Source organism: Rattus rattus, chromosome X (assembly GCF_011064425.1).
Source record: "Rattus rattus isolate New Zealand chromosome X, Rrattus_CSIRO_v1, whole genome shotgun sequence".
Classification (NCBI taxonomy): domain Eukaryota; kingdom Metazoa; phylum Chordata; class Mammalia; order Rodentia; family Muridae; genus Rattus; species Rattus rattus.
In genome coordinates this window covers 25344771-25416859 of record NC_046172.1, presented here as the reverse complement: position 1 = coordinate 25416859, position 72089 = coordinate 25344771, and the positions used below count along the sequence as shown (strand labels likewise).

At 38.7% G+C, this 72089-nt stretch overlaps 1 pseudogene; it reads left to right on the top strand.

The window, feature by feature from the left end:
• Positions 1–71660: 71660 nt before the first annotated feature.
• LOC116889077 overlaps positions 71661–72089 on the top strand; it is a 2889-nt pseudogene continuing 2460 nt past the window's right edge.

Sequence of the window (72089 nt, the reverse complement as noted above, 5' to 3'; positions counted from 1 at the left end):
ATGAACTGTGATCACGTCCATTTAGACGGCCTTGTTCTCCTGGTGTCCTTCATCTCCTCTGACTCTTACGCTTTTTTCTGCCTCCCTCCTGTGGACTTCCTCGAGCTCTAAGGGAAGGGTTTGATGGCGATAGCTTATTTAGGACTGAGTAATCCAAGGTCTCTTACTCTCTATACAATGCATGGCTGTGGGTTTTAGTATCTGTGCTCTTTGATGATGAGATTGCCTGTGTCTTACGAAATGTTTGCCCAATACGTACATGTATTCACTTCCCCCAATTCCCTTTCCTCTTCTTTCTTCCCTCTCCCTCCCAAGATATAAATTCCTGCTCCAAGCAAAAATATAGATTTTACTTCTAGCATCCAATGCTGCATGGCTGGTGAATAGATTCTACCCGATTCTACACTTCTCTACAAGTCTCTCTATACTTTTTGTCATGCCAAATTTGTATGAAGACGTAACATTTCAATCCATTACAAAGTTTATCCACTGAAAAGAATGAGAAGTGAAATTCCTGATGCCTTCGAGCTACAGTGTTAAGTTAGAGAAAGGGACTGAAGCCCTTCGCATGGGAGTCTCACAGGCATTTTCATTGAACATGGTGAACCTTTGAGTTTCAAAGACTATTTGTGATGAAAGGCTCCTGTACTGCCGTAAGACTAATGATGTACATCAAAGCCAACATTTACATTTTGTGAAATAGCTAAGAGGAGAATGAAGACCATCGTTACGACAGAAGGCGGTTCTTGAATCCAGATGCTGCCGCCATTGCAGTTTTAAGTGATGTTATTGATATATCACTAACTGGAATCCTGTGTGCCTAGTTCTAAGTGTTTTCTTAGGTAAACAGATACCCTCTAGAAAGGACCGGAAGAAATAGTCTTATTACTTGTCTGTTATCTTTGCAAATAGTTGTTAGAAATAGTTTTAGCTGGCTGAATATTAGTATTTTAATTTAGTTTCAAAAGGTTTTAGCCCAACCAAATGATCAGAAGTGTGTAAATTATTGAAATTTGAGTTATGTTTTCATTTGCATGATCATGGTTTTTTGCAAGTTGATGTGTGGTCACAGAAGTCAGGACTCCATATTAGAGCAAGTCCTCTAGAAGACTAATGGTGTAAGCATCTTTAAATTGCTGAAGGAAGGCCCCAGACTCAGCATGCAAAGACAAAGAGTGTTTATTCCGGAGAAACAAACAGCATCAAGGGGTAAACCATCCTTTATAATGGTGATGCCAGACAGAGGCATGCAAGTCTTCTTATAGGAAACCAGGAGAACTCTGTAGAAGGATTAGGTAATCTAAAATTTCATTGGTGGGTGCTAGGGGATCACAGGTGGTCAGTGGTCTGCATTCCTATGTCATGAATGTTTAACCATAGGACAAGATAGGGATGCCCAGCACAGATAGCCCATTCTGTGATATTTCCCCATTTTTGTGGTTGTCCCCAGGCTTTTCTTTGGGAAGGGGTTTTATAACCTTGTTCCTGGATTTTATGGTCTTTTTCCTGGAGTTGGTGCCTTAATGGCTTTTTTTGAAATCAAGTTTGGTCCTTAAATGGAGACAATGGGGTTTACACCATCCTATATCCTTTTCAACTGATGCCTTGAACTAGAGGTAAATGTTCCTCTTCTGATAGAATCCCAGAGATGGAAAAAAAGATTGTAAAAGACTGTAATGACAAAGAGTAGTTAAAGGTGCATGAAAATGGCCTTTTATACATCAAATATCAAATACTATGGAAGTATTTATCCCAGAGGAGACTTTTTACCTGTGTTAAAAATAGAATCTGGGACCTTGCTCCACTAGAAGGCTATGTCCCTTTTTTTTCATAATTTATTTTGTACTCGTGTTACATGTTAATCAAAGTCCCCTCTCTCCTCTCCTCCCAAGTCCCACCCTAACAAATCACTTCCTTCAATTACCCACCTCATTCTCTTCAGAGAAGGGAAAGCCCCCCTTGGGTACCACCCCTACCTGGGACAGCAGAACTAAGTATCTCTTCTCTCACTAAGAGCCAATCAGGCAGTCCAGGTAATGGAAGGGAATCTAATGGCAGGCAACAGAGTCAGAGACAGCCCCTGCTCCAATTGTGTGGGGACTCACACTCTCCAGTCCCTACATCACTTTTTTTTAGTCATTCTCTTCCAGATTTTTAATGAGAGTAGAGTTATTCAATATTTTACATGAAGTAAAATACTTGGTTTAATGCAAGTTTCAGTTTTCTACACTTTAACAAGACATAGATTATCTACACGTAGGAAATATGATGCAAGAAGTAATATTAGTGTTGGTTTTTAAAGGGTTTAATAAGTAATATCAATCAATTCTGGTGTGTTCTCAATTTAGTGTGCTGTCCTTTTTAATTTAATGTTCCATGTGGTTTCAGTGAAAAATATAATTTAGCTTGTCCTTGTACTTGGGAGAGATAAGATGGACTGATTGGCAGAGACTTCCAAGTAATAAATGGTTGCTAAGTAATTTCATTACAAGTAATGAAAAAGGGAAGAAAATGTTCAAAGGAGACCATCATAGAAATTAAAATTACAGGTATGCTTAAAATTAAATAGATTCTAGTGAATTGCTTTAATCTTTTTCCATTCTATGGTAAGCCGATCACTATGAGTCACTGAGGAAATTGAGACCATGGGGATAAAATGTAACCATTCATGCCTCCAGCTGCTAGTGAGGATATACTAGTTGAAAAAAATGTCAACATTTCTACTGTACACATATAAAGGCCTTTTGCAAATTACTAAGCACAGTGGGGTACCATTGCATACCTTTTAGAATGTTCAAATAAAACATCTAGACTACAGATGTGACATGGTGGTAAAGCAGTTTTCTAGTCTGTACAAATCTATTGGTTCTAGTTCCCAGCACTATAAATAAGTAAATGAATGAATGAATAAATAAATAAATAAATAAATAAGCAAGCACAGAAAAGTAAAATGCATGAATGTGTATATATATACATATATATACAACATACATATATACATCATGCATATAAATATCAGAATGGCAATGTCTGTACATACTGTTAATAAATAGTATACTAGTAATAGATAGTTTTAATAAACATGTATAACAATGAGTATTCTCATGCACCATCAATGGGAGTATACATTATAAAATCAATTTGGATAATATTTGAGAGTAAAGTTGAAAGTGTGTACAGCCTATAAGACAGCAATTCCTCTCTGTGTCTTTGTCCCACAGAAATATGTGCTTACCTGTAACCAGGAAACATGCCGAAGCATGTTTCCTACAGCATTGTTACGCAACATTCCTGAAAGGAACAATTCAACAGTTACAGTGATAGGCAAATGGCAAGAGATATGATAGCATACCATTCTCCTAGAGAATGGATGAAGTCAGTCTCCACACATGGATATATATTAAATACAAATGAAAGGCTGAGCTAAACAAGTTAGGCTATATAATAAATGATCTGAGCGATACACATTTCAAATTCAGGTCCCATGAAGTGATTGTTATTCGTCATGAATATCAAGATAGTTAGTTTAGGTAGGTGGTGGTTTAGGATTACAATAGGAAGAAACAGATGAAGGACTTTTCGGGACCAGACATCATTCTATCATCACAACATGAAGGGAAGACAAAATGCTCTTTTCCCATAATCTGTTAAATTAGATATTTATGCAGAGTGGCTGCGTGTTTCATCCCAAGATGATACATTAATGAACTATATCTTAGTAGTGCTGTTTCAGGAATATGAATTTCTTTACAGCACAAATGGGCACCTACAGCATTCCTGGGTATATTTACTTCCTTTCCCTCATTCCTCTGGAAAAACAAAAACCCAAGAAAACAAAACACATTAAAAGCTACTTAGGGAATGAAGGGTTTGTTTTGACTCATAATTTAAGTCAAATTTAAGTCAAAATATAGTCTCTAATGGCAAGGAAGCTGTCCAGATGGGAAAAGTGGGGCAGCTTGTTGCATTGTGCCCACAATCAGGAAGCAGAGAGAAATGAATGCTAGCGCTCAGCACTTTTGTTCCTTTTGATTCAGTCTGAGACACCAGTCTATAGGATGGTGCCTGATACATTGAGGATAGGGTCTTACCTCCTCTCTGGAAACACCTCCACAGACACACCTAGAGGTATTTTTTCCTAGGCGATTCTAAACACTACCATGTTGGCTATGAAGAGGAGCCATTATACTGGGCCTCTGCTACAGATGTTCCATCATTTAGCCAAGGTGAGCTAAAAGAGAACAACAACAATGAAGACAATGACGGCGATGACGAAGACGACGGCAATGATGATGAGGATGACAATGAACTATCAGAGTTACACCTCATTTACTCAGTTAGTTATCACCGTGGAGTATGATGGGAAAACGCTCTAGCTCAAGATGAAGAAAAAAGTGTGTGACTAAAGACAGCCCAGGGCTAGAAATGGTCCCAGAAGCCTCTAACATCTGGAGGAACTGTATGTGCTAATGAATTCCTTCCTCGAGTTTGAAATATGTCCTCAAGCCTGTTTGACAATTGCTTGACTTTTATTTCCCATCCTTTATGCTTTTCCCTACATTGCCTATAAGATGTTTCGATTAATTTTCTTAAACTACTGACCAAGCACTTAAAACATTTGTTGTTTGGAAGAATATAAAGAAATCAAATGCAATCATTTTGAAAGCCTCTGACTAAGTGTTGGAGCCTACGGGGTAAACACAAAAATCAAACTTGAGAACTTTTGACCTTCCTCTCACTGATGTATGTTGAAAGCAATTACACGAATTTGTATTCCTGACCTGGCAACACGAAAAAACAAAAACGAAACAAAACCATTTGGCCCAGACTGAATTTCCTACAAACAACAACTTACTGGAGACATTTTTGACAGCTCTCTACTACTGAAATATAGAACCATGTATGTGACAAGATATTTGTTGGCAAAAGTCACTTGGGTTAATGAATTTAGAACTGAAATCCGGAACAGAGAGTAGGTGCTTATACAGAATATGTCTATATGTCAACCAACATAGTGCCTAATAGAATATAGCATTAAACAAATTACAATCCAATAAAACGTTATAGGAAAAAAAAGAAGGGTAATTGAGAATGCAGATCCTTGAATTAAATCAAGCAAACCTTACTTTTACTATTGCTGATAGATAATAGTGTTCAATCCATAAACGTTGACTAGATTTCTATGTCATTAAGTCTGTGAGTACTGAAATGAAATTTTCTCTATTAGAATATATGCTATTAAAGTGCATTTTCAAAATACATTCTGGAGCTTAGACAGCAACTTCAAATCTTTTCAGAAATATATACCTACTATCCGCGTAAAATGTATGGATCAAATCAAGTTGTTAAGAAACCAGAGTTTTAAATTAGTTCTACTATCAAAGGCAAAGTAAGAAGAAAATAGTCATTTGTTCCTAATTGAAAAAAAGGAAATATGCAGTTTGATACTGAATGGTATAAAATGTCACTCTGTCTTTTTTTATTGGGTATTTTATGTATTTGCATTGCAAATGTTATCCCCTTTCCTGGTCCCCGCCCTCATTTCCCTCCACCTGCTTCTATGAAGAAGCTCCCACTTCCACCCACCCACTCCCACGTCAATGACCTGGCATTCCCTCACACTGGGGACACCCAGCCTTCATAGGACCAAGGGCCTCTCCTCCCACTGATGTCCAACAAGATCATCCTCTGTTATATATGCGGCTGGAGACATGGGTCCGTCCATGTGTACTCTTTGGTTAGTGGTTTAGTCACTGTGAGCTCTGGGTGGTGTGGTTGGTTGATATTGTTGTTCTTCCTAAGAGTTTTCAAACCCCATTCAGTTCCTTCAGTCCTTTCTCTAACTCCTCCATTGGAGTCCCATGCTCAGTTCGATGGCTAGCTGCAAGCATCCTTATCTGTATCAGTAAGGATCTGGCAGACCCTTGCAGGAGACATCCATATTGGGCTCCTATCAGCAAACACTTCTTGGCATCAGCAATAGTGTCTGGGTTTGGTGGCTGCATATGGGATGGAGCCCTGGGAGGAGCAGGCTCTAGATGGCCTTTCCTTCAATCTCCGCTCTACTCTTTGTGCCTGTATTTCCTTTAGATAGCAATTCTGGATTAAATTTTTGAGAAGGGTGGGTGGCCTCATCTCCCAACTGGGGACCTTGCCTTATATCTGGATATGGTCTCAACAGGTCCTCTTTTGTTGGGTGTTTCAGCTAATGTCATCCCTGTTGTGTTCTAGGTTCCTCTTGCTTTCCTGGCATCTGGGACTTTCTGGTGGCTACCTCCAGTCCCCCATTGCTACACAACTCTGTTCAAATTCATGATCCTCTGAATATCATCCCAGTCTCCTCTCATACCTGATCCTGACCCCCTTTCCCCTCCTCCTCCTCTCTTCTTCCCACCCTCTACCTTCCATGAGTATTTTGTTCCCCCTTCTAAGAAAGACTGAAGCATCCACATTTTGGTCTTCCTTCTTCTTGAGCTTCATAGAGTCTGTGAGTTGCATCTTGGGTATTCTGAGCTTTTGGGCTCTGGTTGTATGTTGGAAATCATTTAGAGATATATGTCCACTACTTCCCAGTTAAAAAAAAAATCTTCATTTGTTAGGCCTTTAGTTGCCTTCGCTCTGTCAGTCCAGTGCCCTTTGCATCCAGTCGTCTATGAGATGTCTGATTCTTTTCTACCTTTATATTTTGGATTCTAAAATCCTTATATCAGTATACAACTTCTTATGATTTGAGTTTTTTACCCATTTCTTCAATGACAGGACTTGACAGAAGGTGGGTGGGTCAGAGACTTAATCTCATTAGTGTGTAGATTTCTGTCTTCAACATTTTAGGGGATTGTGGAAGACAACTATTAAATTAGCAAATACTGGAAGAAGCTCCTATTTAGGAACTTAGTGTGGTGCATTCAAGCTTAGCTAGAACGTTTTTTAAAATAACCATGGCACAAAAAGCATATTTAAAGAACAGAAGAAATAATTGGTTTTAAGAACTTTTATTTATTTACAGGATAGAGGGAGAGAACTGAATCCCTCCAATTGTCCTTGGACAACTACACTTCCACTGTGGCATATGTACTCCTTCCATGCCCACAAACTAAATTAAAAAATATATACATATATTATGTGTTATATTTATTTTATATGTATATTATATATATGATTATGATGATAGAGACAAATAATACATACAGAAAGAGAGGACAACAATTTTGAAGGTAGTTTGTAACATATCTGAATTCTTAAGACTGTTGACTGGACTTAGGAGTGTAGAAACGACCTGTGATTTTCTTCGTCTAAGCAATTTTGATACTAAGAAGGGAGCCAAACTACACTGTGAAGTATGAGAAGAAGTGAGGAAATGGACCTTATTGAGCAGTCATTTTTAAAATCAGGGTGAAGAGAGAGAGAGAGAGAGAGAGAGAAGAAAAATGAGCATCAAGTTGATTTGAAACTTAGATGAGGGTTTGTAAATTTGGTTTGTAAATATTTGTAAATTTGGTTTGTAAATATTTTAACTTCTTTGAAATAAAAAAAAATATGATCTGGCAAGTTTGTAGCAGAGAGAGGAGGCCTTAGGTGTGATTGAGGGAGAACTCTGGTTTTGTTCCTTTGTCATTTTGTACCACCACCTCTTCTCCAAGAATGAGCATCCCTCTCAAATATATCTCCCCCTTTATGGCAAAATAGTCATAGACACTCCAGGCTGTACATATACTTATGAGTAAATGTCATCACTCAAAGCGTTACAATAAAAACAGTGTTCGACTAAAGAGTAACACTGATGGTTATGAGATGTGAAACAAGGGATCATTTTATTCATAAACTCCTCTGTATTCTTTTCCTTCTTACAATGTAGACTCTTTCATTCAATAATCCTTAAATGATGGCTGAGAAGGTAAGGGTGCATACTGCACTTGCAGAGAACCAGAGTTCATTTATCAGCACTCTTAGGAGCTCACCACTGCCTGCAACTCCAGCCCCAGGGTTTTCTGGCTCCCTCTTCTTGTCTCCGTGGACACTTGCACCCATGTGAACACATGCACAGAGACATACACCCATACACATAGTTACAAATCTTCAAAAGGGTAATTCTTACATGAAAACTAGTATGAAAATGAATTTTCCAACAAATATTAGTGAGATTTTCACCTAAATCCTCTTCTAGAAGAGCAGGAGAGAACCCTACCATGGGAAGTAGTAAAAAATAAAAACGCTACACGTGCCACACCCAGCCCAGCTGCAAGGACAGACTTGACTGTGCTTTCCAGGGAACAAAGAAACAACAGACTGACTGATACATAGAAAATCTAGAATAAGGTGAATTGGGATCCCTTGTGGAGAAATCACAGTTGAACAGGAAGGTATGGTTACTACATACAGATATAAAGGATGCAGTATTTGTGGCATATAGCGGAAGCAAGGAAACAGATTTAGTTAAGCTCAGTGGAGCAGTCTCTGTAAGTTTGAGCAGTTCGTAGCCATGAGTACCTTGGCAGAGAAAGTTGTTGTAGCACATTCTCTCCACACACTGTCAACATTTCCACCCTCCTGCCCCCTCCCCAGGGAAGACTTTGCATCCCTCTGAGCCTGAGTATACAGATGCACTCAGGGCAGCACTCTGGCAGGGTTTTCTCCTCTCTCCACACATGTTCTTTTTGACATGGCAATTCCCTAGGACATGTTTTCTTAATGGGGTTGATGAAGAAGGTGGCATCTCACAGAGAGTGAATCAGAATTATCTGTTGAGTCCACCTATATTGTAGTCCCATCTGTATTTAAAATAGAGCAGACAAATGCCAGTGTTTAGTGTTGAACTATAGAAGAACTGGGTATGGATTTAGATCTCAGAGGCAGCATCCTGAGACCCCTTTACAATTAGTCTCGTAGCTTTATGTTGAGTTTCATCGACCACAGGGAAACGTGGGTTAACTGTGGGATATTGCGTATTATGTTTTTCACAGGAGTGGTACTTGTTAGGACTGTTTATCTCTAGTCATAATCTTGTAACCTTAGAGACACTGTGGTTTGTATTACTCCTTAAGATTTATATGCTATAAACAATTAATAGTCTTTCACTCTTACATCCCTACTCCATCATTTCTCTCATAATTCACGTCAGTCCGTATATTTTTTCTATGAGAAGTTGCCATTTTAGATTATAAGCTATTACTACATACTGAGCCAAGGTGCTATCCTGACATGGGAAAAATACATTTCTAGAAAATAACTACATCCCTGTCCACCCCCCCAAAAAAAATCTAAAATTTTAAAGCAATAAGAAATTTTATTATTTGACCAGTGCCCACATTATACATTTCAATGGGGTTTAACTATTTTTCATTGGTCTTTTCCACTGAACGAGTATTTTAGTAGAGCATACAGTAACCATGGTTACTGAAATAAAACTACTTTCATGTGTGAAGGCAGAGTTTGAAGTGTTACTCATACCTCTACATCTTAAGAGCGTTTAACAAATTGGACTTGTCTTCACTGTTCTGCTTCAAATGGCTTTCGTCATTATTTGAAAGGCATGTACTTCTTCATCTGAAGTACCTGCTGCTTCAGTACTTGTAAACTGCCTTGATATCATACTTAGAAGAAATTCTCCTGTCCTACTGCTTGATGTTTCCCTCCCCGTGAAATTCATTTTCAAGTAAATAGCTTACGAAGTGGTTTTACGAGCATTAAACAAGTAATTCTTCAGTACATTAATTTTTAAAGCATCCAATGGCAGTGAGTACAAAGAAAGAACAAATTTCAAGGCTGGCATTTTCTAGTCTGGGGATAGGAAGGCATTTATCTGAAGAGTCTCGAAAGCAGGCAACTGGACAGTCTTTAATAAAACCATAAACAGCAACTATAATAACTCTCGAATGTAAGTACATTATGCAAAAGACATAAATTTTTCACTTATAATACAACAGCTTCATAAAGATTTTATCATCTCAATTAAGCAACCCAACTAAGTACCAGAGTCCCAAACCTGAGTCTAAAATTCCCCCTGTTGCAACACTTGTTACTTGCTTTTAAAAATAATTACCAATTAACATTTTTGTTACTTTTTTAAGGCACTGAGACAGTTTTTAAAGTTTTATCATAGAGTGAGTTAATGTTATCTCCCATGCCTTAGTAGGTATTTGCATATGACTTTTCTTCCTTTCTTGGGAAATACAGATGGAAACCAGAAGAGTAGCCACCATTAGCCTCAATTTTGCCTCATCTACTCTCTATCATACCTAACAAACTAGTAAATGTGTCTGGCTGTATATAGAGGTGGTATATCTAAGAATGAATGTGATGTCCTTATCAAGTGATATATTAGTATAGTAGCAGAATTTGTCTTATTAAAATCATTTCTCCTTAAGATGTCAAGGCAACATGAAATGATGATGCTCCGCAATTAACCTAGCAAACTTTGGTCTAACTTACATCTCCTACTTATAAAGGAGATGATAGTTCCAAGTTTACAAGGTTTCATGAGATTTGGGGGGAAATGATATAGGACAAGAGTCACTGTAACCAGAAATGTCCATTACCAATGTATACTATTGCAGTGGTGGCTGAATTTGGAAATCCTTGTCTCCATTTTACTGTTTTTGAAGCACACACAATTGAATCATGAATGTGAGTGCTGAAGCTTTTGCTCAAGAGTTACCAATCCACTTTCCAGAAAAGCCCACCAAGCACTGAGCTATTGACATATGAGTCTAAAGAAAATGTGATCCATTTTAATACTCTTTAAAGAAAAAAGAAATTCAAGGCTTCAAAACAATCAACACATTCACCAATCCTAAAAATCTTGTGTTCTTCTTCTCTTCGAGAGGAAGCATTCTTGAGAAGGACAATAACTCATGACAGTACTACTGTCTAACTGTGGAGAACATATAAAGAAAAGTCAAACTCTGAAGGGTGCCAAAAGATATTAAATATAAAGCAACCATAAACAAAGCTAATCCTCAAAGATTAAAAAAGGCCAGGAGCTGTCAAGACAATATCCATAAAGCACAGTAAGTTTTGAATTGTCCTCAGTCCCTGAGACAATCTATTAGGATCAGGATCTTGCCAGAAGACTAGTCCAGTGACAATTTCAAAGAAAAAAATCTCTGCTCATCTGTCAACCTGGAATTAGAGCATATGTCATGGATATTTCCTAACCATTTGGAGGTTGTTAAGTTGGGTCAGGAGTTGGAATCACAGGAATGCCTTCTTTTCTGCTACTGATTTAATCAGTTTCAGCAGCATGCCTTTACAGACTTACTAATATTTGGGGCTGTAATTTAATCCTATTGTATTCATTTTGTTACTCCGATTGTTTCCACGTTGGCCGTTATGAATGATTCAGACAGACTGAAATTGAAGGAATGTCATTGTGCTTTGGGAAAAATGAAAACAAGGTGATGTGTGTGTGTGTGTGTGTGTGTGTGTGTGTGTGTGTGTGTGTGTGTGTGTGTGTGTGTGTGTGTGTTGGGGATGCCAGGAAAGAGGAAACCACCCATGACTGGGAAGCAGGAAACTTCAATACTAACTAGTGTGAACCAATCAACTCTGTGACTTTAAGCCAATCACACAGCCTCTAAGGCATTGTAACTTAGATTCAACTGCAAGTCCTCAGAGTCAAAGTTCCTTCATTGACTATTACTGTACCCTGTGATTCAGTGTTCTCCCTTGGAAAGTAGACATAAAAGTAATTACTAGACTGAGTTGTTGTGATGATTATTTGAGCTATGTAACATTATATCTAAAATATATGAGGCTGTGACCAGTAGTTAATGAAGAGAATAAAATGAGTGTGACTTGGGATATTCTGATGTATGAGAGTGGTTTGGGAGAAAAATGAAAAAACACCATTAAGTCATTGCTGTTGTCACGAAACCCCGGGCCAATAACACCCTGCTACCAGTTTTTCCAATAATGTCATTTTCTAGTCCAGCATACCTTGCTCCATTAGTCACTCTGTCTCCTGGACTCTGTGATTCCTGACCAATTTTCTCTTACCATACTCTGTTCATGAGAGCAAGTCAATAAATGTAGTCCAAGCTGGGTGAAAAAATTAAGCTCCAAGATTTGGAGAAGGGGATAATCTAAATATTATATAAAGATCCATACATGGCTCTAGGTCTTATACTTTGTGTTGTGATGTGGTTTGGATATGAAACAAGTTCATGTACTGAGGAACTGGATGACAAATGGTAGAATTTGACTGCCTCATCCTCTGCCTTCATGCATGTTTTGTTCCAGGAGTGGCACTAATACCTTTGGTGGCGTTCTTTGGAAGAGGTGGGAACTTTTGGAGATGGAGGGTACCTCTTGAAAAGAGTGGACTCCTGGTATATGTTCTAAGAGGCTGTTTTTTGCCTTGGCCCTTTCTTGTTAATGTTCTTTATTTCTTCTTTACTGTGAGACAATCAACCTTGGGTACATGTTCCCACTTGCATGATTTTCTGCTTCACCATGGACCCAGAAACAGGGAATCAAGGGCCCATGCATTGAGCCTCCTAATGCTATGATCAATAAGAAATCATGTGGGTTGGGGATTTAGCTCAGTGGTAGAGCACTTGCCTAGCAAGCGCAAGGCCCTGGGTTCGGTCCCCAACTCAGAAAAATAAATAATAAATAATGTGTCCTTTAAGTTGTTTCTGTCAGAAATCTGCTCACAGCGATGCAAAGGTAACAAAGAAGCATTGTGATCAGATATGATATTTTTTGTTCAGTTTTGACTAAGGAGGCACACATTAAGGTTCCCTTGCCTATCAGTTTGGCACACCCTATCCTTTAGTTTTTGGTCATTTTGTTTTCTAGCACTACAAAGCTATTCTAACCTCGCTTTGACCCACTGGGTCTTTCTGGCGCCCACTGTAGAACTGGTCATTTCTGGGAGAACCACTTACGTTTTTAAATGAAAAACAGAAGGTTTTTGATTCATAACATGAAGCAAACAACCTGGAGTGAACATTGAGTTTAAATTTTGACTTCCTGAGCATAGATAGAACTCTGTGCTGTTTACTAGGGGCAGGTTTCCTCGTTGTAATATAAAAATAAGTAGATAAATACCACTTAATGCTCTCATTTTATGTGATCATTGCAATAACTCACCATAAGGTTAGTGTTTCAAACAACAGGAATGTAGTCTTGCATTTCTAGATGTCAGAGGTCTGAACTCTGTCTTATAGGATAAATCAAGATGTTGGCAGATGTGGACTCTTCTAGAGGTTACAGAGAATATGATCATCACCTTTCCTACCTTTTTGACTTCTCACATGGCTTGCTTCTTATATCATAGATCCCGTTTTGGTTTAATTCTCCAAATTCCTTTCTCCCCTTCCTATTTTCCCACCATGACTGTCTTACCAGCTTCTTCTGATTACATAGGTTTTGTCCTGGATGAATTAGGTTACCTCCTCATTGTAAGATCATCTTCAAACTTGTAAAGGTAAAGTGTTCGCAGGTTCCACACATTCAGCTCGAAACAATTTTGCAAGCTATTATATAGCCTGTCACACAAAGATTAATAAGAATATTATTAGCTCAGGGTTTGATTTTCTAAATTATCAGTTTAGGAGTGGAGATGACTCAAAAACTAAGGAGAATAAAAAACCCCAGATATAAAATTGCATGACAAAATTACTACAAGGTTTTTAATTGTTATCTTAATGAATAATTACTTTGGAATCTTGGCAAAAAAAATCACCCCAAATGTGCTGCTGTGATATTGCTCACCACATTTGGCAGCTCTGCTTTCAGAAGTCTCTGCCAGAATGAACCCACCCACCTCCTTCACAAATTCACTTTTGCAGTCAGCGCTTCTCTGCCTGAGTTCACGGTGTTTGTCTTGACTTCTAGAAAAGGTCCCATCTTTCCTGAGATTTTTCTCCCTGAATCTAGCTTTGCCCATTCTTCTGATTCTCCTCTCTGCCAAGCTCCTGTAAGACTTGGCATGTACCAGTTGTGCTCTTTAAAGTTTGCATTACAAATATTAAGTTACTGATTGTAGTATAGATATGTATTTGTTATTTATTAATCTTTTTTTTCTAATGAGTTCATCAAAGTCTCCTCTCTTCTGTTGAAAGCATATCCTTGAAGCTAATCAGTAGGCATCCTTAGTCAACTGACAGCTACCGTTTCTTTGGTCTCCGTGGACATTTATTAATATGCATTTTGAGACTTCAAGCATACAGAACATGGTAGATTACATTTTTAACAACAACAATAATAATCTCTATTACTCTATTCCTACAGGATAAGTATCATTCTATGCATCTCTTTATTGTTAAGCTTGGCCAGTGAAAAGCAGACAAAAATGACAAAGAATAAATTCAGTATCAAGTCTCATGTGTTCTCTCCCAGACCACTGGGAATGTCTAATTCTTGCTGTGAAAAGACTTTGTGCATGTGATTATGATTTGGAAACTAAGGTATGTTGCAGACCCACCCTAGCCATCTTGCATAGCCTGAGTCATAAAGAGTGTCGTGTATACTGTAGATTTTGAGTGTGAAATTAGAGGGGACTCCTTGAAGAGGATTTCCCACTTCAAGAATCTGTACTGGGAATCTCTGTGATCACTAAAATTCACTGAGCCCATGCTGATGCAGGCTAGTAATGCCAAGAAATGGACATCCGTGAGAGTGATGCTCAACTAATGATTGACAAGATTAGTGTGTAATATTAAGTTCCTTTACTCCTTGGGGAAGATAACAAAAACACATTCTAGAATGATTCACAGAGTTTTCTGGTAAGTTGAGTTCCAGCTTGCCCACAAGGTATCTCATTTTTAAAATGCACTCATCCCAGTTTATCTTACCTTGCATGTTTCACATCCCTACCCTTTGACTGGCATTTTTTTTTAATCCAAGACTTCTGATTTCAGTAGTAATACTAAGACACCTGGGGATTTGAATATTGTGCTGATATACCACCTGAGATAGCTGCCTGTCTACTCAGGTAACCCCAAAACCAAGAAGAATAGAAAATAAGAGGAAATTAGAGGGGACTAATCTTATGCTAGCAGTGAGGTCCTTTTAGGACCTTCATCCCCAAGGATTCAAAACCTCAAACCAGAAACTCCAGTTCCACCAGTTATTCAGCATGTGGCTTCCCCTGGAGGTCTTCTGTATAGAGATCAACATACCATATTAGTTAGGGACTCTGTGACAGACAAAGGCACCCATAATAGTGACTTTAATTGAAGAGGTAGTTCTCTCTACCTCTGTACCTGTTCTCTGCTACTCGCTTGTTAATTCTGCCAGTGTAATGGCATAAGTCATATCTAAGAGCCCATCAAATTCCTCCGCACCAGTAGAAAGATTTGTCCCACATTAAATTTGTCTTGGTGGCAGTTACCCTATAAATAAAGTTCAAGGTTGAAACTTTAACTTGGTCCATGAGAGTCTTCCAAGATCTCTATTAAGCAAAACACTATTCCAGAGGAGAAGATCTTACAGGAAAAAGGAATAATAAATAATAGTATTTATAACCCCCCTCCCTTCATCTCTGTAAACTGGTTATTGGAGTGAATTCAAAGATGAAATCAATTCAGGCTCTGGTTTTGAAGTCATTTTGATAAATAAATGTCTGTCGGAGTGCTAGCTATTGATATTAAAGCATAAATGCATCTGTTCTCTCACCATCTGCTATCACAGAGTATAAGTCTCAATGCTTGTCTGTGGCGATGGGAATTTCAATACACTGCACGTTCCTCTGACAAAATCCACAAGTTAAAGAAGGCTGTTTGCTATAGATAGACACGGTTAGATGGTAGCCACAATGTTCCCCGTATTTTATTGTTGAGTTATTTCAGCTCTTAGAGGTCAAGAATAAAATCCCCTTGGAATAGCAAGAGGAGACAAAGCCTATGTAGCCATTCAGAGTTCCTAACCCTATGTAAAAAGATTAAGCCTAGAGAGTTTCGAATTATAGGGTTTAGTTGATGTATCTACCTCACTATCCCTAGGAGAGTGGTATAATGTAAGGATTGAAAAGGATAGAAGTATCCATCAACCACTATAAATTGAGGGTTTCATAGAGGTCTTACTACAAATAAGGCTTCTTTTTCAGCAATGAAAAGAACAAAAGAAAAGGGGAAAATGCTTCCAAATGGTACAGTCCCATTGGTACACAACATAAACTGTGGCAATGGACCTCAGAATGATCTCATCTAGTTCTATATATTTTACAAATTCGAAAGTGTATCCTTCTGATGCCCAGACTATCACTTTCATTAACCACTACAGTGTCACTTCTCAGAAAAGATATTCTTAGAGTTGCAACCTTATGATCATGCAACTAGAAATTCTCCACCCTTGGGCTGTGAGAAAAAAATAAGGGCAATGACATTGGTATAGACGAGCCTTCTTGCATGCAGCCAGACTGTATGGACAGTTCATTCCCTAAAGAGAAGAAAAGTTACATGGCTTTATAAATCACAGTCTGTGAAAATGTGAAAGTCTTTCAAGAGGGAAAGGAAGGAGTGAGCAGGGGGGTGTTAAGAAATGCCTTATTATTTCACCTTCTGGATATTTGGGGGTTGGCAGAGGTAATTCTCAGAAACCTTGAGAGAAGCAGAAGTGGAAACATTTGCGTTAAGGATTGTCTCAGTTACTGAGTCTATACAGATGCACCCATTCACCATTTCCTTAATTTGTTTCCCTGCAGCAACACTGAGAAGTTGCCCTGGAATTATTGTGCATGCTGTACTTAACTAAATTTAAAGTAAAATACCAAAACTTTGGATGAAAAGATGTCTTTATGTTTTCTGTGTAAGCATAAGTACCTGAAATTGGCTTCTAACACACACACACACACACACACGCACGCACGCACGCACGCACGCACGCACGCACGCACGCACTAAAAGCTGGACACAGCAGTGTGGACCTGTAATCTCAGTGCAGGTAGACAGGGAGAAGTGTGGATGGAGGGCTTATCAAGTAGCAACTCTGTCTGAAATGATAAACTACTTTTAGTGAGAAATTCTGTCTCAAAAATAGCTGGAAGGCGTGAAGAGACCGCTCAGTGCAACGCTGCACCTGGTTTTCTTGCAGAGGACCTGAGTCCAGTTCCCAGCACTGCATGGCTTCTCGAAACCTTACACGGCTCCACTTCCAGGAGATCCAGAATCTTCCTCTGACCTCAATAGGCACACGGCATTCATGAGGTTCACAAACATACATGCCAACAAATTACCCATACACATGAAATAAAAATAAGTCTCAGAAGTTAAAACAAGATTGAGAGTGATAGAGGAACATACTTGAAGCCGACCTCTACCTTTCTTATGTGCATGCTTCTGATGCTTGTGCTCTCTCTCGCTCTCTCTCTCTCTCTCTCTCTCTCTCTCTCTCTCTCTCTCTCTCTCACACACACACACACACACACACACACACACACACACTCAAAGCTAACAGACATTTTAAAGTCAGACAAGAGTCAGGAAAAAGTAAAATGAGAATGAAGACTCAAAGATAAAGTGAGTGATTAGCCATGGTGCTGTGTTTTGGAAGAAGACAGGAATGATAGAAACCTACAAAATGAAAAGAAAGAAAATGGGAGTGGGGATAAGACCATAGATTTCATTTAATAAAAAGAATGAGACAGCAGAGACAATTATGGACTGATGTGTCCCCTAGGGCCCTCATTATCAGCTGATATCTAAGGGATATTGTGTCTTTCTCTCTGAGGCCACCAAACTTTGCCTCTTTTTGGTGGTATCCAATTCACTATTTAGTAGCTTCTTACCCTACAAATAGTTGTTGGATTGGAGATTAAATAATATGTTTTAGGCTTTTAAGAGCATTACTTTAGAGTGTGAACCTCAATGAATTGTGCTCCCTTTTGACTCGGGTTCTACAATGTTGTAAGTACACCTAGAGGCTCATGTGTCATGGAAATGATTAATAAATGTGATAAACACCATTTTAAATGTCTTAAAAAGTTGGAAACACTGATTACACAAATTTCAGAAAAGTAGTTTTGACGGGCACAAGTGTTTCCAAGTCAAATTAGACATTATTCTCATAGCCTCCATTTTTAGATATAGAAAATACATTAACCTTACTCCCCTTGGATTCAGCAGAATGAGAAGCCGACTTTCCAAACCAACCTAATTTTGAGAGAAAACCATCTTTAGAGGTAATGGGGAGCTAGAGTATGTTACATTTGGCTATGGTTCAAGACAAAAAGTATAATGGGATTTTAACTTATCATCATCAGACTTTCCTCCAGTGAGAACTAGAAATTGCTAAATAACAGATATACCTCTCAAGTAGAGAAGGTATTTCCCACCTAATAAAGGAAAAACTGGAAATTGTGTAACAAAAACGATTTTTAAAATGGTTATGCAAATTGTATCTGTGAAATAAGGATATTATATTCATTTGCATTATCAAAAACAAAGTAAGTGCAGGGATACTCTGAGGAGTGGGGCGTTAATGCATGCTCTGTCAGGAGAAAACTCAACAAGACTGAAAAGCAAGAAATTGCAGACCATCTCTGGCACTATTTCCTGCCATCAAAGTAGCCCAGAACTGAATGAGATATCTGAGGGAAAAGCAATAACCCTTAGAGAAAATGTGACTTCAGCATCCCCATTACTTACACACATTATTTCTGTGCCTTGTTCTCACATCACGTATTCTCATTGTTGGATACTGGATGCCATGTAAGCACTTATAGGGTATATGGACCATTAGGAGAATACTGAAGTCAAATTATGACTAGCCGTTGATGGCTTATACTTGTAGGCAACATAGACACCACTATTATTTTCAGACTGGCAGAGAAAGTTTGTAAAATATGTCATATCTGTGTCTCACGCAGAAAAACACCTTTCATCTGGGAGTGCTACAAATGGAGCAAATTTTTTTTTTAATTAAAAAAGTAAAACTCCAAGGTACAGAAGCTGAAGTTGTGAAGAAATTAAAGTATGTAAGAGATCAGACTAATGGGTTCAAATGATACAAACTTCATTCTGTTTGTCTGCAGTACTTGGTGAAACTGAGAACCTCAAGATAGTATGCAAGGACTGCACCAGAGCTATGCTCCTACTTTTGTCTCTTGATGTCTTGAAAATCACCATGTGTTAAGATATCACTAAAAGTTAACTCAGGCAGAGCAATGAGTGGTGATATGATGTGTTCAATCTTCCAAATAGATATTTAATCCTATATTCTTAAATATATGAGAAGACACTAAGCATTTCCAAACACAAGGAAAATCTTGAAATGCATTATTGGGTGCAATAACATCTTAGAAAACATAAAGATGTATCATTGGTATCATAAAAGAGGATGTTATAAACATAGAAAGGAATAGGTTGATAATTCCTCAAGAAGCTTTAAGAGATTAAAAACCAAACCCCAACACACATGTTGAAAGATTATAATAGGGGTTGGGGATTTAGCTCAGTGGTAGAGCTCTTGCCTAGCAAGTGCAAGGTCCCCAGCTCCGAAAACAAAAAAAGAAAAAAAAAAAAAAGAAAAAGAAAGATTATAATAACTCTTTTCAGAAAGGGTAAATTCTTTTATCTCCACATTACCTACTTCTACGTTGATAACTTATGTCCATAAGTACACATGTTATACACACACACACACACACACACACACACACACACACACACACACACACATATATATATATATATATATATATATATATATATATATATATACATATATGAAAGCACGATCCTCTAAACAAAACTTAGCGATTGCCCTAGGTCTAGAGAATCAGTATTTTCCATAGATGATTGAGAAAACTATTTTCCATTCCAGACAAGAGGGTGATGGGGATAAGGACTTTGAGTGAGTACTGGCATCTCAGTAACAATATCAGAAGTTACGAGAGAGTGAAATGGTGTTTTAACATGAGTTCTATCCTGATTACACACCCAATGAAACTGTCAGTTCATTGGGAAAGCATTACGTAACTTTTCTTACTGTATGAGGAAGCTACTGTGGGCTATGTTTTCCTAGTGAAGGGATTTGTCAATGTAACGCCCAGGAGCACTAGCACTGGAGCAAGGAAAGCTATTTTCACCATGGCAGCAGTGCAGCAGGCATGGAAGCAACTTATCCAGAGTAGAGCAGCATCAATCTGAATACACCAGGATAGAAGGCTGGGGCAGTGGCTCTGTGAAAGGGGACTTGTCTAATATCAACGATGTCCCAAGTCCTGTCCCCAGGCCTGCAGGACAAAACAAAACACCAAAACAAATCTTGCCAGATGTTTCTAAGAGAAAAGTAAACACCGAGGAGCAAATGATAAGACTGGGTCTCTGGAAAAGGGAGTCAAGCAATTGAAAAAGTGTGTACTTAATAAAATGTGGGATACAGGTAAGGCTAGTTTGCTGTGCAAAAACAAAAGAGATAATAACAAAGAATAGGAAGTATATAAAAGGAAAAACAATCATATTTTACTACAAGGCTAACTCATGAATAACAGTTACACAACTATAATAAGATAAACAGTATTGATCTAAATGAAATTAAAGTATGAGTATTGAGAAAAGGAGCGAACATTAACTGTTCATTTTCTACAGTGAGAAGTCAGTCTCCAAGTCCTGAAACCAAACATAAAGAAATAGCATTATTGAGTGAAACATATTTGGAGACGCGAGATAGTGAAATAAAAATAAGTAAATCAGTTACAAAAAGAGAAAGCAATTTTCTCTGGAAAAGAGAAAAGGTCAGAGTTGTATGATGATATAGTTTTATATAAACTAATAAATATATGCGTTATACATGTAAAGAAATATACTAATAGGAAATAAACTAAAAAAAAATAATAGAAACCAAATCCTATTCCTTCTACATTCATAGCAATCCTTTCTAAACAAATTAATGCAGTATTGTAATGAGAATTTCATAACAAGTATTTTGATCATATTCACCCCCTGCCCCACTCTTTTTCTGTAATTCCTCCCATATGTATCCTCAACTCCCTACTCTCTTTTTTCTATTCCATATTTATTATTGTTACCCTATATACATATAAAATATATTAATACAACCTCATGGGTTCGTCTACTGCTGCTAGTATACACATTTCACGTTTTAGGGCTGAGTACTTAGTACTGTAAAATCAATTAGAAGTCTCTTCCATGGAGAAAACTATCTTTGGCGCCCCTCCGTAGTCATCTGTTGTCTATAGTTCTTCATCTGAGGCTAGACCTTTGTGAGATTTCCTCTGTCCAAGCGAGCATACCACGTTCTGTTGTCAGTGTTCAGGTTTCATTTAGACAGCCATATTGTCGAGGAGTCATGAGTCTAGTAGCTGTGGCTTCTGTGCAGCACAGTCTCACTCACAGCAGACCTTCTGGTCTTCTGACTCTTTCAGTCTTCCTGTCCCTTCTTCCATGATGTTCCTCAAACCTGAGATGGTGGGGTTGTATTTTAGATGTGTCACTTGTAGCTACACGTCCCACAATCAACTGCTCTCTGTATGTTGACCAGTTGTGGCTCCAGTAATGGTCTCTGCTACCAAAAGAAGCCTGGTAGAGAGACAGACAGACAGACAGACAGACAGACAGACAGACACACACACACACACACACACACACACACACACACACACACGGGGAGGGTAAAAGTTTGAATTTGTTAGGGAGGTTAAGAGGATCTGGAAGGAGTTGGGGAAGAGAAAAATATATCCAAATATATAGCATGAAAACTTTTAACCAATGAAAGTCAAAACTTCTTTGATGAAGGATCAGAGCTATACTTATCTTTACACATAAAAAGGTAAGTATTGAAATGAATTTTGGACTTTTACTGGCTGAGGAATGTGGCAGTAGAAAGATTCTTTCACTTTCCATGCCCTCTACAGCCATATGTAGTTGCATGAGTACCAGGCACAGAAACCCTTAATTCCAAATCTCTATGGAGCAAATAGCTTTACCCTTAAGATCAGCTAAAAGAAGTCCTGGGCAAAGTATTTTTTCTTTGAGATGTAAATTCGGAGCTAGGGATGGAGATCAGTTGACAGTCCTTTCCTTGCATGTGCAGTGCCTGGTATTAGGTCCTTATCACTGAATAAACCAAACATAATTCCAGTACTATGACAGTAGACACAGGAGGACCAGAAGTTCATGGTCATTTTTGGCTACACCAAGTTTGAGGCCAGCCTGGGCTACACAAAACCTTGCCTCAAAAACAAAACAAAACAGAACAACAACAAAAAACCATGTCATAAATCTAATGTATCATCAATTCTAAGGAATAGGCTGTCATTGTAACTCAGGGGGAGAGTACTTGCCTAACACAAGTGACAGTAAGGCTTTTATATTTTTTAAAAGACAAATTTTCCATTATAGATGATATTATAGAACTCTGTAATTTTCTCTCTTGAGAGGAATAAGTAAAATCATGTCATAGAAATTCTTTTTTATAACTTCCATACTTTCATAACATGGAAAATCATAAGGGTGTGTTCTAAAATGGATGAGTGCTCAATAATAAAACCATCTTTTCTCAAACCAAATTAATTGTCAAAATCAACTCATTTCCATCGGGTTTCAAACAATGGGAAATTAAAAATCAGCAATCTATCCTATATAGTAGCAAAAAATAAAATAACTTTCTAGTCAGCCATATGTCAAGCGCAATTAAGGCTGGTATTGACTAGAGTCATAGAAAGGTAACCAAATGAAATGGAAACGAACAATTATGTCAGCATAGCTAAGCTCCAAGTTGGCATGTGAAAGCAAACAGAGAGTGTAACTAGCTTCTTGAATGTGCAGATGCAGAGACTTTCGGGAAGAAAAATCCCCCGTGAAATTATGTATACCTTCTAGCACTTATAAAAGCTCAGCTCGGGCAGCCATCTTTGGTGCAGCAGGTGTGACTTTACCTGACACCAAACCTTCTGATATTCTTTCTATCCATAGACTCACGAGCATCCAGATCTGTAAGTGAGAAATTTCTATTGTTTATACATTATTTTATTCCCCACTGCTTATAAATTTTAATGTCCTATTTGTAATTGGAAACTACGGTTTACATAAAATGTATCCATTTAATTACTTTAAGTGTAGCGTTGAATAGTGTTCAACCTACTTATATATTGTCAAAAAACAGATCTCAAAGGCTTTGTCATCTTGTGAAGCAGACACTTGAGTAATCGCATTCTCTTCTTAGATTTCCCCTTTCTGGCTTAGAAAAATAAGTGGATATTTAAAAAATTATCATGTCCCACTTCAGTCATCCTATTTGGAAGAATTTGGTACCCCAAGGCAGACATTTTTTTGGAGTCAGAAATGTTGAGGTTTTCCAAAGTGCTGGTGCACTGAGGTAGATTTCTCCACTTTACTCTTTGACTATTAGCACTTCAGGAAAGATATGCAAGGGACTGTATGAATCAGCATCTGGTTTGAAAGAAGATCAATATAGCTTAGTGTTCTCAATAAAATAAAACCAGGGAGCCAATTTAATTATTATGCTTCTGCTGTGCTTTCTATCCCCAAAGCTAATTATTTTGCAGTAAGGATCTCCACCTTGATGATAGCCCATGCTATACAAAATTTAGAATTCAATAATGTTGCATCTGACTTAAGGGAGTTAGAGCTTGGCAAACACATTTTGATTATCTAAATGCTCCTGGAAAGGCATAAGCCCTGAGAAAACAGAGAGAACAAGGGAACAAGCAAGCAGGTGAGAAAGGAAGGAGGAAAGACAGAAAGAATGAGGGAGGGAAGGGAGGAGTGAGGGAGAAATAGGAGAGAAGAATTAAAAAAAAAACAATAATTGGGGATTTTAGAACGTCTTTTGACTTGAGTATGTTTTTCCATAAATTAAAATGAAAATTTTCATTATGGGCCCAAGTTGGCTTTATTCCAGCCTATTTCAGACATGATGGGTGTCTGTCTGACAAATGGATTGAAACCGCTGGAGCTGTATTCAGTGGGGCAGCTGCTATTCCAGCCAGCTTCATTATCACCATAACTTTTGTCACCATGTCTTTAGAGCCTTTCTATGGATCATTAAGCCTCTAAAGGGAAGAGGAAAGTTAGAGTACAGTGCTACCTCTAGCATTTTCTGGTCAACCCTGGCTTTCACAGGTGTTTGTGGAATTCTGTAAAGACTTAGGAAAAGGATGCAAAGAAAGCTCAAGAAGGCAATTGACTTGAAGGAAATGTATTAGGTTAGGACATGGTCTCAGAGTCAAAACCTGTGAGGGAAAAGAGGAAGTAGCCATGATAGACAAAAAGCTGAGTATTAAGCAATCACAAAAGGGAAACCTTAGGATGACTGATATCTTCCTCTTGCTTAGAAATTGCCCCATGGTTTTGCACTTATTCTCCCAGGCCTTGAGAAACCCCTCAAACCAAGGCAAACCAAGATGGTTAGTTGCTAACCCCAGAACCTCTGGAGCTCATGTGGTCGGTCTTCTGTAGATCTTGTTTCTATTGTGTTGTTGTTGCTGCTGTTGTCTGGGACTAAACCCAAGATTTCATACATTTCTTGAGTGTAGGCTATATGCCTACCTCCAGAAATAGTTTGAATCATGACTAGGTATATATTTGTGCCTCAGATCAACTATTAACTCGATAGAGTGATTTTTCTCTATTGTCCAAAGAAGCACAGGCTTGGATGAGGTGGTTCTCTTCAGCTATGAGCAAGTTCTAGAAGGGAACTCCACCACATGTCATTTATTAACTATTTTAGCAGTTAAGAAAATAAATGCTTAAATTCTAAAAGAAGGAGCACCAAGAGGTGACTGATTTACCTGTAAGTTGTAATCCATGTACTCACAACTACTGCATAGTAAGTAACAGGCATAGATGAGAGTCCAGTTGTCATTTTACAGAGGAGTCTTTGTGGTTAGAATCCAATACCTTATTCCCAAATTCTACCAACACATTTTGGTGTTGGAAAAAAATTAAAATGAAAAGTCAACTCTCACTCTGATGTGTATTTCTAATCTTTTAACCACCTCTACATTACCAGGCAATGAGAATCCTGATTCTTCTGTGTTCATTTCTACCAATGCAGGAAATGGCTTTTGCTGGGAGATCACATGCAGTCTGTATAAATTGGTACAAAAATAGCTATCCCTACTTGCCAAGGCAAATATTAACCTCTATGTGCCAGAAATTGGTACTCAGCACTCAGCTATATGTTCCCACCCATCCCTTTTTCCATAAAGAAATTCTTAATGCATCAAAGCTTCATTTCTTTCATGTGCCTATGAAACTAACAATGTTTACTTCTTAAGGTTCTTGTGAATATTACATTAAATTTAGATAGAATGACAGACAAGCAGATGATAGATATATAATAGATGGATACTTAACAAACAGATATAACAGACATAGATAGGTCCATGTTGACAGGTACTGTTTTAAGAGTCAATAACTCATTTTTCATTTTATATTTCATCTTCCTTATTTACTGCCTATAAGCTGCATATCCCTGAACAAATTATTGGTTTCTACATGTTTCAGTTTTCTGGCTAGTAAAATGAGGGCCCAGTGAGGTTTTTTTGTCTTTAAATTACTACAACTAATGATTATTGCACAGATAAGGACTCATTGTTAACTACTATTATTGTATGCAGAATACTATCACAGAGTTCAACATATAGTGCAGGGAAAATAAATTGCCCATTATTGATGAAGACCCAGTACCATCAAATGGTCAACAGTGATGAAGTCATGGTAGACAACTCTTTTCCTGGTACATTGGATGTTTTGGGTAGTGGATGTTGAGAGATGCTTTTATCATGGAAGGGTTAAGAGAGCTTACCTTGAAAGTACTGGCTGTGTCCTGGACCAGGGATTCTAAGATTGTGATTGTCAGATCAACACAGTACTTTCTTGAGAAAGTACTGTTATAAATTCCCAGATTCTACCTCAGATTCAGTAACTTGGAACCTCTGAAGCTGAAGCCCAGGGATCTGTGGTTTAGCAAATCATCTTGACAAGCAGTCAGATTTGAAAACTGGTAGCCTGGGTTTTGGAAAGGAAACAATAGGAATCTTAAATTTTTCATGGGAGATAAAGACAGGTGTCTTTATATACAGATCACAAGTAGTTTTATTCAAAGATGTCTCTTGATCTGGCCTCACATAGATCAAGGAATTGCTATCTTAGAATGCTCATAATGTATGAGTTCAATGTAGTTACTGTCTATGTATGTGCTTGGCCTACAGTAGGTGTTCAATAAATAATTACCATGCTCAGGGTCAAGGAAAGATATGAGAATGATAAAGGTTCTCCAAAAATCATTTAGTACATCAGAATCTCTTCTTAATGTAAATCCAGGAAAAAGATGTCTCTTATGTATGGGCCTCTCTCCTATACTCCTGTGTACCTTTCTGGTGAGTAGAGACTTAATATTAGGAGGATCAAGGAGATAGTTTATTATGTAAGAACACTTACAACACAAGCCTGAAAACCTGAGTTTGATTCCAGGAACCCATATAAAACTCCAAATGTAGTGATCCACATCTGTTATTTCTGGTCTTCAATAGTAAGATGGAGGATGAGGCAGGAAAATCACCTAGGGGTTCATGGGATAGCTAGATTGGAGTATGCTGAGCTTCAGAAACAATGAGAGCTACTGTAACAGCACAGTGGACAGCAAGAAAGACTCTAGAAAGTTGTCTTCTGAACTCCACAGGGACACTATATCTTGAAGCCACACAGACTTCCACACAGTAAATAAGTAAATATTAGGTTTCTATTTCTTTGGCTTTTCGGAGTAAGCATGGTGTCTTGCGTGATATAGCTGTTGAAAGGAATAAGCATCTACTTTCTTTCAGACTAGAGATACAGTTAAGTATCATCTAAGCCACCCATGTAGCCAATCTTTTATTTTTATACCCAAATAGAACTTTAAGAAAGGAAGGGGAAATTGACCAAAAAACTACATATCCTTCCAAAGGTTTCAACATTTGGTACCAGTCCTGGCTATGATTCACATATACTTTGAAATCTTGCTGTAATCATGTCTATGAAAATTGTCGTAGATGAGGGAAAAGTTTAAACACTTATATTTTCAGATATAAAAAGCATATGGGAATCCCGTTGGGTATAAATGGCTCTGTATTTTCTAAATCTCCCAAAAAAAAAATGTAAGCCACAATCTTCTGTCCTAGAATTCCATATGGCTTTAATTAACTTGCAAAGTGAATAAATGCATTTTCCATTTAATGGAAAGGGCTTTTGGCAGTAGGACCACTTACTTTGCACCAGTTAATGGAGCATTAAGAAAAAGACAGAGAAATATTAATCATATTTGAAAACACAGCTAGCTTTGAGGCTAGGCTATTACCCAATTATGGCACCACTCACAAAAATGATGCAACCTATTCAAGTGGAATGCTTGTCCTACTATTAATATTGCCATATAAAATATTAATAAACTAAGAAGCTAGATGCACTAAAACATCCTCTAAAAATAATAGAAAATACTATAATTTTCACTGACCAATGCCATCTCTCATGTAAAGAATCTTATCATTTTCACCATGGGAGTACCAGTTGTTACAGCTGCACTAAGCAAAATGAAAAGAACGGAGAGCAACATTAAAATTCTTGCTCACAACTTGTAGGAAATACTGCTGTGTGTTCATTTTAAAAGAAAGACTATGCACTTCTTCAACAACAAAGGTGTTGTGAATTACCTGAAAGCAGCTTTCTTAAATAGTGTTGTCTTATGCTTCTAAAGTGATTTTGTCTTTCATATGACTATTGATTGCTACCCATGTAGTGAGGGGGCTATGCAGAGCACCAAGGTCACTTCATCCCCTAGTTTATAAAGATTGGCTTTCACAGTGAACATACAGGACAGTGATGAATGCTGCTTCATTTAGAGCAGATGGGAACATCCTGGCAGAGTCAGAAACTGTATTTGGCAGGGTAGGTGAGGGCAGTTCTTGAAGAATGAGGTAGTGTTGGGTGAAATCCAACATAGTACACACAGACCCATTGAAGTAATGGAAATATATTAGTTTTCTATATCTTCCTTAGCAGAGCATAGCAAATTGACTGGTGAAATAATGACATTGGTTTTCTCTACAGTTCTGGATGCTGGAGGTCCATTTAACAAAATGTTGATAACATTGCTTCATTCTTTCTTTTCTTGGCTTCCAGATGACAACCCCTGCAATATGACTGCGTCTCTGTATCATCCATCTCTTCCTCTTCTGTCTCTGTCTTAATATGTTCTTCCTTTAAGACTGACAAGTCATGAGGGCTGAAGAGTTGGCTCATTGATTAAGCGTACTTGCTGTTTGGTCTTGCTGAGGACTCAAGGTTGGCTCCCAGCACCCACATGGTGACACATAACTGTAAGTCTAGTTCCAGGGGATCCAAGAACTGTCTCTAACCTCTATAGGTACCAGGTATGCACATGGAATACATACATACATGCAGGCTAAATACAAATACACATAAAATAAAAACATTTAATGAATAAATCACTTTAAATTATGACATAATAAATCCATTTAACTGGGTCACTTTTTTATAGGAAATAATTATACAAGTGTGGTAAAATTCTGATGTACTAGAGGTTTCAACACATGATGGGAGGGCATTAGAACATACAGCAAGAGATTATTCTGTCTTCAGGAATGTAGCTTTTCTCCATTCACTAATTACATGCAGCCATTCATTCACTAAGCAAATAGCGTGATTATACTATAATACTTGTAATCCAAAAGAGGTATGTGGGCGATGAAAGCTTATATTTGGATTTGGCCTATCAGAGAAGTAAATAAAACATCAATAAGGAAGTGAAAGTTTAGACAATATTTTTAAAATTAGTGAATATGGAACAAATAGAGAGAAGGAATTTTAACAAGGGAAATAGAACTAGGCATAGTGGCTCATAGTTTTAATTTCAGTGCCGGGAGGTCTGAGACAGGAGGATTGTGATAAGAATGAGGCAATCCTAGGAAGGTACATATAAGGTTTGGGCCAGCCAGGGGTTGAGTGATCTGATCTTAAACAAACTAACACCCCCCACAAGAAGCAGAAAAGCAAAGGAAGAACAGAAAGAAAGAAGAAGAGACAATGAGAGTATATACAAGGATTCCATGTCCAGGGATATGTATGGAAAAAAAATTAGGTCACTATAATCTGTCTAGGGGATAGGAGTGAGGGGGGTGTCTGTTACAATGAGGCTAGAGAATAAGCCAGAACATATAATCAGGGTGTAGATATTTTGTGTCTATTTGATAAATAATGGGTGCCTTTAAAATTGTTTTCAATCTGAGGAGAGCAGGATAGACATAGCCATACCACTTTGACAGTAGATCACAGATAGTGAGGTGACCAAGCAACTTTCAAGTGGTATCTGTGGTCAGGAGATGAAGAGACTGAATTCAATAGATTAAATCAAATATATTAACAAGTGATGGCTTAAACATGTGAGTAGATTTTTAAAGAAAGATGATGAAAGATAATGATTACAAAGGTACAATTTAGCATGTGAAACATGGATGGGTATTGTTGACCTTCTCTTGAGAGACACCAATAGGATAGCACAAGGTATTAGAGAAAAACTGTATTTTTCCAGGCTAAGTAAATGTCTCAGTGGCTCAGTGGTTAAAGCACTTGACTTGAGCCTGACCAGGAGTTCAGTCCCCAGGACTCATGTACAGATGAAAGTAGAGAACTGGCTACACATATAAATTCTCATTCTTTTCCTCTCCCTCTCCCTCTCCCTCTCCCTCCCTCTGCTCCCCGACCTTGGCCTCCCTCCTTCCCTGTCTTTCTTTAACCTTGTGGTATCTGGGATGCCAAAACCAAAACCAACCAAAACCAACCAAACAAACACCAACTAAAATCAGAGGCAGAGTGAAGAGAATCCCACATTTTAGGCATCTGTCTAAACAGAAAGACCTTATATTTAAAAAACAAATAAAAATATCAGAGACATAAAGTAGATAATTAAAGAAACAAATCTGGAATGCAAACCAAACCTTTAGTTTGAACACACAGATGACTAAGTTATTTCCCGATGAATGGTAAAAGACGTGATCAAAATCAGTCAGAGTGAAAAGACAGAGTAAGAAGAGGCTTTAAAAAAATGTCAGGAGAGTTACAACACTGAAAAATCAGATGGCAACAAATGAACCCGTAAAGGAGAGCAGGTTGGAACAGGCAGGGAGGTGAAAGGACAGCCAGCGGCAGATTATGTAAAGGTGGCATGAACATGTTACAGGAAGGTATACATGGTTCATTTATGTTGTAGTACAGAGAGATGCAGGGTAAAATGTCTGGTGTTCATTGGCAAGGAAGCCTTCTGTGATGGGATGGGACAGAATTCAAGTCAGAATGTGTGGATATGACAATGAATAAAGAAAGAAAAGTGAGCAGATATCAAACTGGGCTCCTACAGGAGTAGCTCCTGACACTAAGGTTGGAGTTCAAATGGCTTGTTTTGGTTTAGGAGGCAATAGTGGGAAAGGAGAGGAAAGAAGAGGAGATGGGGAAGGGAAGAGATAAAGAAAGATGGACGGAGAAAAGAGGTTATCTTGAGGAGATTATTAATGACCTTGTCGTCTCCCCGGGGACATCTGGGAAATAACAAAGCATAATTCAGAATTAAGCGCATACTTACAGGTAGGACTAGGCCATGTAAGTTCATCTTCAGCCATCATTCATCATTGGCTGAGAGATGTCCTAAAGGGCTTGGATTCCCCAGCCCTTCTAGAATGCCCCACAAATACTGAATAGAATACCCCTACTCCTGGATTCATAAAGTAGGGTGCTTCTGGCTGATACTGGAAGCTGGATGCTGAAAGGGGTTGGGTGCATCAGTACCCAGCTTGATTGAAGAAATTTGGAAATGATAGCAAGGAAAGAGATGTGGAGCTGACTGATCTGAGATAAAGTTTAGGAGAATACCTTGTTTTTTTAAGCACAAAGTTCACCAGAAGGAAATTTGTGAAAGTGACAAGGCACACACATAAGCAAAAATGGCATATGGCAAGTCAAAGCTGATCACTGATGTTTTGAACAACTGACCAATCAAAGCTGATTACTAATGCTCTGTACTATTATAGATAGACGTACCTATCGACTTAGTGCTCCATGCATCCTTCATTCCATACCATCTGCAGCCTAGCTTATCCTCACATGCATTCACTGGATTTCAGTAAACAAGATAAAAAACATTACACGTGTTGTATGGTTTCTTATGCAGTTTTAAATAAAAAAAAACTGAGAAGCTAAACAGGAAGGACTAAAGAAATGAAGCATGCTTGATTGCGTTGTGAGGTATTTAAGTGGCTCTGATATGGGAGAATTTCATTTTCAAATGGCAGTAGTAGATCAACATAGTCACTCTCACAATGCTGTATATACAGTTTTCTGAGTGATTGAGATGCATTAAAGGATGATGTAAGTTGAAGTTTTTAAGATCAAGTCTTTTCAATTTACACGCAATTCTTTTCTAATCCCACTACTGAGCTTGGTCTCTGCCAAAGTACCTCATGACCCAGCCAGAAAAGGCATTTAGTCTATCTTTATTTGCATTTCATTTCTTAAATTTAGCATAGACCCAGCCAATATTAAATATATGCTTGTCAATGGGCAATATCTCTGAATACTAACCGAGTCTTCAGCATCTGCAATATGCCATTTTAGAGAACAATTGTTAAAAGTATGCCCAGTAAAGTTTTTCCTTGATTTTGCTTTCTATTGAGTTTTACCTCAATTCATCACTAATTTATTTGATATTTTTATAAATAATGGTCGAATGCCAGTTGATATTATGTCTTAAGATGTAATAGATAGCAAATAAAACTGCAATAAATACAATAAAGTATTGTATAACATTTATGTAAGTGTAGCTTAGCACTTAGTCATTGACTTTGTCATCTTTGTTAGGTGATTCATATCATAGGGAATACAATGAATGCAAAGACATTTAGTGATTATTATGTGAAGTCTATTAGTAGGTGGCTTTGGAGACTGAACTTTAGTTTCCCATTATAGATTTCTATTCATTATCTCACTAATCATTAAAAGGGTATTGTCAACGTGACCCGATCTAGAGTCACTAAGCAAGATGAAACCTCAAGTAAAAAACTGCTTTGATCAGATTGGCCTGTGGCCATAACTGTGAGGGATTTTCCCACTGATAATTGATGTGGGAGGGTTTAGCAACTGTAGGTGATGTCATTCCTAAGCAGGTAAGGCTAGGCTGTGTAAAACAGTTCTATGAGCAAAAGCTAGTGAACAAGCCAGAGAGAAAGTCAGTGAGTGACATTCTTCTATAATTTAAAGCAGTGCTTCTCAGCCTTCCTAATGCTGTGACGTAGGCACACATTTTTTGCAACCTACCTTTAATAAGAGTTCAATCTCTCATTTAACCCACCACCCAGCAGAGGTAGTAGAAAAGGAAAGGTATTAAGATATGGGGAAAGTGGATCTGTTCAGCAATAGTTCTTTGGGGATGAACTTGATCTTCTTTCTGAGCAGTTCAGTCCTGTAGCAAACACCAAACACGACTTAGCAGCTGCAGACCAGTCCTCCAGGCAAGCAGACACTCTGCATAAACCAGCAGCAACAGTCCAGTCCTTTCAGCAAGCAGACACCAGGCAGCTGTAGTTCAATCTTGAAGAAACCACCAGGCTCACTAACTGGCCTGAGGCGAGGCCGCAGAAGTGGCAAGCTGCAGCAGGAACCTCAGGAGCAGTTCTTGAGCAAGTTTCTCTCACTGGCAGAGTTATAAGTTGAGCTCAACAACACTATCTAAGGTAAGCCAATACATGCGTGTCTTTTGTGAAGAATAGTGAGGCAGAGCAAACCAAATCTCAGTGCCCATCTCCCACTGTCTGTGGGGTCATATTTATACTCCTTCATTACAGGTCCTTTCATTTGTCTGCTATATCCAAACATCCTTTCACCTGTGTCTACTTCAGGAAACAGTTTTTCATGTTTTTTCTTTAGCAAGACATCCTTTCACACGTGTGACCCAGAAAAACATCATTTGGCATTAATAATTTTCCAAAAGAACTAGAAGTTTCCATGCAACTGTGACCCTTTAATACCGTGCCTCACATTATGGTGACCCTCCCAACCATAAAATTATTTCCATTGCTACTTAATAACTATAATTTTGCTACTTTTGTGAATCATATTGTAAATATCTGATACAGAATATCTGACATATGATCCCTGTGAAAGGGCGATTTGACCCCAAAGGGGTTGTGACCCACAGGTTGAGACCACAGGTTTAAAGCATCTGCCTTGAGTTCTTGTCTTAACATCCTCCATGATTCACTGCAACCTCTAAAGTGAAATAAATCCTCTCCTCCATTACTTGCTTCTTGGTCAGTGGTTTCTCAATGCAATGGAACAGCAAACTGAAACATATAGTGACTATTGCACTTACAGAAGGTCATATGGATATTGTGTATTGTATTTTCCATGCAATTCATCTCTTGAAAAAGGAATCTTTCAGGTTTGGTGGTACCTACCCTTAATCCTAGCATTTGATAGGCACAGGCAGGTGGCTCTTTGAGTTTGAGGTCAGCCTGGTTTATATAGCTAGTTTTAGGCAAGCCAAGGATACATAGAGAAACCCAGTCCCCAAAAATTCAATGTGATAGTGGCCTTCAGGGAATCACAGATGACTCAACTTGAACTTCAAACTCTTAACTACAGGCCATTCCCTGCTTTGCAGAGTAAATTCTTCCCATAGAAGTGAGAACTACTTCAGACTGCACGAACAATTCAAGATGTTAAGATGGAGAGTCGGTAGTGCCTACTACCATCTAGTGTGCTATATGCTTCTGTTTCTGTGAGGAATCACATTAATATTATCCTGAAAGATCTCTCCCTCCTTCAGAGTAGTAGCGTGCAAGTTGGATAGACAAGAGTACCTGATGACTCTGACACAAGACTTTGAAAGAGGCATTTGTTTAGACAAATAGAAATAAAGAACAGTTTTAACTTCTACGCAAAGGTAGTGTCAGCTGTATAATATAGTTCCAAGCCTTTTGCTTGTAAAGGGCACCACAATGGTTTAAATATAGAAGCAATACAGAGAAGCCTCATGTCACAGCTAATAGAAAAACTGGTTTCTCAGAACTCCTTTTTTTTGATTGTACAGAGGATGATATATATCTGAGACTTTATTCAAACAAGAGACAAGACATTTTTATTCACTGTCTCCATGCAACCAGAGGGAACCCAGGAGGACAGAAAACATTAACCACTAACCTAGGGACTTTTCGGTTTAAAGGTGCACTCAATGCCTCTGTTTCAAGCCTTCCAAGCCCTGGAATTCCCCCATGTAGAAAATATAAATAACCCTTTCCCTTGATGCCTAGGGTCCTCTATCCAAAATGTGCCTATGCTCTGCTGAGGTGAGTCTCCTGTAAGATGAGCATACTATGAGGAACTGGCAGATCAAGGGCAGATGGCTTCCTACTGGCTTACCTTCTCATCTTTCACATCCGTGCTCACTTATTTTTCTTAGAGAGCCTTCTTTGGCCTGTAGCCCAAAAGACAAGCAAGAGCAAACTAATTCAAGTGGTTTAAATAATAACTGGGATTTGGGGAGAGGCATTCTCATCTCACACATTAAGAAGTCTGGAGATAACATGGCTCCAGGGTTCTTTGACCCAGATTCATTCCACCTCTTTGGTTGCTCATTTTCATCGTCCACCTCACGGTTTTAAGAAGTAACCCCTTTAACAGCTCCAAACAACACTTCTCAAAAAGCATCTAAGCAGAGGTTCTCAACCTTTCTAAGGCAGTTCCATATGCTGTGGTGACCCCCACCCCCAACAATGAAATTATTTTGTTGTTACTTCATAACTGTAATTTTGCTCCTCTTAGGAACTGTAGTGTAAATATCTGTTTGCAGTCCCTGTGAAAGGGTCATTCAACCCTTCCCAAAGGGGTCAAGACCCACAGGCTGAGAAGCACTGGAGGTTTGGAAAGACTAAAGATCAACTATCTCCAGTCAGCTTTTCCTCAGTCAAGACTGTCTTGTTGTCTTAGCTCTAAACTGATCACTGGAAAAAGTAACAGACCGTGCTATTTGGTTCAAATTAAACAAGATATACTTCTTGGAGCAAAGATGGCCCTGGTCTTCACTGAGTTATACAAGAACTTGAGTTTGGAAGGAAAATGGGATTCTTGAAGCAAATAAGGAAGTGGAGTGGCTTCCATGGACAATTTAGTTTTCAACCACCTCTCCAGCATTTTCCTTTCTAGTCCATTGCTTTCTTGACTTATGATGACATTTTGATACATTTTATGGTACATATGTGTATACTTATTACTTCTTTCATCATTCCTAATGTTAGCAATGTGTAGGAATACAGTTTTTCTTAGACCACTCAACAGATATCTGTCAAAATTTGGAAGGGATGATGCTGTCCATCAAAAGCTTCCACAAATGCTTCTTGTAAGGACAAATTCCTGAAAGAGATGGGTTATTGGCAAGGAGTTGAAAATAGAAACTAGCAAAGTGAGAAACCAGTGAAGACAGAATCACAGTTTAGTTTTTAGTTTATTGTCTTAACCTTCAGATAATTCTATATATAAATTCAATGTCACACCTTAGGGGAATGAAAGAATACAGCTTTAGCCAAAACATCCTGGACAAGTTTGGTAATATAAACATGGAAAATCTGTTTCTTTTTTTTTCTTTCTTTCTAAGAGAAAGGACTAACATCTTGTACCCAGCATGTGTAATCATTGCAGTTCATAGAGAATAAACAGGATTGAAGAAACAAACAAAAGACACTTTATTCCACATTCTGCAAAGTCTTGAAAAATACAATGCATTGTTCACTCAGTTAACAACAGTTAATGGCATAGAACATTGCCTGTCATCTTATTCGTTCCTAAGTTCTCGAATGAAGATGGATTGTTATGATGATAATTCGAATGTGTTTATAGGGGCCTGTTGTGACCTTTCAGGTTTAAGGATCAAAAGGTGTTTGCTTAGGAAGTCCTCCCATAACCTTCCTACCTAATGTTGCCTTCCCTTGACCATCTCCTATCATCCTGTTTATTTTCTACTTGGTTTTTTTCACTATGGATTTATTTACTTTCTTATTGATTAATTAATTAATTAATACTCTTTTGATGTATCCCTGGAACCTATTCAGCACTTATTGTGTGATGGAGACTCAAATGTTATTTAAAGAGCCATGTGTTCATTCAATATGTCTTTTCATAGTGACTTTTATAACCTTCTAAACACACCAACCTTTTCTCCTTATTCTTTCTTTTTGCTAACTTATCATCTTGAACATTTGGGGGTGATGTCATTTTCTTAAAAAGCTTAATGAAGAATTATTGTACTATTCTACAAGTCTGCTCATACACATATATATCCAAGAGAAACAAAAACACATCTGCAAAAAAGCTTGTACATGATTTTCTAAAATAATAAAAGGGGAAATGACTCAAATACCTAAAAACTTATGAAAATATAAATAAGATACAGAATAACCATACAAAGAAATATTATTTTGAAATCAGTATTGTTGAAATACTAATATATGCTACAATATCAATGAACTTTAAATAGATGATAAATGGAATATGCCAATCACAAAAGGACATATTACATTTACATTTATTTTCTATTTTTTATTGGTTATTTTATTTATTTACATTTTGAACGGTATCCCCTTTCCTGGTTTCTCCTTTGCAAACTCCCAATACAATTCCCCCTCCCCCTGCTTCTGTGAGGGTGCTCCCCAACCCACCCACCTACCCACCCACTCCCACCTTTCCACCCTATTATTCTCCTACACTGGGGCATTGAGCCTTCACAGGTCCAAAGGCTTCCCCTCCCATTGATGCTAGATAAAGGCCATCCTCTACTACATATGCAGCTGGAGTCATGGGTCCCTCCGTGTGTACTATTTGGTTTAGTCCCTGGGAGCTCTGGAGGGTCTGGTTGATTGATACTGTGGTTCTTTCTATGGGGTGGGAAACCCTTCAGCTCCTTCAGTCCTTCCCCCAACTCCTCCATTGTGGTCCCCATGCTTAATCCAACGGTTGTCTGTGAGCATCCACATCTGTATTTGTCAGGCTCTACTAGAGCCTCTGCGTTTAGTATCTGCATATGGGATGGATTCTCGGGGGGGGGGGCAGTCTCTAGATGGTCTTTCCTTCAGTCTCTGCCCCACTCTTTGTCACCGTATATTCTTCAGACAGGAGCAATTCTGAGTTAAAATTTTGGAGATTGGTGGGTAGCCACATCCCTCAACCGGGTGCCATGCCTAACCTCTGGATATGGTCTCTACAGGGTCTCTCTCCTCTTCCTTGGGTATTTCAGTTTATGTCATCCCCGTTGGGTCCTGGGAGCTTTTTGCTTTCCTGGCATCTGGGACTTTCTAGGGGCTACCCCCAGTTCCCCATCCCCACCCATCCCTAACTGCCACACATCTCTGTTCAATTTCCTGACCCTTTGTACATCTTCCCCATCTCCTCCCATACCTGAACCTGCCTCCTTTCCACTCCCTCTCCTCTCTTCCTCCCAAGTCCCTCCCACCCTCTACCTCCTGTGATCATTTTGTTCTTCCTTCTAAAGCAGGACCGAAGCATCCACACTTTGGTCTTCCTTCTTCTTGAAGTTCATATGGTCTATGAATTGTATTGTGGGTATTCCAAGTTTTTGCCTAATATCCACTTAACAGTGAGTGCATGCCATATATGTTCTATTGTGACTGGGTTACCTCACTCAGGATGAAATTTTCTAGTTTCATCAATCTGCCTATGAATTTCAAGAAGTCATTGTTTTCAATAGATGAGTAGTACTCCATTTTGTAAATGTACTACATTTTCTGTATCCATTTCTCTGTTGAAGGTCATCTGGGTTCTATAAGGATGCTATGAACATAGTGGAGCATGTGTCCTTGTTATATGTTGGAGCATCTTTTGGGTATATGCCCAGGAGTGGTATAGCTGGGTCCTCAGGTAGTACTATATCCAATTTTCTGAGGAACTTCCAGACTGATTTCCAGAGTGGTTGTACCAGCTTGCAATCCAACCAACTATGGAGGAGTGTTCCTTTTTCTCCACATCCTCACCAGCATCTGTTGTCACCTGAGATTTTGTTCTTAGCCACTCTGACTGGTGTGAGGTGGAATCTCAGGGTTGTTTTGATTTGCATTTCCCTGATGACTAAGGATGTTGAGCATTTCCTTAGGTGTTTCTCTGTCATTCGATATTCCTCAGCTGAGAATTCTTTGTTTAGCTCTGTACCCTATTTTTAATAGGATTATTTGATTCTCTAGAGTCTAATTTCCTAAGCTTTTGGTATATATTGGATATTATCTCTCTATTGGATGTAGGATTGGTAAAGATCTTTTCCCAATCTGTTGATTGCCGTTTTGTCCTAAGGACAGTGTCTTTTGCCTTACAGAAGCTTTACATTTCATTTATACTGAATTAGTGTTTATGTAATACTGAGTTAGAAGATAGAGGGAATGACTGCTAATGGCAATGGGGATTTCTGTTAAACATGATGAAGAGACTCTAAAACGGATTTCGATGATGTTTATACAACTGAGAATACACTAAAATTTACTGAAGTATATGTATTACATGAGCAGATTCTTAGGTAATGTAATTATGCTTTACTTGGAAGGAAAGGAGAAAAGGGAAAATTCTATTATAAGGTTAGTTATGTTTGCCCAATGGTGTCCATTAGACCACCAAATATTACAGGTGACTGTTGTTGCTCTTAATTACTCTCCATAACTTGATAATACCCTATTTCTGAAGATGTCACAAATTCATGTTGTAAAATATGAAGAAATCAAGCAGGTACTAGCTGAAATCGTTTTCTATATTGTCTAGTTTCTATAGTGGTAGATAATTTTATGCATGCTCTTGAATGAAAACATCAATCTTTAATCTCACTTAAGTGTAAAGATTGCCAGTTACAACAACAATTAGCTATTCTTACTAGTGGAATAAAGCTACCGCATGTATTATGGGCATAGTTAGTCACTTTCTGGAAGATCTAATACCCACTCCACCAAATGAAACCAAACATACCATTGTTTTCAGGGCCAGGTATCATTCACTTGAGATTAGATAGGACCTAATATAGAACCTCTTGTTATTATTCTGATAAATTGATATTGTAGTAAAGCATATCCTAATGATCTATTGGCATAATCCTAGATCTGTGCATTTTCAGCCTTTATCAATAGACGGCAATTAATACACAGATCTACAACTGGTCAATGTGCAAAGAATGAGATATAAGAATATTCAGCCCTGAATGGGACATCAGTACCATACTCAATATAATGGAAATGTAAGATGGAAGGTTGTAAGATCCAGAAATAGTAGATGACCAAGACAACAGTGGTTCAGGGACACTAGAGGTTAATGGCTCAAACAAATTCATAGCAATTGTGACTGCATGCACAACACCTGTTCAATCTCATTCTGGAATGAATCCTGGTATGAAAAAAAGGAGGTTGGCACCAAGTTCCATTCCCGTGTGGGGGAACTATTGGCATTTTATAGCTGTTGTGAGATGGAGAGTCCATTTTCTTCAATGGTATGATGATTGATAAGTCAACCACATTCTAAAGTTGGCTATACAGCTAGGGTCATTGGACAATCCAAATTAGACTTGATTGTTTAGTTTTTAAAAGGCAGAGAAGATGAGTTTGTGTGGGGAGTGATATGGGGTTGGATCCAGAAAGATGTGAAAAAGTCAACGATCAAAGTGCATTCTATGAAATTCTCAAAAATTCATTAAATATTAGTTTTTAAAAGTTTCTATGAATAATAGAAACTCCAATACATACAAAAACACAGAGAAATCATGAATCATGCTGTAAACAATTCTGCAAATATTTATTGAGCTTGGGAAATGATATAAGCACATGGTTGTTATAAAAAAAAAAGACATAGCCACCACTACTACAGTAATACAGAGTAATTCTGCCCTTGTCAAAACAAACTGAGTTCCTTCTGGTATAAGAAAGAAAGATGCTCACAAGCCAGTGACTCTGCATTACTTTTTGTGCTTGAGACACATGATAAAATATAGTTTTTATACTAAGCCTAGCAACAGAGACTAGAGAAACCATGAAATTTCTTGAAAAAGATGATATTCCCAAGGTATGAAAGGCCACTGTGACCAATTCATGCCTTGGTATCATTAAAGAGTCTGATACCAAGCTGTCAAAAACTTCCTGTGGACTCTGAGACCAATTCTAAGCTTGTAGCTATATATAATTTAACAGAAGAAAAACTAAGAGAATCAAGCAAGCAAGCAAAACCCAGTGCTTTCCAATGTATCATACAATTATACCATCAATTTTAATAACAAAAGCATTTCTTCTGTAAGTGTAAACTAATATATGAGGCCACATGAAAACTTTAATAGGTTCCATTTTTTTTTTCATTTTTAGCAGTACACTGTAGTGGGTCTTGGCACCTTGAAGTCACAAAATATATTGAGTGAATGTTTCACAAATAACTTCTCCAAAACAAAAATATTTTAGTAAAGTTTAATAGTATCAAAGTGTGAAAAACCCACAAACAATAGACAGCAACTCCATCTAATTAATACATATTGTCATGAAGAACAAAAACAATTAACAAAAGGGGTGATTGAGGAATTGGAAGAGATATTTATTTGCAAGAGTGTTAATTCATTTGGTCAACAAAGAAACCTATTAGGACAATATTTTGGAAGTAACACAATACCACAAAGACAAAGGTTCCAGCTAAGTTATTCACATAGAAATAGAGGTAAAGAACACCTTAAAATGGGCATGTGAAAATGTCAACTATGGTTGTTATTTTCAAAAGCAAGCACATAACATTTGTTATATACATGTTTCAACACAGTGTCATGTTCAAGTTTAGATGTTACCTTACCATGGTTGTAAGAGTACTCAAATATCTAGCTAAAACATTAGCCTTAGAGGGTGCAGATAAGGTTTAAATCATGGCCTGAGCAAAGTAGATGCCCTTGCCCCATATTCATGGGCCTTACCAAATCCCTTAAAGGACTGTACTGTAGAACACTGTGTTCCAGTTGCAACATGGCCATTGCCCTCTGAAACTTTCAGCATCTATGATTACCCACAGGAGTCCTTTGCAAGGCTGTGTCCATTAGCCTTCCCTCATGGCATACAGGAGGAGCTTTTGTGAGTGTTTATAGACAGTTAATAGTTGTTAGAGGGGAGGGCACATTAGGTCATTTCTCCAGGATTTCCGAACAGTTAACAGTTGCTGAACAGTTTTGGTCAATGTATTACCACTAGTAATTTGCTCATATTTATGTAAGTAACCCCAAACAAACTCATTGGTTCATCAAGTTTGATGCCTTGTCTGAGGCAAATAGACATTTGTTCAGAAAAATTTGACACAACACCTGAATAGAACAAAAAAAATCACAAAGATACTTCACTCTTCCTTCTTGACTATTTGAGACTAGAATATCAGTCTTCCCTCAACTCTCAGAAGAATAAAGCATTTGCTATCCTGACACAGACCTTTGGACATAAAACAGCTACACTATTGGCTTTCCTTGATTGACAACTGAAACATAGGCAGATATTAAAATGTCTAAGCCTCTGTCATCATATGAGATACATATATAATGAATCATTATAATGAATCAGTGTATTTTAGCTGTGTTTTCCTTGCTAATAAAAAATCTGTTGTAAAAAAAAATCTCTCTATTAAAAGACTCCCTCGTGTAATTAAGCAGGTCATATATAAACATATGAGGATCAAGGATTATGGTTTATGACAGCGGAATCTAGCCTCTATGTTCTTGACCTACTGAATCAATGTCTATCAATTTGCCTCCTGACAGGCAATCATGCATTTCTTTTTACTTATTCCTTTTAAAATTGATTTACCTTTATTATCTTTTTAAATTATATGCATGTGTGTGTATCTCTGTGGGTATATGCATGTGAATGCATGTGCTCACAGAAGACAGATGAGATCATTGAATCCTCAGGAGCACTGTGAGCTTCTGGACATGGGGTTCTGGATAATGAACTGGCGTACTCTGCAAGAGCACTATATGATCCTAATCACTGAACCATCCTTCCAGTCTCCTCTTTTTCCTTCCATTTTCTTTTTCTCACCCTACACCTTGTTTTCGTACACAGGGTCTTTCTATGTATCCCTGGCTGGACTCAAAATTGTGAAAACTCATGCCTGTACCCCACTAGTACTGAGACTACAGGCATAAGCCACCATCCCTGGTTCTAGTGATTGAATTTCTCTGCCTAGGATGGTTGCTAAAGACTGCTTTGATATGTTGGCAATGTACAATCACTGGTAGAAAGTAGAATGAAAATTCTTGCTTTCTCCCACTTAGAAAGGAAGTTCTGTTTTCTCTGAGAGATTCCAAACAGGATTGATTTCTATATAGCTATATTAATTGTAGTTTGGACAATCCATCTTTCATGGGCTTCCGTTCTCACTTACCTTTTCATCCTCCTAATTATTTTCCTCTTGTTTTCAAAATAAACTATGATAGTTACATACTTCTCATGGGCTTTGTTCAAGGGATTACCCAAAGCCAGGAAATAATCGGAAGTGGGATCCAGAAAACAAAGTGAGTATTGGTGATTAGGTAAATGATTAAAAAGCTTGCATTATATCCACATGATGTCTATTAAGCAATTACCAATATTGTTTCATGCCGTACAAGTCAATTTTGAATTATTTTAATAAGGTACTAGGATAATCTCAAAGAAGATGACCATCAAGGAATGGGCTATCATGAAACACTGAATCAACTAATATCTTCCAGGCTTCAGGTCTAGGAAGTTTGTTTCTAGTGTTTATAAGATGTTAACTGAAAGTGTTTTCTAATAACAACCCAAAGGGACTAAGAAAAATTGCTAATCATTGTACATTACTCCTCCCCATAATTATTTAGCTATAGGTAGATCAGATGTTTATATGAGACTTTTAAACACTATCTGTGAGACTGGAAGATTTAGGCTTACTTTGTGGATTTTAACCATTCTATGTCTCTAGCAAAGAATGGAGTGAATATCTATAGGATATCACAAAAAAGCTAGCCATGACAGGACAGTAAAAAATGGGAAAAGAACAGAGAGGAAATGGAGAGGGAGAGCCAGTGCGATCACTGGAGATACTGGATGGAGCTGAATATGAATTTTGCCTCACCCAAACTTCTCAAATATACAAATCACCAATATTTACATTTTCTCATTGTTGCCTCAATTGAGTTGTCTCTCCCAAGATCCTGAAAAACACAAGATGCCAAATAGTTAATCAACAATTGACACGTCAAAACGTTGTTTTATAGAGTTTATATAAAGTTACTGTTAGGCATGGCGACAAATAATCTTACATATTTACATTAAATAACAGAAAAATTTCCAAGAGGTCAATTTCTAATGAAATCTTCCTTGTGAGTTAACTAATAGAAACTGTTGGGCAAAGTAGGTACAGATTTCACCTTGTGAAAAAGTGTGCTTTCATAATTAATGAAAGATCCAAGGAATGTTGCCACACGTTTTGTTCTTCTGTGAAGGGTGGGCAGCAACTTCATAGAGATGCAACCCAAAAGGGCCCTATCATTTGTCATGCCAATTTTGAGGCTTCATGACATCAGAGCTTGGGCCAATTAGATGAATCTTCATGTACATTCACATAGGAAACCACCTTAATGGCATTGATACAGAAAATAAGAAGTCATCTCCTTTGTGCCCCCAGCAGACAGTTCTGAGATATATCTTCCAAGGCTCCTAAGATAGTCCTGCATAATTAAATATAAGTGGTCAATAGGAGAGGCTGACTGAATAACACATCTTCAAAATGGCCTTTAGCTCTTCCCTAATTTAATCCTGCCATCAGTCTTTCTCTTTGACTTTGAATCAATTCTTGCAATAGTCTCAATATTTTCATCCCTACCAAATTTCTATGTCAAATCCCTAGACCTCAGGATGACAATATTTCAGGGTCGGACCTTTTGAAGGTGACTGAGTCATGAGAGCAGAGATCTCATGAAAAAGATTGGTGTACTTAGAAAAAGGGCTCCAGAAACACCACATTTCTTCTATGTGAAGAAACAATAAACAGTCGACATTTGTCACACTGAAGAAGCTCCTGTGAAGAACATGATTATGCCCACAGATTCCCAAACCACAACACTGTGAAGGATAAATTTGTATCGGTTAAAAGCTTTCCAGTTTATGAAATTTTCTTACATCAATACACATAGGAAAAGACAGACCACATGTAATTCTTTGTATGTCAAACTTTCCTCCCTTCACCTACAAGGTCCTGCTTGTAGAAAATTCTAGGCTGGGCTATACAAATACCTGAAAAGTCTCTAATAGTCATTTTGAATTTATCTTTATGCCATATTTATAGATATCCCAAGAATAGTTTAATGGAGTTTTTCTCTTTTTTATTGGATATTTTTTATTTCCATTTCACTTTGATAGAAGTTTTAAGTCACTGTTAAGAAAAATGGAAGGAAGAAAGGAAATCACTATAGCATTTTTGCTTTAACACATTTTTACTTTAACCTCAAAGATGAGTGAGATTAAGTAGATAGAGCAAGAGATGCCCCTTGTAGTTAGAGGTAAAATCTTTGCCTATGACACTGAGGTTAACGAAGTGACACAATACTGATTTTCATTACTGGACTCCCAGTGGAATATGTTGAGTTCAGCAGGAAACTATTGTGATAGGGAGCCTAGAAAAATGCCTACAAGAACTTTCAAAGCTTGATCAAGTGGAAATAGGTTCTGCACCTAGCAGTATATTGATTTTACCCACTAAATATAAAGAAACCACACAGTTAGATTTAAGTTTGGCTGGTGTATTTGGAAATGAAGTACATCTTTAGTTCACACTCTCCTTCTTTAACCTGAAAATCATGTCTAGAGCAACCCTCCAGTAACCACATCTGTACAGTGTTATTTGAATAGCACTGCGTGCAAAGGATGGAGCCACAGCTCAGCACAGGAGAGTTTGAGAAAGAGAAGACTAGTCTAAATACCATTACTGCCTTCCATGGAGTTTCTATTGCACTTGCATACGCACTCGGCCCAGTAAGCCGAGCTCTGTGCAGGAAGAGTTGGTTAGGGATTGAGAAGGCCAGGAGAATGGTCAGTCACAAAATGTATTTCCCTAGAAGTCCCAGTAATATTAAAACCACAAAGTAGACTGCCATTTTCAGGAGAGGGGGGTGGTGGAAGAAGGAGGAGGAGGAGGAGGGAGGGAGGATATACTGCTGGTTTTGAAGATGGAAGGAGGGTAGGGACCAAGGTACACAGCTCTGGAAATGACCAAAAGCAAGGAACAAGATGCTATTAAAGAGCTTTCAGAGAAAATGTGCGCCTGCTTGAATTTATCCCAGTGAAGCTGACTTCAGGTTAGCTAATCAGAACATCCTCATTATTGGTTATTCAGGCCACTCAAAGTCATGGATTCCCTTTGTAAAGTTTATATATTTTGTAAACTTTGTAAACCCTCAAGGTAAGAAAGTGGCCAGACCCCTGTCTATGAAGCTCCCACAATGAGGACCATTCCCCAGACTGTCAGAACTGAGGCGGTTGGGTGTTCCCAGCCTTTGTAGCAGTCACAAATGTATTCCCATCCCCTTCATAAGCCCTTCCACAGATTATGCTAATTGTAGGTGAAAAGTCTGAACAAAAGCCACTAATCTCTGAATAGGAAAATCAACCAACCCCTGAACTTCTCACAGAAACCCACCAATCGATGAACACAAACTCCCAAACTCTGAACAGGAAACCCCACCAATCCCTGAGCTTTTTCAATCTCAGGAATTGCAATTCCACCAATCCTCACCCTGAAAACCTCTGCCCTAGAAAACTCTATCCCCAACCCCCAGCAGATGCTGACGAGGATGTGGAGAAAGAGGAACACTTCTCCATTGTTGGTGGGATTGCAGACTAGTAAACCACTCTGGAAATCAGTCTGGAGGTTCCTCAGAAAATTGGACAGTGCCGTACCTGAGGACCCAGTTATACCTCTCCTGGGCATATACCCAAAAGATGCCCCAACATATAACAAAGACACGTGCTCCACTATGTTCATAGCAGCCTTATTTAGAATAGCCAGAAGCTGGAAAGAACCCACATGCCCTTCAACAAAGGAATGGATAGAGAAAATGTGGTACATCTACACAATGGAATACTACACAACTGTCAAAAACGATGACTTTATGAAATTCATAGGCAAATGGATGGAACTGGAAAATATCATCCTGAGTGAGGTAACCCAATCACAGAAAAACACACATGGTATGCACTAATTGATAAGTGGATATTAGACCAAATGCTCAAATAACCCTAGATGCACAGAACACATGAAACTCAAGAAGGATGAGCAAAATGCAAATGTTTCACTCCTTCTTTAAAAGGGGAACAAGAATACCCTTGGCAGGGAATAGGGAGGCAAAGTGTAGAACAGAGGCAGAAGGAACACCCATCCAGAGCCTGCCCCACATGTGGCCCATACATATACAGCCACCCAATTAGACAAGATGGATGAAGCAAAGAAGTTCAGGCAGACAGGAGCCGGATGTAGATCTCTCCTGAGAGACACAGCCAGAATACAGCAAATACATAGGCGGATGCCAGCAGCAAACCACTGAACTGAGAACGGGACCCTCGTTGAAGGAATCAGAGAAAGGACTGGAAGAGCTTGAAGGGGCTTGAGACCCCATATGAACAACAGTGCCAAGCAATCAGAGCTTCCAGGGACTAAGACACTACCCAAAGACTATACATGGACTGACCCTGGGCTCCAGCTTCATAGGTAGCAATGAATAGCCTAGTAAGAGCACCAGTGGAAGGGGGAAGCCCTTGGTCCTGCCAAGACTGAACCACCAGTGAATATGATTGTTGGGGTAAGGGCGGTAATTGGGGAGTATGGAGAGGGAACACCCATAGATATAGAAATGGAGGGGAGAATTGAGCAGATGTTGGCTGGGAAACCGGGAAAGGGAATAACAATCAAAATGTAAATAAAAAATACCCAAGTTAATAAAGATGGAGGGAAAAAAAAGAAAAAGAAAACTCCATCCCCAAGAATCCCTATATGAAGGCTGTGTTTCCTCCATCCCCTGTCAACCACTCCTAGTGTCTTCTGTCCATACTCTGGTTCCTTTCAATCCCTTTTATGAGATTTTTCTGCCTGATGTGATTTTCATTGGAAAAAGCCAAGAAGCAATGAAAAGAAGAGAAGAAGCAGAAAGAAGGAGTAGGGCTTGATGCTGCTCTTGGGTTCCTCAACTCTGCTGGGGATATCCTCCCCTGGGAGTTGTAATACCTCTGTTGATGAGGCTTCCTCTCAGAGCTATGTGGTTCCTGAGCTCCCTTGTCCATTGGGACACTCTCCTGGTTGCTAAGGATGTCTTTTTATTGGGATATTTTCCCATCTCAGAGCTGTGTGGGTCAGTCCATGTAAAGACCAGAGGTTGATGTCAGAATGCCTTTCTCAATTGCTTCTATTTTCATACAATATCTTTCACTAGATCTTGGGTTCACTGTGTCAGCCAGGCTGGAAGACTAGTATGCTATGGAGAGCTGCACTGGGGTTATGGACCTATGAAACTATGATGGTTTGTTTATGCTTGGTCCAGGGAGTGTATCACAGTCAGAGTTTGTATTCCTGCACAAAACATCATGACCAAGAAGCAAGTTGGGGAGGAAAGGATTTATTCAACTTACGCTTCCTTCCACATTGCTGTTCATTACCAAAGGAAGTCAGAACGGGAACTCACACAGGGCAGGAACTTGGAGGCAGGAGCTGATGCTGAGGCCATGGAGGAGTGCTGCTTACTGGCTTGCTTCCCCTGGCTTGTTCAGCCTGCTTTCTTAAACAACTCAGGAATATCAGCCCAGGGATGGCACCACCCAGGCCAGGCCCTACTCCCTTGATCACTAATTGAGAAAATGCCTTACAGCTGGACCTCCTGGAGACATTTCCTCCAGGGGAGGCTCCTTCCTCTGTGATAACTCCAACTTGTGAAAAGTTGACAAATTAAAAACAGCTAGTACAGAGTGGCATTATTAGGAGGTGTGACCTTGTTGGAATAGGTGTGTCATTGTGGATGGGAGCTTAAGACCCTCATCCTAGCAGCCTGGAAGCCAGTATTCTGCCAGCAGCCTTCACATGAAGATGTAGAAGTCTCAGCTCCTCCTGTACCATGCCTGCCCGGATGCTGTCATGTTCCCACCTTGATGATAAGGGACTGAACCTCTGAACCTGTAAGCCAGCCCCAGTTAAATGTTACCCTTATAAGACTTGTCTTGGGCATGGTATCTGTTCACAGCAGTGAAACCCTAAGAAAATAGCCACGCCCACATTTCACATGAATATGTAGGATATGAACTCAGGTCCTCATACTTGTATGTCAAGTACTTTACCCACTGAGCCATCCCTCCCATGCACCTTTCTATTCTTTTAAGCTTTGTCTAGACTTTGTTTTCTTTTTACAAGCATATATTCAATCTCATATTTTCTGAATTAACTAGCAGAATAGCACACATAATTTTCATGTCTTGCTTTTTTTTTCACTTAATAATGCATCCTGAAAAATAATTCCAAAGCTATACTCAGAACAGCTTCACATTCTTTTTCACAGCTACACTGTTCTGGTGGTGTGGGTGTACTGTAGTTTATTCACACCGTCTTCTAATGAGGCACATTTAGTTATTTCTAGTCTTCTGCTATAGTTTTTAAGATTTATAATTACTTTTAAAGAGGGAGAGAGAGAGCAAGAGAGAGAGGGAGGAAGGGAGGAAGAAAGGGAGGGAAGAAGGTGGGGGGAGGAAAGAGAATAAGTGTCTATGTTGTCCAGAGGAGGGACTCAAATCTTCAGGAGCTGCCATTATACGTGGTTGTGAGCCTCCAGATATGGGTGCTGGGAACTGAACTCGGGTCCTGTGCAAGAGTTATAGGCAACTTGAACTACTGAGCCATCTCTTTAGCTCTAGAAGAATCTTTTCATATTATAATTATAGATGCAGTGAATTTTTTTTTGCACATGACTTCTCATATTTTGCTAGTATGTATAGGCTATAGACACTCAGAAGTGAAATTGCTGAAGAAAGCATGACTAGTTAAGCAACATAAAATCGATAGTCTTGGCAGACTGGCATCTTACTTTTATATGCATATTCCCTTTATTTATGAGATTTTATTGATAGGGTGGTTTATGAACAAATAATCGATATTTGAATATAGTTAATTTGAAAAGAAGCTTCAAATCATAACAAAAGCTAGATTCATGTTATTTCGCAATGATAGTCATATTCATTAAAATGATGCTGGCACATTCCAAGAACAGTTTGTCATTTACACCTTGGAAAGAGAAGGTCATTGTAAACTGGAGTTGATGTTTTCTTTAGGGGAAAAAGAATGCCCTCATATGAGGAGTCAATACTATCATCTAATAGCATTTCTATCATGCCCTCAAGTATCACTTAAATAAAATATGAATCTTCTGCACTTCTGATCTTTTTCAGATACTCAACTCACCAGCCTGCCCCTTCACACTACTTCATTTGAGAAATAGAAAACATAGCAGTCCTTCAAAACTCTTAAATTCCCAGTGGTGGAGGACACTTTGCAGACAATAAAAGTACCCAAATCATGTATTATTCAGATGACATCCAAAAGGACACTTCAGCAAAATCATTTCACCAACCCACACGTTAGTGGAGCAAATTTACTTTAGAGTAGCATGCATATTTACTAGTTAATCTAAGAACATTTCATTCTCATGCCTCATTTTCATGAGCAGTAGCTAGAAGCTCTTTCAAAACACACTGCTAATTCTCATAATCTCCCTGCAGAGATTTGTTAGGTGAGAGTTACAATATTGAAAATTTCAAATTGGAGGCAGACAAATGTTTACTCTGTTACCTTTACAAGATAGATTATATTTCAATTTCTCTGTAATACTTAAGACCTAATGCCAACAGCATGGGAAAAGTGAATTCCCATGCTTTCATGTTTTCCTCACCTACCCAAAAAGCCTGCTAGTTTAATGTTTAATGGTTTTTTTGTGTGTGTTGTCTCAGTCAAAAGTAATTAGTAATCTACCATCTTTTTCAATGTAAGTGCTAATAGAATTAAGAAGTCATTTCAATCATTCCAATATATTTATAATTTTCAACTCTATACATTTATACATGTTATATATATATGCACATGTATTTATGTATATGAATTTATGTCCGTATGTATGTGTGGTGTATCATATATGTGTGAACGGATGCATATATCCATGCATGTGCACAGAGGTCAGAAAAGGGTATCCTGCTCTACTCACACCCAACTTTATTCCCCTGAGACAGAATCTGTTTATGAACCTGAAGCAAAGTTGTCAACCAACAAACCCTAGCAATCTTCCCATCCCTCCCTTATCAGAGCCAAGATTAAGGTACATGGTACAATACTCAGATTTTTATATGAGTGCTGAGGATTTGAACTTGTGTCTTCATTCTTTCACAGCAAGCACTTTTGCCTGGTAAGTCATTTCCTCAGTCTCTCAAATATATTTTCTTATTGCAATGTTTTGGTCTGGATTATTTCATCCAAAGCTTACTAACTAGATGACAAATTCCATGTATATAAGGAAAAAACTTTGAAGCTGTCCTACAAAGACTGGAATTTGACTCTCTTAAAGTCTATGAGTCCTTGACAAATCACTCAAGTTCCCATTATGTACTATTCAGAAATCAAACAGTTGTTGCCACACATGATTCAATGATATGACCCAAGACTGAATAATAAAAGATATATATGAAAGCCTTTACTCCAGGCACTATACTTGATAAGAATTCGATATATGTGAGTTGGAAAGATGGTAATACAGTCTGTAAAGTGTTCATGTCACAACCAGGAAAGTCTGCATTTTATCCCAAGAAACCATATACTACCAACCACTGGACATATTGGTAATACCAACACTAAGGAGCCATGACAGATGGATCTCTAGGACCATCTGGCCAGCTATTCCTGCCAAGTTGATGAGCTTCAGATAAAAAAGAGTCCTCAACTTAATGAATGGGAACAACATTCTTCAAAATGACAACCTCAGTTTTCCTAGGGCCTCCACACATTTGTACACATAGCATTGCCCACATATATACACATACATAAAAGTGTGTGTGTGCCGGGTCTGGCATGGTTACATAAGGGGAGGCGTGACACAGTTTCTGCCCCTGGAGCTTTACCAGGCCATTGGTCCCCATGTGTGCTGATGACTGCTGTTGACCTGACACTGGTGTGCTGCCTCTTCTATTTTACTTTCAATCTTTCTTTCTGGGAAATATACTTCCCCCTTAACTCAGAGCTTATCACGCCATAATAAATAAAACTGATCCCAGTTCTCAGGAACGAGGAATGGAGGTGGTCATGAGGCTGTGGAAGATGAGAAACAAGCCTTCCATTTGGCCCTTAGGGTCATGTGAAAGGCTCTAGACAACATAACTACAGAGGCCATAAAACCTATATGGTCCTAGTAGTCCTAGCAGTTCATTGCGAGACTTGGCCTTAAATGTGGAATCATGAGGAGATATATGTACCCTCAACGACTACTGCATTAATTAGTCAGGGTGAACTTGGGGAGATCAAGGATAGAGAGTTAATGTGGTCACAAAAAGAAAAGGCATTTATAAAAGGAAATCTCTAAAATACAAAAAAAGGAGTTTATATAAAACCAGTAAATGATAGATAGGTTTTTATCTTATAGAAGAAAGGTTTGTATATGATTGAGAAATAGACAGTATTAGGGGAGATTGCATGAGTCCGTAGAATTGCTAGGATGAGGAATAAAAGTAGAGAATTAAAAGATGATGTGCAAGCATATAGAAAGTAAGTACTTCATTCTCCTGGCTACTTGAAGAATTGGAGATGACAAGGCCTAGAGAGATATTAGAGAGAGCTAGCTGCTTTGCTTGAATAAAATTTAAAGCGTTGTAAGAAATCATTTTAACCCTAGTAGTCTGTCACCTTTCCATTCTTACATGAAAATAGTTACTAAAGACTGCTGTCTGCTGTACCAGGAAACCACAAGAGCTGTGCTCAGATACCCGTGAAGAACAGGCTGTAAAGACTATAAAGAAATGTGTTTTTGCTTTCTGTTTAGTTTCTGTTTAAAGGAAGCAGGGGTTGGAACTATTGATCCAGGGCTCAGAAGTTATGTAAATTTAAGAATTTCTAAAGAATTATTAACAATGATCAAAGCCTTAATGGTGTAATTTTAATAAATAAAAGACTGAGTTCAAGCTGTCTGGTCAGAATGAAAAGAAGGGAAAATGATGAGAATCCTCAGGAAAAGAGAGAGCACTTAAACTGACAGCTTGCGTCCACTACTGATTTTGAGTCACTGAATCTGCAAAGCTCTCATTACCCACTTTCTCTAGACCCTCCTCATACTGAGGCTGGACCGTTGTATGTATGCTCCCAAACTTATATGCAGACTGCTTGAAAATAAAATAAAATTATAATATGCTGTCATAACATCATTCTAGTATGATTTATTATAAATGTTTGGGGTGATGTATTCACAGGCAGATCTGAATCTCCAGAAGAAGAAAGAGCAAAGTGTGGATGCTTTGGTCCTTCTTACAAGAGGGGACAAATATACTCACAAGAGGAAATATGGAGACAAAGTGTGGAGCAGAGTCTGAAAGGCCACCCAGAGACTCCACCAACTGGGGATCCAACCCATATGCAGCTACCAAACCCAGACACTATTGCAGATGCCAAGATGCTGACAGGTTCCTGATATAGCTGTCTCCTGAGAGGCTCTGCCAGCGCCTGACAAATACAGAGGCAGAACCTCACAGCCAACCCTTGAACTGAAATGGGATCATTTCCTCAATGGAGGAGTTAGAGAAAGTTTGAACTGAGAATGGGATCCTAAATGGAGGAGTTAGAGAAAGGACTGAAGGAACTGAAGAGATTTGCAACCCCGTAAGAACAACAACAACATCAACCAACCAGACTCCCCAGAACTCCCAGGAACTAAATCACCATTCCAAGTATACACAGGTATGGACCTATGCCTCCAACCACATATGTAGCAGATGATAGCCTTGTTGAGCATCAATGGCAGGCCTTGGTCTTATCTGAAAGCTTGATGCCCTAGTGAAGGAGAATGTCAAAGTGGGGAGGTGGGAGGAAGTGGGGGATGAGTGGGGGAGCACCCTCAAAGAAGCAGGGGGAGATGGGAGGTTTCTGGAGGAGAAAGCAGGAAAGGAGATAACATTTGAAATTTAAATTTAAAAAAATATCCAATGAAAGAAAGGAAAAAAGAGAAAGTAGTTATAAGAGGAAAGTTCATAGCACTAAATGCCTTCATAAAGAAATTGGAGGGTTATCATCATAGCACTTTAAATGTACACATGATAACTCTAGAAAAAAAGAAGCAGGATTGGGGATTTAGCTCAGTGGTTAAGCGCTTGCCTAGGAAGCGCAAGGCCCTGGGTTCGGTTCCCAGCTCCGGAAAAAAAAAAGAAGCAAACAATACAAAATGTGGTAGATGGCAGGAAATATTCAAACTCATAGGGGAAATCAATCAATTAGAAACAAAGGGTACAATGCAAAGAATCAACAAACCCAAGAGCTGATTTTTTTTTTAAGAAAATCAACAAGATAGACAAACTCTGAGCCAAACTAACTAAAAAGTAGAAAGACAGTGTCCAAATAAACAAAATCAGAAATGAAAAGGAGACATAAAAGAGAAACTGAGGAAATTCAAAGAATCTTTAAGTATTACTTCAAAAGCCTATATGCTGCAAAATCGAAAAATCTAAGTGAAATGGTTGATTTTCTAGACAGATACCATGAAGATTAGGAATCAAGATTAGGTAAACTATCTAAATAGTCCTATGACCCCTAAGAAAATAGAAACAGTCATTAAGGTTCTCAGGGACTAAACTACCAACCAATGAATACACATGGAACGACCCGTGGCTGCAGCCACATGTGGAGCAGAGGACGGATTTGTTGGGCATCAATGGGAGGAGAGGCCTTTGATCCTATGAAGATTTGATGCCCCAGTGTAGGAGAATGCTAGGGTGGGGAAGTGAGACTGGGTGGGTGGTTGAAGGAGCACCCTCATGGAAGCAGGGGGAGGGGAGATGAGACAGGGATGTTCCAGAGGGGAAACCAGAAAGGGGGATAACATTTGAAATTTAAATAAGTAAAATATTCAATTTTTCAAAAAGACTCCCAAACAGACAAACAAAAAAGGCTCAGGGCAGGATGAATTTAGAGCAGGATTCTACCAGACTTCAAAATTAGAGACAATAACAATACTCCTCAAACTTTTTCCCAAAATTGAAAGAGTAGGAAGACTGTCAAACTTATTCTACAAGACTACAGTAACTTTGATATCTAAACCATACAAAAACTCACCAACGAAAGAGAATTTCAGAACAGTTATCCTTATGAACATTGATGCAAAAATACTCAGTAAAGTACATTCAAACCAAATATGAGAACACAACAAAACATCATCTATTATCATCAAGTAAGGTTTATCCCAGGGATACAAGGGATGGTTCAATATACAAAAATTCATCAATATAATCCACCATACAAACTAACTGAAAAAAAAATGATCATCTCCTTAGATGCTGAAAAAGCCTTTGATAAAATCCAATACCGCTTCATCTTAATAGACTTGGAGAGATCAAAGTGCATACCTAAACACAATAGAGGCACTATACAGCAAGATAACAGCGAATATCAAATTAAATAGATAAAGTAATTCTAAGTCAGGGACTAGACAAGACTGTCCACTCTTTATCTCTTCAATACAGTTCTTCAAATCCGAACTAGAGCAATAAGACTACTAAAGGAAATCAAGGACATACAAATTGGAAACGAACAAGTCAAATATCTCTACTTGCAGATGATACGATAGTATACATAAGTGACCCCAAAATTTCTACTAGAGACTTCCTACATTTGTCAAACACCTTCAGCACCAGCAAAGTGTCTGGATACAAAATTAACTTAGAAAAATCAATAGCCCTCCTTTATAAAATTGATAAACAGGCTAAGAAAGAAATTTCACACTTCATAGTACCTGCAAATAATATAACATACATTGTTGTAACTCTAACAAAACACATGATAGACCTGTGTGACATGAACTTCAAGTCTCTGAAAAATATAATCGAAGAAGATATCAGAAGATGGAAAGATCTCCCATGCTCATAGATCAGTAAGATTAACATAGTGAAAATGCCCATCTTACCAAAAGTATCTACAGATTCAATGCAATCCCCATCAAAATTCCAGTACAATTATTTATAGACATTGAAAGAACAATTCTCAACTTCATATCGAACAACAACAATCCAGGATAGCTAAAAACAATCCTGTGTAATAAAAGAAATTCTGGTGGTATCACCAGCTGTACACTTCATGCTGTACTACAGAGCAATAGTAATAAAAAAAAAACTCACGGTAGTGGTACAGAAACAGACAAGTTGATAAATGGAAATGAACCAAAGACCCAGAAATAAACACACACACCTATAGATGCATGATTTTTGACAAAGAAACCAAAATCATACCTTGGGAAAAAAGAAACCATCATCAACATGATCTAACTGTGTGTAGAAGAATGCAAATATATCCATATCAATCACTCTGCACAAAATTCAAGTCCAAGTGGATCAAAGACCTCAACATAAAACCAAATACACTAAATCTAATAGAAGAAAAAATGGGAAATAGCCTTGTAAACCTTGGTACAGGAGACAACTTCCTGAACAGAACGCCTGTATCTCACACACTAAGAGCACCAATTAATAAATGGAATCTCATGAAGTGAAAGAGCTTCTGTAAGGCTTAGGAAATGGTCAATAGGACAAAATGGTAGCCTATAAAATGGGAAAAGTTCTTTACCAACCCTACAACTGACAGAGGGAAAATATTCAAATTATAAAAAGTACTCAAGACATCAACAAACAAATAACCCAATTAAAAACTGGTATACAGATATAAATAGAGAATTGTCAGCTGAGGAATCTCTAATGGGAGAGAAGTGCTTATAAAAACTTCAACATTCTTAATTATCAGGGAAATGCAAATCAAAATAAGATTCCACTTTATACCCATCAGAATGGCTAAGATCAAAAATTCAAAGGACAACAAATCCTGTGGTACAAGGGGAGCTCTCTACACTTATATTAGGAGTGCAAACTTGTACAACTGCTCCGTAAATCAATTTTTCAGTTTCTCAGAAAATTGGGAATAGCTAATACCACTCCTGGGCATATACTCAAAAAAATGCTCCACCGTACCATGAAGTTACTTGCTTTACTATAATCACAGCAGCTTTCTTCATAATAGCAAGAAACTAGAAGCATCCCCTATGTCTACTGAAGAGTGGATATAGAAATGTGGTTCATTTACACAACGTATTATTATTTGGCTTTTTAAAAACAAGGACATCGTCAATTTTGTAGACAAATGGATGGAACTAAGAAATACCATCCTGAGCACTATAACTGCATTACAATCAACAGCTCCAAAGAAGCCAAATGACAAGAAGGACCCAAGGAAGGATGACTAAATCTCACTCAGAAGGGGAAATAAAATAGACAACAGAGTTAGGTGGAGGTAGAGAACTGAGTAAAATAAGGGATGGGTAGAAGAACAGGGAGGGAAATCAGGTATAGGGAGAGCCCGGGAAGAGAAAATTAAAACATGCATGTGGGGGCAGGGGTCATCTATAGGACTTGTCGGAGACCCAGGATGCGGCAGTCTCCATGAAGCCTATGGAGGTGAGCCTAGCTGAGACTTCTAGCAGTAAAGGATATAGAGCTGAAAAGACCACTGCCTGTAGCCAAACAGAACTCACAATGGAGGGATAAGGACCTTAACCCAACCACAGAACTTTCAACCCAAAATGTGTCCTGTTGACAAGATATTTGGGAAGAAAGATGAATCAGAACCAGGGGATGGCCAGCCAATTACCTGACTCGAGACCCATCCTATGGGACAAAAACAAATCCCTGGTACTATTAATGATATCCTGTTATGTTGGCAGACAGGAGCCTAGCATAACTGTCCTCTGAGAGGCTTCCTCCAACAGCCAATGGAAACAGATGCAAAGGTTCACAGCCAAACACTAGGAAAAGTTCAGGGATTCTTGCAGATGAGTTGAGGGAAGGATCGAAGGCCCCAAAGGAGATAGGGATCCACAGGAAGACCAACAGAGTCAATTAACCTGTACCCTTGGGAGTTCTCAGCAATTGAACTATCAACCAAAGTGCAAGAAAGCATGAGCTGGACTGAGCCCCCCCCCCACACATGTATTTAGTAGATGAGCAGCTTGGTCTTCATATGGGTCAGAGGGTGTTCCTGACTCTGTTGTCTATCTGTGGACCCTGTTCCTCAACTGAGCTTCATTGTTCAGCATCACTGGGAGAGGATGCACCTAGTCCTGCCCTGATTTGATGTGCCAGGGTGGGTTGATACCCAGGAGAAAACCCCCCTCTTCTCAGAGGAAAAGGCAAGCTAAAATCGGGGGGAGTAGCTGTGTGAGGGGAAGACCAAGAGGAGAGGGGTGCTGTGATCAGAATTTAAAATGAATAAGTAAATGTATTAATGAACATTTGAAAAAAATAAAAATCTGTAAAGGGACAAAATGTACAATATATTATAAGAAGGCCAGTGCAGATGGTTCCTCGCTTAGAGTTATTTGAATTATGATTTTGGCTTTAAAAACATGCAAATGTGAATACATACTCGGTAGGGACAATACTTCATATTTGTTGGAATTGATGAGGTCAGACACCCAGGATGGGGCAGGCTCCATGAAGTCTATGGGGGTGACCCTAGCTGAGACTTCTAGCAGTGGAGGATATAGAGCTAAAGAGGCCACCTCCTGTAGCCAGATAGGACTTGCAACGGAGGGATAAGGACCCCAACCCAACCACAAAACCTTCAACCCAAAATGTGTGCTGCTGACAAGATGTTTGAGGAGAAAGATGAATCAGAACCAGGGAATGGCCAGCCATTCCTTCAGATGGAAATGATTCTGTTAGGATTATGTCAAGGATCATCAGCTTTCAGTCAGCCATGTGACCATGATGGGAAGCAGTTGGTGCCACAGGGTAAGCTGTGTTTACTGCGCTCAAATGTTATACAGGTGACTGCACTTGGTATATTTATTTTTAAAAAGATAAGAGTTTTATTATTTATGTGTATCTCTGTGAACTCACATGTACACACCGGTGCAAGAACTGGCAAGGGATACTGAAACTAAAATTAGAGTCTGTTGTGAGATGCTCGATGTAGGTGCTAGAAACTAAAGTAAACTAAACTAAATTCGTGTCCTTTGCAAGAGTAGCAAACACAAACACTTAAGCACTGAGCTGTCTCTCCAGCCCCTTTGCTACATTACTGATATATTCTTTTCATCTTTGATGGGTTTATTGAGGTCATAACCATATAATTAAGAATCACTTATCTATGTATTCATAATTAAGCATAATAAAATCAAATTGGAACGTGAGTTAAAATGAAATAAAAACGTGTGTGTGTGTGTGTGTGTGTGTGTGTGTCACAGACAAAAAAGGTTTTCATATAGGCTGCATGTTAAAAATCACTCAGGTAGTATCTCAAAACACCAAAAGTTTGGATGCCTGCTCTTAAAGATGCTGTTTCAATTGATTGTGATTGGGTCCAAGCCTTTGGAGTTTCTTCAAGAGTCCATGATGACTCTCAGTGGAGCTAGGGGTAGAACTGCTGTTCTGAAGCTTGTACAACAGGTTTTTAAGACAGCCTGTTTCTTCTGCTTCTCTTATAGAACTTAGACAAAAAAAATGACTGAAATTCGTTCTGTGATTTAGTCACTGAAGGTTCTTATGGCTTACCTCTTGACTCTTGGATTAGTTACTCAAAGCACCTCCATCATCTGAACAGAAAGTGGATCTCAGGTTAGACAGCACCATGGCTGCCTGCAGCTAACGATTCAAAGTCTTCTTCCACCACAAACTCTGAGCAACAATGATTACTTTATAAAATATGGAGCTTATTTGTTCTCTGCATCCAAAATATTGTTGGGGGAAAAGTAGGAGTGCTGTAAGAAGCTGGTTCTTGAATGCATGACAAAAACCTCATCATTTTCCAATTAAGAAAATGTTTCCTTACCAGCTGTGCCCCTGTATTAGTCATTCCTCCTATCTAGAAATTCAATATTTGTCTTCAGCCTTTCCTGTATCCATTTAAACCAAATCCATGCTTCTTTTAATTAAGCAGTCTTGGCCAGAGTTCCTCCTGCGGCACTGCCTATTCACATTCCTAAAGAATTCTGAAGTCTTAGTACCAGCTCCACAGACTTGGCATTTGTGGGCTGATGTCATGAGTTGAATGAGTACCAAAGATTCTACCATCCCTGTAGTGTTTACCATTTCTAACTATTGTGTTTGGGGCTTTTCTTGTCTTTCTCCTTGTCTTTCCAAACAGATTTTCTGCTCTCCTGCCCTTTTGGCTCATACACAGATTGTCTATAACATAAAAGTAACCTTGAACTTCTTGCTGCTTCCTAGATACTCAGGTGGAATAGAGAATGGGAGTGGGATTTTAACCAGTAAGAACACAGTACTAGGATACTTTCAATTCATTGAGATGTATGGAATTTGACTGTACTCTAGGTCCATAAGAAGGCATAAATCTCTGAACTATACCAGGCATATCACAGAAAGTATAATGGTTACTATTTGGGGCTAGAGGAAGACCACTGAGATTAGACCTCTGTTTTTGTTTTTACTACTCAGCTTCAGAGTGTAGTGTTCATATGTTTACTTCCTCCTCCTCCTCCTCCTCCTCCTTCTCTTCCTCCTCCTTCTCTTCCTCCTCTTCCTTCTCCTTCTCCCTCTTCAGTAAAAAGGATACAATACTAACACTATCACATGGGAAACATGCTTAGTATCGTGACATAAAAACATTAGGTTCTCAATAAGCATTGTTTTCCACTTTTCTCCCATGTACCAACTTACTGTCATTGCTTCAGACATATACTGATGACCAAATTAAGCTGACAAGAATGGCTTTTATGGAGAAGATTCTTTCTCTTTTCCTGTTTATCTTACAGCTGGAAGATGCAGGGATGAACTGCGCCTGACTCCCTGTGGGAGTTTGAGCATGGAGTCAATACAAAGACCAAATCAAAGAAATATAGACATGACAGCTCTTGGTGACAAAGCTGGTGCTCCTGGGCTCTGCAGCTAGCTGAAGTCAAATTGATCATTGAAGTTTCCATTTGCTCATGACAGTTTAAGGTCCTCTTGATTCTGAGTCAGTTTGAATTTCTGTTACTTGTGATCAGAAGGTCTTAATTCAATCAAATCAAAGATGATGCCAGATAGCAAAAATATTTCCCCAGATTCTGTGAACTACATTTCTAAAGAATTTCCTTGTGTATAAAGCCTGATATACTCATCACTTCCAAGAGCTGATCATGCGGGAACATGCCTAATCCATGTGTATGAGAACCCAAGAGCAGAGACTATGGGTCCTTCCTTCCTACAACTCTCCAGAATGATTTGCAGCAGAGATGAGCTCACTGAGAACGTACTGAGCAAATGACTGATGGACCAGGTCCACAACTGGCGTGTTGGTTCCCTGGACATCATTTGGACTCCAACAGTCTCTCTAAAGACAGTTTATATTCTTCGGTTGGTAACAATAGTAACAAGTGTGGAAAGGATAATTATATTCAAAGCAGACTTAGAAGTGACTATGGCGTTATAGTTTCTAGTTTTAGAGGCTTTGTAGAGGTTAATGTTTGTTCAAAATCCAAACAAAAGTCTATTTACAAAGAGATTATTTACAAAACTCTTAGTGTTTCTCAGGATCAGGTGCTAGGTATCTCTTGACATTTGTAAGGGTGTAAGAATGATGTGAGATTGAGAATATAAAAATGGAAGGGAGGAGTCATGCAGAAAGATTCACTGATGAAAAATCATAGATCTTTCTAGATTCCAAGAACAAAAAGTAGAATTAGGGTGTGGAGAACCCTGATTTCATTCTCTCCCTTTCCCTAGGTTCTTAGTGAAGTTGCTTGTGATCTAACTAACTTTTAAGGAAGGTAGCAGAGGGCAGAATAAAAACAGGTCAAGAGACTATATCTGGAAAGGCAACAGTAAGGCCCACAACATCAGTGTAATGTTGGTTGGGTTCACACCCCACCCCTGCAATCCCCACATGCAACCTCCCATATTGATTCTATCATAGTATTTCCAGAATTCATTGAAAAGCCAATTTGAGAATTCTACAGGTAATCAAGAGTACTATGTTTTATGGATAACAGTGAAAAACTTGAAGTTGTACACAGAAACACTTTTATTACAAACAATAACTTCAGCAAATGTATTTCTTTCTTTCCTCCTCCTCCTCCTCCTCCTCCTCCTCCTCCTCCTCCTCCTCCTCCTCCTCCTCCTCCTTTCTCCTTCTTTTTTCTTAGGCAAGAACTTACTATGAATAACAGCCTGGTTTCAAACTCTGATCCAGCTTCTTCTACCTCCTGAGTGCTTTAACTACAAGTAAGCAATAAACAGAAATTTTTATCACTGAATACCATTGCAAGTACATTATAAGAAAACTGCTTTTCTATGCTGGTATATATGTTAAACTGAACATCATATAAACATGCCAAGGAATGGAATATACTCCTGTGTGTTAATGGGAATATGGCTAAGTATTATTTCCTATGTTAATTGTAGGTACATAATAATTTATACAATTTGATTTGTTTAGGTACAACAAAAATTAAATATAATTCAGGGTTTTTATATTTACTCATGATAAAAGATTTTGTAATTTGTGTGTGTGTGTGTGTGTGTGTGTGTGTGTGTGTGTGTGTGTGTGTTATCCAAACATAAGTTTAGATGTTCACTCAGCCTGTTTATGTGCATAGATTTGGAGATGCTGGAGAAGGACATTCAGGTGACTTCCTCTGTCGCTCTCTGTCTTATTGCCTTGAAACAGAGCATATCACTGAACCAGATTCTCACTATTTGGGCTAGATGAGTTGGTTAGCCAGCCTTCAAGAGAAACATGTCTCCCTCCCTGAATACTGGGTTTGCTGGCATGTGCAACCGTGGCCTGACTTTTTCACATGAGCTACAGAAATTATAATTCAGGTCCTGTAGAGTAAACACTGTTACACACTGAGGTATCTCCCCAGTCCAAGGATAATTTTTTAAGGTAGTATCATGACTCTTTATGCAGATGCAATATGAACATTTATTAAAGATTTTACCTCATTAACAGTGAGAAGTCCAGCAAGATACTACTACTAATTCAAAGATGAATGAAAAAAACAGATATATTTCTAGATCAGGGATATTGGAATAACAAAATAAATCTCCTCCTTGATGGGAGAGGGAAATCGGCATAACCTCTAAGAAACAGACTTCACTGAATGCATACATTCTGGTATTATATATTCACATTGCTTATTACAACTAACCGAACTCTCCAATCACATAAAGGCTATGAAAGATGCAGAAGCCCTCCCTGTAGAATCATAATTAAACAACCCCGATACGTAAGCTTTAAACCAGCACTATTGAAAGCATGCATAAGTCTTGATTGTGGGGAAAGGGCATGCCCTATATATTGTAAGTTGTGGAGCTGTATTGTCGTCCTCTATTCATGTGATCCCAATAGCATCCTTATGGAGTTGCAAGACAACCCAACGTAGATATTATGAGGTCTCACAAGGGACTGGATCACAAAATTGCCTCCTCCCACTTGAGAATTATTGTTCTCAAAAATATACAGTATTCCACTGAAGCACACTTTCTTTCGTGAGTAGATTGGTGGATCATCCTGAGGTTGATGCATATGCTAAGACAATGTCTACCACTGAGCCACACTTCCAGTCTTCACATTTTCCCTACTTTTGTTACTCTATCTAGAATGTTCTTCTATATCTTTTCTTGGCCCTTGCCCCTATTTTATTTAAATGTTTACCCATCAATTTATCCCAAGTAGAATCCTCTTCTAGAATTGCTCTCCTCTTTATTCTTTTGTCCACACATTTATTTCCCTCGAGTGGTTTTCTCAATTGCCTAGCACCCTCAGGTCCTAAGCTTTCTGAAGATAGAAACGTATTGAATTAAATGAAATAACCCAGGAAGGAGTGACTGTAGGACCATGATCAACTGAGCCCACTGGTGGGAGACAGAGGAAGAGGTGAAAACTGGTGCTCTGCTCACCTTCTCGTTTTCACGCAGCCCAGCACTTCAGGCAAAGAAATGGTATTGCCCATATTTAAAGTATTTCTTTTTTTTTTCTCCGAAGCTGAGGACCGAACCCAGGGCCTTGCGCTTGCTAGGCAAGCGCTCTACCACTGAGCTGTCGTCTATTAACCTGTCTGCAAGTAGAGTCACAGGCACTCTTAAAACTTTGTCTTTTAGGTGATTCTAAGTGCATCCAAGCTGACAATAAAGATGAAGTACCATAGTCATTTAGTGGCAGTGCTTATTGGCTTCACAAGGTAAACTGGTCATTTCCTTACCAAACAGCTTGAGTTAACACAGAGTCTTCAGAAGCATTTTATATAGTGGCCATATGGCAACCATTAATGAGAAATAACAAGCAATATACATTAGCTACGTAATGTAATGAGTAAGCCAGTACTTTGTGGCTGTCATTTAGATTTACAAGTTTTTATCCCCTGATGAAGAAGCAATTAACACAATGGTGTTAAATTGTGCCAACCAAAACTCAGCCCAAGTGGGCACAGTTTCTGCTTCTTTTCCAAACAGCTCTTAGCAGATTTCTCCAGCAATCAAAGCCATTGAACACCCAGTTTGCTTAAGTCTATTTGGGAAAATGTTTTCTCTTAGGATTCATTAAAATTTCCAACACACATCTCTCTTTGAACTACTGTGACATCTGTTCATACTGCACACTGGGATGTAATTGGCCTTTATTCAGGTGTAATTGATGATTTACATTATCAAGTCTGTCTCTGTTTGGCTCATTGCCTAGGGACAATTGAAGCTGACACTAACATCGTGGCAAGATTTTGGTCACTAATGGTTTCTCTTCTTTTAACTAACTCAAAACTGGTGAGTTGAATTTATTCTAAAACCTCATTTATCTTTAGAAATAACAATGGTTTTCTCCTCAAATGATTCAGGCAACTACTACAATAATGATAAATGTATACTGCAAATGTCATCTTAACAATCTAAATCATACCTAAATTAATTTTAAAATTGTCAATAAAGGTACATTTAATAATTTATTATTGAAGATGTAACTCGCCTTAAAGCAGTGGTTCTGGAACCTTCCTAGTGCTGTGACCCTTTAATAAAGTTCCTCATGTTGTGGTGACCCCAAACCATATAATTACCTTGTTGCTAATTCATAATTGTGATTTTGCTACTGTTATGAATCATGTAAATATCTGATGTGCAGGATAATTGATACTCAATTTCCAAAGGGGTCATGACCCACAGGTTGAGAACCATTGACTTAGTATAGTATTAGAACCCCAAACTCCAACTTAAGAAATACTGTTTTTTACTAATAACCAAGCCATGAATGTAATATAGAAAAAAGAGTAATATGAACACATTCTTTTAATGAAATTGTGGAACAAGGAATTTAGTTGTGTAATTCCAATTTTCTTTTTCCAAGGGAATAATTGGCTCCATATAGTACTGACCAGGTTTGTGTGTGTGTGTGTGTGTGTGTGTGTGTGTGTTTTCCATATGCTGCACCTGATAAAATAACACTTCAGCTCTGCTCATGACACCACTGCCCAGCCATAATTATTTTCCCAGAATTACCACAAATTTCATAAGCATGTTCTCAAAAGATGCCCTAGATAGGTCAAGCTTATCTCAGAGAACATGCCGTACTGATTTGCCTGGGGCTCAATACCCGAGAGCCTAGGGCTGTCCAAAACAGTAACTGCCTTCAACAGAAGTAAACTTGAGATTGATTTTGACCCATAGTCATCTTAATTTCCATTGGTGCCTACACCATGCCTCTCATCATTGTGCCTCCTTGGTAGCAGCAGTACCATAGACCCACCCTATAATCCCCATTCCAGATAGCTCTTGCTCCTGCCTCTCAGCCTCTTATTTCTTGCCTTCCAGTCTCCTACTTTCATGGGAGATGGTGGTTAATTCCCAGAAATGGCTTCTCACAGATGAAACTTTTGCCCAGATGCTGGGCATTTATATTTTCATTGTCTATCTTACTCCACCATTCAGTGGGAATGGAAAAGGAAGGCACTGAAGATCCTAGACTCATGTAGTACTACTGTTCTTTCCATCAATGATCATTTTTGAGGACATAGAGAGAGGCTGAGAGATACAAGACTCAAGATTAAGAGTCACTTTAGAAATACTCTTTCCTAAGCTTCAGTTTTTCTATGGAAAGGAAAGGAAGTAAATGTACCTCTGCTTTGAGCTTGTTGATGAAAGCAAGTAGAGTTAAACATGAGAAAATAAATAGAGAACACATTAGAGATGGTCATATGACATGAGCTGAGAATGTGATGAATTTGTATCTTTATTCTTGATAAGAATAGAGCAAACTTGGGGTTGGGGATTTAGCTCAGTGGTAGAGTGATTGCCTAGCAAGCGCAAGGCCCTGGGTTCAGTACCCAGCTCAAAAAAAAAAAAAAAGAACATATGGCTGGAACATTAAACCAGTGTCTTTCAAACTTGAACATTAGCAACCCTTTCAGTGAGGTCCAACATTTCAACATGATATAGTCATCCCCAAATGTGTTGGGCTACCCATGCTCTTAGCTAGCCTGGAAGACATGTGGCCCATAAGCTGCAGGTTAGACATATCTGCAATAACTTGTCAAAACACAAATTATCAGAGGCTGCACTTGAGTTTATGATTCTGCAAGTATTGGAAGGAGTGTGAAGATTAACAGTCCTTCCAGGTACTTGGTGCTGCTACTGGTTCATACCCAGAGATCACTAATTAAGGAACTCTGCTGTAAACCAGTGACTCTCCATTGTGTCTATGCAGCACATTGGAATGGATTTTAGGAGTCTGCATGCCAATTACTTTCCTTTCCATTCTTTATGGGTCCTGACCTCTGGGGTCAGGGGTATGTATAGACTGAGCTTCAGGACAATTGTATAACTGTCCTGCTTAGAGTTTCTATTGCTATAATAAAACACCATTACCAAACCAACTTGGAGAGGAAAGGGTTTATTTCTACTTACAACACTCCTGTAAATGCCATTACTGAGGGAAGTCAAGGGCAGGAAGTCATGGCAGGAACTGTAGCAGGAACATTGGAGGAATGCGGCTTACTGGTGTGCTCCTAATGGCTTGCTCTAACTCTAATTAGTGTGTCAATTTGACAAAAAATAGAAAACAAACAAAGAAATGAAACAAAACAACAAAAGCAGACTAGCATACATCCAGGATTCAGCTAATTTATTTCTAAACTAATTTATTTACAGTTGTATTATACCATAGGCACACTAGGCCAGGCAGAATTGGCTGTATGTACTGCTTCATCCCCTTAAATGCTCTTGGTACTTTAGGACAGTGGACCCAAGAATGGATTGTTATAGACCAAAAGTAGACCAGTTACATGACAATCTGCCCAGGTTCAGACAGCCATACCTTAGATGGTACCAAGTGACTTTTATGGCCTAAGTATAGGTTACATGGATGTTGTAATCACCTGGGAGACTTAGAAGAAAGTCTCCCATTGTACCTCAAATGCTAAAGCAGAGATTCTTAACTATAACCATTCACTGGGATCATCTGAGGACTTTGGAAAAATTCTGTGACTTGTATTCCATGAGGGCTCTAATGAAATTGGCCCTTGGGAAAAAAAAGTTTGTAAAATCTCCCCCAGAGGATTCTAATATACAGTCAAAATTGAAAAAGGCAGTTGAAATAAGGCTCCTCATGACGTATTCACCCCCCACCTATTGCTTCCTTCCTCTGCAAACCCTTCAGGGATTCTAATCTGTGGGCAGAGTAGAAAAATCACCATTGTAAGGGAAGTAAACCAGTGGGGGAAAAGCTTGCAAAACTGAAGATATAAGCTTATTGTTCTTTGTGAAGTATAGGTTAACATAAAGACAAAAATCCTGAAAATGTGTTCTAAAGTATTAATAGAACACTTGACATTTTATTTTGCAATTTAAAAACGTCAGATAAAAGTGTGTGCATTTATGGGGTAAAGTGAAATCTCTTGACATGCGTATACATTACAGAAAGATTTAATCACGTTAATTAACATATCCATCACTTTACTTTTTGTAATAAGGTTAACAGACCTATTTCAGCATATTTGAAATATGCAATACCTTATTATTTTTATTGCCATGGCTATAGGAACTATGGACATCATGTTTTGCAACTGAATATCTATAATGTTCTCTTCTCATCTAATTGAATCATTTTCCTCTTTTTTTCCTTTTCATATGTATGTCTGGATAGTGTACTTGGATATGTATATATACTCAAATGTGTGTGGGCTCATGCATGTGCCTGAATGTGGAGGCCCAAGGCTAATGTCTGGAATCTTCGATCATTTTTCCACTTTTTTCTTTATGGCCTGGGCTCATCAAACCTAGAACTCATCTATACAGCAGTGATCCTCTTTCCACCTTCTGAGGCTTGAATTACCGATGAGTTGCCATGCACATGGAGCAATTGTATAGGTTCTGCACATCTAAACTGTAGCTCTTTTGTTTGCAATGCAAGCTCTTTAACTGCCAAGCTACCTCCTCTGGCCCTTTAACTGAAAATTTGTATGCTTTGCTCAACATCTTTTCTTTCTCTGTGCTCCAAGCTCCTGGGTCCCTGGTAACCACTTTTATATTCTATTTCTATGAGATTCACTTCTTGACCTTTTTGTATACAAGCAACATTCAAAGTCATAAATCTCTAAAGATATGATTTCTTCATTATATTCAAATTCAATTCTATATACTGATTCTTAGTGTTTGAAGCACATGTAGATGGTTTCATTTGCTATCTTGATCTTTATTAGACTCAAAGATAGCATTCTGATCATTATGTCTTTATTCTGTGCTGATTCCTTTAAAAATATTACTTGAAGGCATCCTCAGCCACTTACTCTTCAGGGACTGTCTGACATGACATAAATGTGCACGATAGATTCTTGGCTCTAAAATCTGAGCATAAGTCACTTCCCAGAAGAGCTCAGTTAATGCATGGATTTTACAAATGACATTTCTTTTATGTCAACGCAACCTCCAGCTTCCTTTTTCTGAATGATAATCCAAGCTCCAAGCTGAAAGTGGGCAGTGTCCTGAAACTGATTTCAATAACGATTTTATGTTTAATGGTAAAGCGTTTTGACAGGACAGCATTTTCTCTATCATAGTTAAGAATAGATAATAGGACACACACACACACACACACACTGTGTGTGTGTGTGTGTGTGTGTGTGTGTGTGTGTTTTTTTATTAAGCTGCAGTTTACAAGAATTAAATTTGTTAACTCTTACCCCAGGGATCATGAACTTTCATTAATGTTGGGACGCTTTTAGCAAAGTGGCTTTGTTGTTGTTTAAGCCATGAATATACACCACGAGAAAATCTACATAGAGTTGATGCTACCAATTCAAGGCAATTCAAGTTAAGGCCTTCCCTGCCACTGGCAAATACTCCCTGAGTAAACCTTGTATAACTTGTAAACTTTGTTAATCCCCAGGACAACAAAGTGGCCTGGCCTCTCACCACCCCTGACTTCCTTTACAGTCCACAGGGCCACTCTTTAAAGGACTTAAGGGCAGTTCTCAGCCTCCAGGCAGGAGTGTGTCCAGGCCCCACCCCCTCCATACAGGGAAAAAAATCTCACCAATCCCCGAGTTTGCCATAAAATCAAGCCACATAATCTCTTCAATCCAAGGCCAATATGAAAAGCTCCACCCCCACCCCCACCCCCACCCCAGAAATCACTAATAAAAATCCTGTATTCTACCTCGTTTTCTATTACTTTTTGCCTACACAGAGGCAAAATCTCTTACGTGAGGCTTATTGTGCAGTGTGACCTTGTGGTATTCCTTGGCTCCCAACTACCAAGTTATCTTTCCATCTGAGCTGTAATGCTTAGCATTGGGACATTTGAAAACCATGGGAATTTCAGTGAATTAAGCCCCAGATCAGAGAGGCAACTTTGATTTCAGTGAAGGCACTTAAGCATTGAGACAGAGATGCATAGGTTCGCTCATCACTAAAAACACAAACCCTTATACCCTCTGATGTGAGTGCTGGAAGCAAAACAATGTTGGTCCTCTGGAAAAGCAACAAGTGCCCATAAACTGTCAGGCCATCTCTTCAGGGTTTTGAAAGTTCAAGGAATTGTAGGGGTCAAGAATTGGGGGGAAAGAATGCACAGGAAGTCATCTCAGACTGAATAAGGAAGACAATGGCTTCAGGGCAGGCAAGTTCGTGACATGCTCAGACATAGGCAGGCAGCGGGGAAGTTTAATGGTATCTAGAAGTATGCAAGCATCTGAGCTATAGGGTGAGGTTTTCAGAAATATGATATCAATGTATACATCAATTTGTAGGAGAGCGGACAAAAGTTTCTTCCTGCAGAGCAAACGTAACAGCAAATCAGCTACTGTATGTGACCAGGCCAAGAAGGAAAAAAAAGCAAGATCCAACATGTGGTGGTTTGAATAAGAACGCTGCCATAGACTCATGTATTTGAATACTTGTTCTCACTTAATGAAACTGTCTGGGAAGGGTTAAAAAGTGTGGCATTGTTGGAAGATGTGTGTCACCGGGAGATGGGCATTGAGATTTCAAAGTCCAAGTCTCTCTCTCTCTCTCTCTCTCTCTCTCTCTCTCTCTCTCTCTCTCTCTCTCTCTCTCTGCCACATGCTTGTGGATCAGATGTAAGCTCTCACCAACTACTACTGCAGCATCCTGCCTGCCTCCTTGCCTCCATGATCTTTGCCATGTTGGTCATGGACTCACCTTCTGAAAATGTCAGCAAGTCCCCAAGAAAATATTCTGTTTTATAAGTTGTCTTGGTCATGGTGCTTTATCACCTCAGTAGAAAAGTAACCATGGTTCTTGAAAATGAGTGAAAAGGTTTAGGTAGTGGATGAGTGTGGTTTGCCAAGTTCCTGTCAACAGGTTAGCTTTAGCATTAAACCTTCTCCAAACTCTCCTGCCCATTTAGTAATATCTGACATATTTTTCTTCTTTCTTTTTTTCTCTACCTCTTTTTTCTCTTTCCCTTTCTTTACTATCTCCCCTCTCCCTTCACTTTCTCTTTTCCTACTTCTTTCCTTTCTTTCAAAATAACATTTTATTAGGATTTTTTTACAGCTGAATTTCTTTTTTTTATTTCAAAACATTTCATTTAGTACAAAGATAGCTTCTTAGGCCAAGTATAAAACTTAAAGCACAGGACTATAAGGTGGGAGAAATCTCTGCATTATAATAACTATAACTGGTTATATAACTGGTTATTAGTACATAGTATATTATTGATAAAAGTTGTTAGTTTTAAAACTTCCCTTTTTCTTTTCTTTTTTCCCCCATTTTTATTAAATTGGGTATTTCTTATTTACATTTCAAATGTTATTCCCTTTCCCGGTTTCCTGTCCATCAGGTCCCTAAAACCCTCCCCCTCCCCTTCTATATACAGCTGAATTTCATAGAGCAGATTTTGATATCAATACCCCAATTTGTCCCCAATACCCACATTTTCCACCCTCCCCTCCCTATCCATCCAACTTTGAATCACCTCCTCCACCTCCTCCACCTCCTCCACCTCCTCCACCTCCTCCACCTCCTCCACCTCCTCCATCTCCTCCACCTCCTCCACCTCCTCTACCTCCTCCACCTCTTCCTTTGAAACCAATCAAGTTGTGTTGCTCAACTACTCCAAGTAGTAGGAGCTTCTCTGAAGTGTGGCTGACCTCAGGGGTGACATCATTAAAAAAAAATGACTCGCTCCCTCTCTTAGAAGCTAAGAAATGCCAATAGCTCTTCAGCTATGGTGGGAATTTATCCCTCTCATTGTCTCCCCCATTCTGGGATTTTGGCTGGTTGGAGCTTTCTCAGATCTTGTGCATGCTGTCATGATCACTGTGAGTTCATACGTGCATTTGTTTTGTTGCATCTGGAAACACTGCTTCCTTGTTGTTGTTCATCATCTCTGGCTCTCAATTTTTTTCTGTTGCCTCTGCTGTAAGATCTCTAAGTTTGCAGGTGAGTGATATAATACAGGCCTTCCATTTAGGGTCAAATACACAACAATATTTTATTTGTCACATATTGTCCAGTTGAAGATCTCTGTGTTAGTTGTCATCTACTACAAGGAAATGTTTCTCTGATGAGGTTTCAGAGAAGCAGTGGCCTATAGAAATAAGTCATTCAGTATAAAAAATGAGTATTTTTGATTTGTTGGCTAATGGCTCCCATATATAGATCCTCAAGCACTACAATCTATTGGCAATACCACTGGCTATTTTTCAGAACTTGATGGTAAGAACCTACTGTTTGCATTATCGGGCAGGGGCGAGGTTCGGGCCGGTTGTGCCCTTGCGAGAATGCAGCTGTAATCGCTTCGGCCGGTCAAGAGTTATACCCTGACTGTAAATTGGAGAAGACAGTAGTGTTGTTAGTGGTTTTCGGAGATAGTTCACGTTGAATATTAATTCTACTAAGGTGTAAACTCTTCCAGATGTCAAAAACAAACAAATCTAAGTCTGGGTCTCACTCTTCTCAGTCAAGATCTGCATCCAGATCTCGGTCTCATTCATTTTCAAAGTCTGGGTCCCGAGGCTGATCTGTCTCTCGTTCAAGGAAGCACAGGCTGAGTTCTAGGTCTAGTTACAGATCATATTCTCCAGCTCATAACAGAGAAAGGAATCACCCCAGAGTATATCAGAATCGAGATTTCCAAGGTCACCACAGAGGCTACAGGAGGTCCTATTACTTCCGTGGGTGAAACCGAGGCTTTTATCCATGGGGACAGTATAACCGAGGTGGCCATGGAAACTACCGTTCCAATTGGCAGAACTACCGGCAAGCATACAGCCCTAGTCGGGGCCGTTCCCGATCCCAGTCCCCCAAGAGAAGGTCCCCTTCACCACAGTCTAGGAGCCATTCT